Consider the following 72089-nt stretch of genomic DNA (forward strand, 5'->3'; position numbering starts at 1 on the left):
AAATCCAGAACCTGCAAAGGATATGTATAGTTCAAGGGTGCAGAACCTGTCCCCCTAGAGGTGCAAACAGACCTATTTCAAAAGCCTCCTGCAAGTCATAGTGTAGACTTCTGGCCAGAGTGATCCACACTAGTCTGCTGTGAGGGGAAGGAAAAACAACTGTTGGAAAGATAGAAGAAAAAAGGAAGTGCCAGAGAGACCATAGCTAACTTCACCCACTGCTTAAGATCCACCCACCAAGGACATGGGACCTTCTGCAGAAAAAGTCACCCATCCCTGCTGTAGCTGCAGTGGTAAAAAAGACATGGGAGATACATATGCTGATATGATAGAATAGTTTGTCAGGATTCACTCTAGGTTCCCTCCTAAAGACTGTCTGCCTCTGAACCAACCTGGCTGTTCAAAGCCTGAGATAACGGTCAGTATAAGCCAAGAGCCCTTCTTCCCTTGGCTTATAAAAGGGTACAGCTTGCATAAGAATCTTCTTTGTTAACCCTCCTTTAAGGCCAAATAATTTATGCAGGTTGTCCTTTGCCCACCAATTTCTTATTTTTCTCCAAATGGTCCAGACTGATTTCTTGTTTCCTCTCCTATTTCTTTAGGTTCTTTTTGCATAATCTGATCCATTGGGTTCTCTATTGTCTCATATACTTTGAGGTCATGGCCTGGACATTTACTATATCCCTTCCATTCATCCAGGTAGCCCTGGAGATTGATTTGCATGTTCCTCTGATCTCGATCATCTTCTAGATGTAGCTCTGAAGTGCTGTTCAATAAGTCACTATCCTCTTTCACCTCGTGCATCATAGCAGTAATTTCCATACTATCGTTGTCCATGATATCTGGAATGCTGTCTGATAAGATGTCATGGACTATCACTGGTTCCAGACCTGGTGTGTACCACTTGGTTCCAGAAAACTCCAGGATTTTTTCCATTGAACTGCAGAAAAAGCAAATATTTCATCAGATGCAGAGCCACTTTTCAGACTGACCAACAGAAATTGGCCAGTGGCCCACAGGTGATGGGATACACCCCTGCAAATATCCTGAAATAGAATAGGAGGTGTTCTGGATTGTTTTATAGGCTATGAGGAATAGCGTCCATGATTGCTTCTCTAAACAAAAAGAAAAGACATATTTACATATTATCATTTCAATAATAGGTGACAAAGGGGTACATGCTTGTCAGTATTTTGAAAAGTCGGGATTCTCTTTTGGAATGTTATGATTTTTTGCATAACACTTAAGAAAACAGTCCTATGAGAACTTCTCAAAAGCCTACAGATTTACTCCAGAAATCAAACAAAGAGAACCCATTTCATCTGACAGTGTTTTACAATACTATTTCTTTTACTGATGCTCTTTCCAAATATCATTGCTTGATATTCAACTTTGATTGGCTGTTTGGAAATCAGCTAATAATAGTTTGAACAATATTATACAGGTTTGTCTCTAATCTTTTGATCTAGATATTCTGATTCTTTCATCTAGTATCCATCTTGCTTGCTGGCTTCCCTTTTTCAGCTGATTTGGGGTAGTTTCTAACGCCCCTATACTGAGGTTGGATATGAGCTTCTCCAAATTGGTCCTACTTACCAACTTACTATTTTAGCAAGCCAAAGAACAGAAAGAAGAATGGGTACCTTCTCCTTGTCCTAAAACAGCAAAGACAACACAGAATAGTTCCATGGAAGCATCTCCAGCACTTTGATGTCCTCATTTGTTTGAGCTTTTGAGGTTGCACCAAGACCTCTTGGAAAGGTCTCCTGAGAACAAGACTTCTGCACCTTGCAGTCAGATCTATTAAGTCCAAAAACTAGGCAACCAAAGCTCCCTCTTGGCTTGGATGGAGATATCTGATTAGTGAATGCTCAACCTCTATGACACTAGACTACCTTGGGCTGCCTTTGTGACACCTTTTGGCACATGCTTTCTCTGTATTGTTCCAAGTAATTTGCATACTGGCATCACATTGGTGCAGAAGTGCTAGCAAAGTAGCAGGTTTTTAAAGCTAGAGCACAGGGGTTGAAAAGTAGGCCCAAATTTATCCATAAGTACCAGGGATGGTTTAAAACTGTAGCAGTGCAAAATATGCTGTTCACTAATAGGTCTGTGCAAAGTTATGACTTTGATGATGTTGAGTAAAGCACCCCATTCAAGATACTTCATGGGGCCACCTGTTCCAAAGACTGAAGTCCCTTCTGGCTAAATCAGTGTATGAATAAACAGGTTTCTTCTTTTAAATGGATATTATGGAACAGAGTGATGTGAGATGTGTGTGACCTGCTTCACACAGACCTATTAATTGCTGCTTTAGTGTTTTTATGTTATTTTTCTATTTCTCTTGCATTTTCAAAATCATCTTGTGGTTCTAATAAAAAAATTGGTACAGAAATACCTAATTAAAAAATGCAAAGACTCTGGACATTTAAAAGAAGAAACCTATTTATTCATACATTGATTTAGGGTGAACTTTGTTGTTTAAGGAATCCTGCTCAAGAGCAACAAAAAGTAATGTTTTTTCCCACATAGAAAAGGGGACATTTTAACCACATGGCCACGGGGACCATGACAATTGCTAACCAGGCTGGCTAATGTGTATAGCGTTTTTAATACCTGCATTTCTTTTGGATAGATTTGATTTTTTAACATTAAATATTTTTATTAAGAGTTTTGAATACAAGATAAAAACTAACAAGAACTAATATAAAGTAAAAAAAGGAGAAGACAAAAAGTGCAAAAAGAAAGAATGAAAAGCAATAGAAAGTAGCTTCTGATTTTCTTTGCAGCAAATATAAGTACAACTGCAAAATTTCCTTTTACTCTATGGCTACGAAAAGAAAAGTTCCCTTTTCCCCCTATTGCCTGTTTTTTCTAACCATCAAAGCCATAAATCACAAGATCGTTTTTTTCTGTTTCATGCAAAAAGTCTGTGAGGGGGATAGATTTGGTTTTTTTTAAAAGGTGCTTTTCTGTGAACTCTCCTTGGAATGCAAGCATGCTAACTATGTTTCCCTTTCCACAGAGCATCGATGTTCCTGGTATAGTTATTGAAATTCTCATTAAAAAGCAAGCAAGCAAGCTTTTGTGGTGAAGCCTTTCAAATGAAGGAGCGGTCCTGGCCCTGAGATAGCAGGACCCCTTTAACCCCATGGCGGTTGCGCAATATTGTACGAAGAGACTTGCAGTTGTGCCAAATCTTTGTGCTGGAGACATTTCTTTCTGGGGATGGTGACCAACATGGTCCTGCAAATGCCACTCCAGAACCAGGTTTGCTTTGCTGCCTTCTTGTGGTTTGAGGGATGTTCTAGGTTCCTGTTGGAGGGAAGATCTGCCTCCCCCTCTTCTCCTTTATCCTGGCCTCCTGCAGACGCAGCCAAGCTTTGCTTTCCCGAGATCTGGCATCTTGTTCCTGATCCTGAAGCTTCCTTCATTCCATTCTCCATTTCCTCAGCATAGCAATTGGCTGGCACGGCCATATTATTTGGGCAAGATGCCCAAACCGCGATGGCTGCTGAGCCATGCCAGGGATTTGGAATGCAACAGAGGGGTGATGCTATGGCAACTTAGCATCCTTTCAGTGCAATTGCTCATTTCTTGTTTTTACTTTCTTAACAATCAACTCTCCCACCCAGACCTTCTCTTCAAGCAGCTTCTGGGATATTTTTGGGAGAACAGCCAATAGACTCAGGGATACAAAGGCTTGTACAAAAATGCATGGAGCGTGGGAAAAAAGAACGCTCAGTCTTTTGTATATAGAGACAGAGGTCACCTACGCGAAGGATAAGACTCTCAGTGATTGGTCAGCTTGACGCCACAGTAAGTGAACCGTGATTGGCTGACAGTTCTTTGCCCTCTGCCATAGGTCAATTTCATTGAAGGAAGGGCAAGCACCGAGTGATAGTTTCCCGCAAACTCTAGATTCACAAACTTAGATACAACCATGGTTATAATCTTTTCTGTCTGAATAGATCAATAAATCTAAATAGATTTGGGGTGAGAAGGAATCGAGAGATGGAAAGGCTGAATTTCCAGTCTGACATTATCTATGGAATCAGAGAGAACTATCCCGTTTCATACATTATATGCCTTTACATCTTATATTTCACATATAATACACATTTTATTCATTCATTCATTTATCCATTCCATTTGTAATAGCTGCCCATTTCACCTAAGTGAACAAGTGAAGCAATATCCAACAGGAAAAGCAAATCGATAAAAACAACAACGTAGGAACACACACCTCACAGTTGTTGTGGGCGAAGTAGGCAGGGGTATTATGTCTGCTGCCGTGAGCTGACTGCCCCGCAAAAGTGGGATAAAAATATGCCAATAATAATAATAATACAAACCTGATAATATGAGTGAGCCCGTTGTCTGGCTATCTTGATTGTGCAGTGTTTGATTATTCTCGGCTGCTACCCTATGCTTCATTTCACATGCCAGTAAGGTAACGCTCAAGGTCCTGCAAGGTAGACTTCAGCAATTCACGGAGCGAGAATTGCCAGATGTACAAGCTGGGTTTAGAAAAGGCAGAGGAACTAGGGACCAAATTGCCAATATCCGCTGGATAATGGAAAAAGCCAGGGAGTTTCAGAAAAACATCTATTTCTGTTTTATTGACTATTCTAAAGCCTTTGACTGTGTGGACCATAACAAATTGTGGCAAGTTCTTAGTGGTATGGGGATACCAAGTCATCTTGTCTGCCTCCTGAAGAATCTGTATAACGACCAAGTAGCAACAGTAAGAACAGACCACGGAACAACGGACTGGTTTAAGATTGGGAAAGGAGTACGGCAGGGCTGTATACTCTCACCCTACCTATTCAACTTGTACGCAGAACACATCATGCGACATGCTGGGCTTGAGGAATCCAAGGCTGGAGTTAAAATCGCTGGAAGAAACATTAACAATCTCAGATATGCAGATGATACCACTTTGATGGCTGAAAGCGAAGAGGAACTGAGGAGCCTTATGATGAAGGTGAAAGAAGAAAGTGCAAAAGCTGGCTTGCAACTAAACCTCAAAAAAACCAAGATTATGGCAACCAGCTTGATCGATAACTGGCAAATAGAGGGAGAAAATGTAGAAGCAGTGAAAGACTTTGTATTTCTAGGTGCGAAGATTACTGCAGATGCTGACTGCAGTCAGGAAATCAGAAGACGCTTAATCCTTGGGAGAAGAGCAATGACAAATCTCGATAAAATAGTTAAGAGCAGAGACATCACACTGACAACAAAGGTCCGCATCGTTAAAGCAATGGTGTTCCCCGTAGTAACATATGGCTGCGAGAGCTGGACCATAAGGAAGGCTGAGCGAAGGAAGATCGATGCTTTTGAACTGTGGTGTTGGAGGAAAATTCTGAGAGTGCCTTGGACTGCAAGAAGGTCAAACCAGTCCATCCTCCAGGAAATAAAGCCGGACTGCTCACTTGAGGGAATGATATTCAAGGCAAAACTGAAATACTTTGGCCACACAATGAGAAGACAGGACACCCTGGAGAAGATGCTGATGCTAGGAAGAGTGGAAGGCAAAAGGAAGAGGGGCCGACCAAGGGCAAGATGGATGGATGATATTCTAGAGGTGACGGACTCGTCCCTGGGGGAGCTGGGGGTGTTGACAACTGACAGGAAGCTCTGGCGTGGGCTGGTCCATGAAGTCACGAAGAGTTGGAGGCGACTAAACGAATAAACAACAACAACACCCTATGCTGTCTTCTGTTGTTTATGTTTTTAATCACTGGTTGTTTCAGTTTGTTCTTAATTTGTTTTAATCGTTAGCCGGCCAGAGTCATGGACATGAGTTGGGCGGCCATACAAATTTATCAAATAAATAATAAACAAACAAACAATCAGGGAAAAAAAATCACATTCAAAACAGAAAAAAAATTACATTATTTTTGTATCCCACTTTTCCTTATACACACATGCACACACGCACACATTAATTTTACATCCCCTTTTTATAATTCAATTATATATGTTTTACGTTATTCCCTTTTTCTCTGTCAAAATATAATGTATATATTATATGCAGAGTAAATTTTAATGCATTTTTGACAACTTTCGCCCAGTCTCCCACCTCCCCTTTTTGGGGAAAGTGGTTGAGAAAGTGGTGGCGCTGCAGCTCCAGAGGGTCCTGGATGAAACAGATTATCTAGACCCCTTTCAATCAGGTTTCAGGCCCGGTTATGGGACGGAAACAGCATTGGTCGCACTTATGGATGATCTCTGGCGGGAGCAGCATGGAGGCAGTGCATCCATCCTTGCTCTCCTTGACCTCTCAGCGGCCTTCGATACCATCGACCATGGTATCCTTTTGGGTCGGCTCAGGGCGTTGGGGGTGGGCGGCGTAGTCTTACGCTGGTTCACCTCCTTTCTCCAGGGCTGGTCCCAGTCGGTGTTGATAGGGGAGATCAGGCTCGCGGCCCCTCCTTTGTGGGGTGCCGCAGGGCTCAGTACTCTCCCCTCTCCCTTTTAACATCTACATGAAACCACTGGGCGAGATCATCCGTCACCACGGGATGAGGTATCATCAGTGTGCCGATGATACTCAATTGTATATCTCCATCCTGGGGGAAGTAAGTGATGCTGTGACTGCCCTCTCCAGGTGCCTGGGGGCTGTGGGGGCCTGGATGGGGAGCAACAGGCTTCAGCTGAACCCTGATAAGACAGAGTGGCTGTGGGTTAACGGTCCCTCTGCTCCAAGGAACTTACCATCTTTAGTCCTGGATGGGGTTGCACTGCCCCAGACAGACTGGGTGAGTAATCTGGGGGTCCTCCTGGACTCACGACTCCTGCTTGATGAGCAGGTGGCAGTCGTGGCCAGAAGGGCCTTTGTGCAACTTCGGGTTGTGCACCAGTTATGCCCTTTCCTGGACCGAGAGGCCTTTCAAACAGTCACTCATGCCCTGGTCATCTCCTACATAGACTACTGTAATGCACTCTACATGGGGCTATCCTTGAAGAATATCCGGAAGCTTCAGCTGGTCCAGAACACAGAAAGACCTGGTTTTGTCAGCAGGCATGGAATGGGAGGGGGAATAGTTATACCTGGGATAGCTAGCGCCCTAAGTGATTTGGAGGGGCCTGTTACACTCACGGACTGATTAAAATCTTTTGCCACTTAGATTTTATTATATTTTTATTTTATTGTGTTGTTGCATTGGAATGGTTTTAAATCTTCATTTTATTGTAAACCACCCAGAGTCCCCCATGAGGTGGAGATAGGTGGTGAATAAATTTATAAATAAATAAATATAAATAAATATTTTTTTTAAAAATCCTCTCTCTCTCTCTCTCTCTCTCTCAATAATCCTAAAGATCTGCTTAGATTTGAAAGCAAACCGCCTATTTTAAATGTTTGTATTTCTCTTCACTTCCACTTACTACTATTGTTATTTTGGAAGAGAGAAAGAAGAGCCTCCTCCACCAAAGATCCTACAGTACATTGTTAAGGGCTGATTACAGATGAATATGTAATAGCAGCACAAACACATGGCCCCTCCCTTCTCCAAACGATGTCATCACCTCGAGGCAGGAGGAAGGCTGGTAACGTTTTACCCTTTAGAGCTCCCGCCCACATTTCCCTCCGCCCTTTCGGTTTTAGCCAATAGGAAGGGAGGTAGGCGAGCCCTGGGAAGATTTGCCCAATCAAATCAACTGGCCTCGTCGGAGACCGGGAGGCCTTGGGAGGACCTTTCTTCCCTTTTTAGCCACTAATCCTACAGGAACGAGCCCGGCCAGCCAATCCAACGACTCATTGCTACTGTTCAACCTAGCCTGCTGGTAAGGGAAAAAGTGGAAATTCCCTCCGTCCCACCGAGAGAGAGAGAGAAAGAGCGAGAGGGAACCAGTCGCAAGGAGCAACGCCTGCCACCGCGGGTTCTGATTGGCTGATCGCGGGGGCGGGGCGGGACGGAGCGGGCGCTGGCATCCAGCAGCGGGGTAGGGTGTGCTCCGCGAAGCCGCTTGCCGGAGCTTCTGAAGGGATGGGGACGGCGGGGGACGGCGGGCAGTGTTGCGGTCGTCGCCGTCGCTCCCCTCCTTCCCCCTGGGGCGCTGGGAGGTGCGGAAGCCCCGCTGCGGCCGCCTGCGAAGAGAGGAGAGAATGGTAATAGCGGGGAGCGGCGGGGATTGCAGCCGGTCGGGAGCAGGGAGCGCCGGCCATTGCGCTGAGGGGGAGTCGGGTCGTGGCGGGCTCGGCGGGGCAGCGCTCTGCCCCGTCTCCCTCCCGCGGGCTCCAGCCTTGGTTACGTTCCCCCCAGAAGCCCGAGGCGGCCGGCGTAGCGCTTCCCCGAGGTGGCTGCACAACAGCCCTGCGAGGTAGGCTGGCCCGAGAGTCGCGCGAGAGGCTTAAACGGGGCTGCCCCCGCTCCTTGGCCGCCCAGCCGCTGCACTGGGCCTTTGGGGACGCTCTTATTAGAGCTGCTGCTGCTGCTGCAATTATCATCATCATCATCATTATGATTATTCCTTTCATTATGAGGATGATGATGGGGCAGATGCTCTCCCTCCTCGGTTGACCCCTTTCCTTTGGGTCGGCTTCCTCATCGTGTAAAAACACACGCACACACGCAGGGGAGAGGTCGACACCCTTCCATGCTTTATGCACCCTTGGAATGGAGAGGGTCCTTAAACCGTTTGGGGTACGCTTGGTGTAGATTTCAAGGAAAGCTTCCTCTTCCTCCCCCGCTGCTGCTTCCCTTTTTGGTTTCACTTTCTCAATTGGGGAGCCTTCTTTTGTGCTGGGCAGGTTGACAGGGCTGCCCAATGTGTGTGTGCACACTTGTGCATGTATACGTGAGTGTGTGTATGTGTATGTATATGTGTGTGCAAATATATGTATAAATATATGCATGTGCGTATGTAGTATATGCATATATGAATATATATATATATGCGTGTGTATGTGTATATATGTATGTATATATGCCAGCCAAACACACACAGTTTTTCATTTAATTTGTTTTCTTGTTTTCTTCATGGTGATGAAACAAAAGGTGTCTGTTTTGTTTCTAGGCAGGACCTTAAGACTTGCTTTTTTTCCACTCAGGAAGTGGTATGTTATGTTTTGTATGGATATCTTCCACTTAAAAATAGACGAACGAACTGTGGATTTGTCCTTTTAAAAATGTTTACTCGGAAGAAAAGTAGATTTTTTAAAATGTGTGCGTGTGTTTGTTTATATCTATCATAAAAGTATTTCTTCTTACAGCACAAATTCCTTCTCAAGGGTACTTGGGTTTGTCTTTTGCAGTCAGAAAACAAATACTGAGACTACAATATTACATAACAGAAAGAGATTTATAGGGGAATCCCGATCAGGTCTGCTCTGAAATAAAGCTTATTAAGTTCAGTGGTGCTTCATTGTGAGTAAGCCTGTACAAAAGGGCAGCCATGTTGCGGTAGAAGCTTTTGTGGACTAGAATCTGCTTCTGCAGCATAAGCCAGAATGGGGTCATTGGTTTGCTCAGGCTGAAACTTCAGACTGAAGTGGTTCATGTCTTAATTTAGTGAGCTGAAATATGTGCAGGTCTTTTGATCACATGGAGTCTCTTTGCACAACAAAGTTAGCAGTGAGCTGTAGTTTCCCATGCTGTTCTAAGAGCGAAACTTTGGTTAATAGTTTGGGAAGAAACCGGAGTTTTATATTTGTTATTTTGTCTTTTCTAAATCATTGCTTTCTGGTTTAAGTGTAGCAGAATAGTAAATTGTGGTTTGCTATGAAAGAATGTGTGTTTTTATTTAACTAGCAAATGTCACTGTAGAGAGATACAAATTTAGAGAAGGTTTGTTGGGAGGTTGGGCGGTATACAAATTTAATGCATAATAATAGTTACTACTTGGTTGTCTTTTGCACCAAAAACAACAAAGAGTTTTGTGGCACCTTAAAGACTAAGAAATTTATTAATGCATAACATATCAAGGTCACAATCCATTTTATCAGTTACTAGGAATCAGATGAGAGGGACACGGTGGTGCTGTGGGTTAAACCGCTGAGCTGCTGAGCTTGCCGATCAGAAGGTCGGCGGTTCGAATCCACGTGACGGGGTGAGCTCCCGTTGCTAGTCCCAGCTCCTGCCAACCTGGCAGTTCGAAAACATGCCAATGTGAGTCGATTAATAGGTACTGCTTCGGCGGGCAGGTAACGGCGTTCCGTGTAGTCATGCTGGCCACATGACCACGGAACTGTCTACAGACAAACGCCGGCTCTTCGGCTTTGAAACGGAGATGAGCACTGCCCCCTAGAGTCGGACACGGCTGGACTTAATGTCAAGGGAAACCTTTACCTTTAAGAATCAGATATAAATGGTGGGACAAAACTTCATGACATGCATCAAGTATAGAATGTCTGTAATATTTCTTTACAGCATTCAAATACTGCAAGGTAAATAACGGCCCTTTGTAGCTTTTCTGCTGTGGTTAGCAAACATTATCATACATTGTCATTATACTTACTACCTTTTGAGTTTGAAGGCTGTTTTGCCCCACTGTTGTCAACCTGTTTGTTTCTCAGGATTTCTCAGATTAAATATGCTTATTGATAACACCTCATGTATCTGATGAAATGACTTCTAGAACGCCAGTGTTGAGTAGAGGTTGGGATGTTACATGTGTTTCAGAGGATGTCAGAGTTTCACTCATTCACAAAACTCAGTGGTTCACCTTCAGTCACTTATTAGTTCTCAAACCAGTGGAGGTCACAGAATTATGAAGATGAAATGTGACAAATAGGTTGCCATTAGTTCCTTTAAAATATATAAGATATGAATTTAATACAAGACATAATTAATGAAAGCTTATGCCAGTAGTCCATTGATAAAGCTGAGCCATAATGTGGTTTATTATTGGTTTTAGCATGATCATGAAACCCCCTATTGTGCCTTAGTGTTATGTACAAATTTGATTGCTGTGGCTTGTTAAAAAAAACCTGGTTTAGCAGAATTATTTAAGATTATAGCTACTGAATTATTACTCTTTAAGGTGCTACAATTATCAACTGAGGGAGCCATAGCTGAGCAGAACCATAGTTGATGCTTTCTGTTGAAAAGGTTTTTGGTTCGGTCCTTGGCATCTCAGTCATGTCATAGGCAATGGAAGATGGACCAGGGGTCTCGGGTGAGTAATATAGGATACAGTACTTTCAACTTGTGGTGTTGGCGAAGATTATTGAAAATACCATGAGCTGCCAGAAGAACAAACAAATCAGTTTTAGAAGAAATACAACCAGAATGTTCCCTAGAGGCAACGATAACTAGGCTCAGACTCTTATACTTTGGGCACATCGTCAGGAAAGACCGATCGCTTGAAAAGGACATCACGTTTGGTAGAGCCGAAGGCCAGCGGAAAAGAGGAAGACCTTCAATGCGATGGATTGATACAAATTACCACAACAATGGATGCAAACATTGGAACAGCCTGGTGTATGGTACAAGACCAAACAGCATTTCATTCTGTTATACATAGGGTCGCCGTGAGTCACAAACGACTCGACGGCAACTAACAACAACAGCAACAACTTGCCTTCTGCTTGTTCTGTCGACTCAAGGACATAAGAACTACCTTGCTAGATTGGACCAGAATTGAGATCCTGCTTGCTATCATTAGTCAGCCAGATGCTTTTGTGGTGGTGGTGATTGTTTTTCACCGCAGAGCAGACTTGAGAGGTACACTGTACCTCAGTTGTTCTTTGTTGACACTTACTTGTTTACAGTACGGTATTTCTATACTGTCAACTTCATACAGACTCTGGATGGTTTGCGGCTCTATAAAATTCGTAAAATCATAAAACAACCGCTCCAAACAAACCTTGATGACAGAGCAACTTCTATACTCTGCCTCTATGGTTGGATCATTTAGATAGTTTTGCTTGGCATGGAGACCCCCCCCCCTTTTTTTTAAAAACCATTCTTTTGCCTCCCAGGGTCATAATTGAATCCTTTGTTTCAATTCCTATATTGCTCTTTGGTTCAAAAATTATACCCTAAGGTTAGTTCTTTAATGGAATTTTGAAGCTGTCTGTCTGTTGCAGCCACTAATTACTGACATTTTAAGCCTAGGTGTCCTCCAAGCCTTTTTGAAAGTAACACTACCCTTCCATTCAAAAGTGCTTCCATTCTTGATTACCTCTTCTCTTTCTGTCCCCATTCGCAAGACTGAGGGGGATACTTTTATTTGTTTGCATATTTAAGAAAAAGATGGCTTTTGTGAAATACTGATGTATAATTATATATTCGTACCTCTGCTTAGATTGAAAGGCACAGCAAGTTATCTGTAGAGTTGCTTTTATGTAATAATCAAGCCTCTCAATTCTAAATGATTACAGATGTGATTTTTCTTTTGCATCTTAAACTTTGTTGGTAAAGAAACTATGAAGTACACTGATGGCTTTCCCAACTGCTAATAGCTTTACAAATTTCTTTCTTTAATCTTATTTTGCTTGATTTGTATTTGGAAGTACATCTTCCTTAAGAGATTATTCTGACTGAATTAGGGTATGGACATGGAATTTGCTGCCACTCAGATATTTCTAGAAATTATTGACCCACTTGAAATATCCATGATACCATATTTGCCATACACATGTTATTTTATGTACTACCTAAATATGTACTTTTGTAATTTTTCCCTGTAGTCAGATTGTGGGATTAAAAAAAGGTCATGCTTATCTTCTTTCAGAATGTTTCAATTTCTAAAAGGAAAAAAAAAAGCTTTTATTTGTGAGAGTTCAGAAGCAGCTGTCCACTCAGTTCAAGGTATTAATAAGGATTACATAGATAAAATGTACATGGCCAGTCTTGTGGTGGTGGTGATGAATAGGAAATCTATTAACCAGTCAATTTTATCTTGCAGCAAAATTCTTCAGCATGACCTTGTAGCTACCTAAATATGTTCTCATTCTTGCCAGCTGGATGCTGTCATAGGTCTATAAAAATCAATGATGATGCTTGCTTTCAAAAGTGTCTTGTTTTCCTGTGCTTTACTCTTACTATGGAATCCTTTAGCCTCTAGTGATGTTGTCCTTTATTTTTATGCTTTAGGTCATCTATTCTGGATTTAGCTCAGTAGAACATGGATGAAGAAAATTAAGTCGTTACTGGAGCTGGAACCTTTTTTATTACCTTTACAGTTATGCTGCCAACTTAGCTGTTTTGAAGATTCTTCTTCATCAGTATACAAAGCTTGAACCACAATGACTTCGGGTTTGTGGAGTCAAGAGAAAGGCAGCTCGACATATTGGGAAGAGCGTATATTTTACTTGCTTCTCCAGGAATGTAGTATTATAGACAAACAGACTCAAAAGCTATTAAAAGTACCTAAAGGTAGCATTGGTCAGTTTATTCAAGAAAGGTCTTCAGGTGGACACATCAGGAACAACCCTTCATCCAAAGGCAAGAAATTGCAAATAGGAATAAAGATTTTGGAACAGCCCCATGTGGTCCTGTTTGTTGATGAGAAAGAAATTGTTGATATAGATGAAAAACAAGCAGAGCTGCTATTGGCAATTACCAATTGTGAGGAAAGATACAGTATATTTAAAAGCAGAAGCAGACTGCGTAAGGGCCTCCACATTGATGTTGGTTCAGCAGTGAAAGTGCAGCTGAGATCAGGGGAAGAGAAATACCCTGGAGTAGTTCGCTTCAGAGGCCCTTTAATACAAGAGAGATCACTGTCCGGTATATTTTTTGGAGTGGAGCTTCTGGTAAGGATTCTTTTTCCTCTTTTTGTAAGGACGGTCTATGTACACTGGTCAAATGTACTTTCTGTATTGTTGAGCATGCATTTGGAAAATCTGCAAAGTGTTAAGTTTAATGTATTTCTTACATTTGTATCCCAGTCCTCCTCTTAGGTTTGAAGGATGGTATCGATAGTTCTCCCTACCATTCTATCCTTGCAGCAAAGCTGTGAAGTAGGTTTAGTTGAGATGCTGTCTGCACCTGCATATCATGTTAAGTTACATTTGCACATGGTGTTCAGCTACGAGTTGCTTTCCTATGGGTTATTAAATAACTGCATGTGGATATGTTTACATAAACTTAAACTGCTCAGTTGTTGGATTCATGCAGTTTGTTAGGCCTAAAATAAATGGATTCTATTGTGGTTTAGCATGTTGTATGAAACAGGCCTGTGACTCCCTCCCTAATCTAAGGTCTTCCAGCGAGCTTTAATTGCTATGCAGGTTATGAAACTGGGGACTTTCCTCAGCTCAACATTTGGCAGTACTTCACACTTCGTTTTTTCCCCTCTCGTAAATGTAGGAAGAAGGTCGTGGTCAGGGCTTTACTGACGGACAGTACCAAGGCAAACAGCTGTTCAGATGTGATGAGGACTGTGGAGTGTTTGTTGCACTAGACAAACTTGAACTGATGGAAGATGATGACAATGAACTGGAGAATGACTATGCAGCTCCAGTTGACTCAGTGCAGGTAGACCTTCCTCCTTTGGAGCTCAACTCCAGGGTTTCTGTGAAGATAGGGAAGAATATAGAGTATGGGACAGTTATATTCTGTGATGTCATACCAGGAAACGAAAGTTTAGGATACGTTGTTGGAGTGGACATGGTAAGAAATCAAGATTTTTATGATTTTTTGCATGTGTGTTTAAAATAGTACATGCAATATTGCTGGTGGGTGGAATCTCTGAAAGCTACTTATGACACTTGTTGCCATGTATAATCCCTCTCTAGTATATTTGTTTAGTATAAGATAAAATGTATTAAACTGCTGCGGGGAATAATCATTTGCCTCTTGGACTATAGCAACAGAGAATCTCCTCTAGGGAACATGCAGCTTTACGAAAGTTACAGTATTTCTTGGTTGGACAACAAATAATGAACAAGCTTACATATGAGCAGAGAGTTTAATAGGCTTTACTTACTTACTGTCAAATATTACTTGAAACTTACCAGGTTAAAAAAATGGTTCTAATGGCAGGCATGTTTTACTGAATGTCTCAGTTCTTTTCTGGAAAAATGGCCATATATGTCAGTTTTTGTCATGAGCAAGGATGGTGAGCAGGAGGGGGCCCCTATCCAGGGGGGAAAACGCATGCGTAGTACTGAGGAGTTAAGCAGCCATTCAAAGAGACACAGATCAGACCCGCCTTAACTTTCGGGGTTTATCTGTCTGCGTTTTCCCCACGCTTCTTCAGTTTGTTAGGATTTTCTGTCTAATGTAGCAGTAATAAAACACTAGAGACCGATTCCTTGTCTCAGCGTGGTTCCTGACTGTTAGGACAGTTTTGGCCTCTTGAAGGAATATAAAATGACTCTTTGGATCCAAGAGTCTAGATCCAAATCTAAAATTTGGATTTCACCTCTTAAGTTGTAATACTCAGCAGCACCTCAATAATACCTGTTGTTCCTCACCTTTCTCCTGACTTTTGTTTCTATAATTGGAAAACTTATAACATATTGACAATATAAGTTATATTGAAAACTTACTAGCATATTGAAATCAAATGTTATACATGGCAAAATATCCATAACTATTTGATTATAGCAAAATGCTGTTTGCACATTGAATATAATGGGATGTACTTGCGTAGCCTCACTTAGTTCCACTCAGAACTATGAAAGATCATGGCAGTTACCTATCTAGTCAAGCTTTCTATTCTCCCGGTAACCAGTGAGAATTGCTGCATTTGTGGAACTTCTCAGTTGCTGACAAGCTGTTTTTTTCCTCCCTAATTGGCAGTTTTTCTTAATTGTGGCATATGAATATTAGTGGACTAATAATCCTGGTTTGTTTTTCTATTTGTGAGAGGTGGGATGTCAGCATTACAAGAGTCTGCCTTTTCTGTGATGGTTTGTGCTTTCTATGTTGGCTTTGCATAGCCTCTACAAATTTTAGTAATGTCTTGGTTTGCCTGAATGCATTCAGCTGTCCTCTTGAGCAATAGAGATAATCATGCTATAAACGCTTTCTAGGATAATCCAATTGGAAATTGGGATGGAAGATACAATGGACAACAGCTCTGTAGTTTTGCAAGTGTTGAAAGCACACTTCTTTTGCATATCAATGATGTTATCCCAGGTAATATTTTATTTTGATTTTGAGAAGAGTTTCCAGAATCTAGCATGTTTATTGATGTCTGATTCTAGTTTTAGCTTTGCTTAGTATTTGGCCTTTTTCAGTTCATTCTTAAGTATGTTTACAAGGAGGAAAGTTCTTATTTCAGTATCTACTACATTGCCTGGCATCTGTTTATTGACTTTTTTTGCTGTGTTAATCCGCATTTCCTTTTATTTCTGGAAATGCTATTCAAAATCTTAAGAATTTCATTTCTCTTTTCATATATTTCTTTTTCCCCAAACTCATTAAGATATGCCACAACAATGCATTATTTGTCTTAATGGGAAGCTGGTCTCCTCAACTGTTTCCAGGTGATCAAGCTTGAGGACTGATAGTTGAAAGCCATCATCATGCGGCAATGACTTTTCTAGCTGAGAAATTGTATTGGTATACTAGGGTAATGTGTGGGTTGGGGAAGAAGAATAGCATCAAGTGGAAATAATAAATGCAGTTCCCATTTGTCATTAATAATTAGGCAACCTACTTTAAAGGCTAGTTTAGAACACTTTAAAACCTGTACGATATGGGAAATAATATATAATGTCTCTCCAGGTGGCTCTGTATTTCCCATGCAGTGTTTGTGTATTGGGTTATGGGGTTGTTTTGTTACACTTTCTTTAAAAGGAATATGTTCAAGTGATGCCCACATATGCTTTGATAGAAGAATTGGTATTTGTGAGAAGTGCTCAGAACTACAGGCAATCTGTTCTTTTCTCCATATTATTAGAGTGCCAGTTTTTCTGTTCACAAAGCTTTAATAATACTCTAACCTCTCTGCTGCATACATGAGTCAACTGCTCATGGTGACTTACTTGAACATGATCAGCCGAGATGAACAAATTTGCTTAGCAAGAAACCAAAGAATCTAAGTGACTAGACAGACCCTTCCATGGTATCCAAACTTGAAATTGGCAATGAAACCATTTACTTGGCTGCATTGCCAAGGAAACTGAAATATACAGTATTTTTTTGGGCCAGGAGATCATACATCGGAAGGGAATGACCACTGGATTAGGAGACTTACTTTCTGGCTTGGCAAGGACAAAAACAGAAACTCTGTAGATGTAAACTGAAGCTAAGGTTTTATTGGCTGAACCTGGGATATATGAGATACAGATAGGTGTAAGAAAACATCAGAAATGCTGTGCTGAATTAGTATAAAGGTTTATTTAATCTGACAACCTGTTCCAACAATGGCCATCTGAGATGTCTGTTAGAAGTCCATCAGCAGGATGTGAGTTCAGTAGCATCTTCCCACTTAAATTTGGAAGATACTGCCTTTGATACTAGAGATAATCTGTAGTTGTCATGACCAGCAGCCATTGACTTCACTATGTGACATAAGATGCAGTAGGAGGGTGATGTTCTTATTTAGAGAACATTAATATTAAAACTAAAACATGGATTTCAGACTTCATTTAGTGAAGGAGTGGTGCCTCGTTGTAAGACAAATGCCTTATTTGTTTCTATCAAGTGTAAGTGTCATAAGAACTTCAGGTAGTATTCTGCTGCTGATTTTTCTTTTTACAGAAATGTACTAGTGCATTTCCTTTTTTAGAAGAATAATGTTATTAAAAGTTTTAATTACAATAGTAAAAAAAAAACCCAAGAAAGCAACTTCCCACCCTTATCATGACACATATAAACAATTTCACTGTCTCTTCACCTCCTCTTAATTAACAGATATAAAACTGTTCATCCCATAACTCATTTCTTAACTATAGGCAAGTTGAATAAGTAACATCTTCTCCAATTCAGGTGTCAGCAAAAAGTCCAAACGGTACCCTAAAATAATAACATTAATTAACAGGTATAAAACTCAACATTCCATCTCTTAACTGCAAGCAAATCCACATTTAGAAGGCATAAAGTGGTCCCAGTATCTAGTGTGAACAAACAACTAAAATTTAACATGGCAAAGAAAAACTATTTCTCCTTTAAAGAGAACAGGCTCATAAATATTCCTTACTTTAAGTGGAAAAACAGATACAAAGCCAATTTAAATGCTATCAAATTAGAATACAAAACATAACTGTAGGGAAAAAGGCTTAAACATCATGTTAACTGTAAGCAAATCCAATATGCAACATTTTTCCAGTCCAGGTGCCAGCAAGTCCAAAAAGAACCACGTAAAATAACATGTCCCATTTTAACCCTGATCAAATAAATTGACTTTGTGTTCCTTCTTTCTATGTAAAACAGTCTTGCTCTGTAATACATTCAGACGATTGTTGATCCTTGTTTAGAATTTCTTCAGTACTTTAAACAGCCTCTTTTGTAAGTCCAGCAAAAAGAAATTATTCCAATTGCTCTCTGGGATTGTCATTTTTATTTCCTTCTTATTTTTTAAAGTTTTAAAACCCTCATCCTATTTTTTTTTAATGTCTAATGGCAAATTCTTGTTCAAATTCTTGTTCATGTTGTTCTCAGACTTTGTTGCACATCTTTTTCTGTAACATCCTATTCTGGGAACAGACTTTTCCGAAGAAGACAGTAGACAGTTGATATTATTGATTCAAAGTCCCGATGCAATTCCCCCCAAATGTCTCTGAACACCATTATAAGTTGCTTGTCTTGTTATGTCTCCAATATCAAAAATAGTTTTTCTTTCCCACAAAAATGCATTTATTCTTTAAAATAAGTCTTAATATTTAGAATCCAATATTCCAACGTTTTCGGAGCCCTTAATCCGTTTAAAACTTTCTATAGCCAAAACTTTGTCTTGCTTTTTGCTGTTTATTTTAAATTCTTAAAGGTTATAAAAATACATCTTCATTTTCTTATATTAAGGATTGAAGGCACTCACCCGGTGTTTCCAGTCTTGTCATTTTGAACGTGTCTGACTTCTTCAAAGCAATTAAAAGGCAATTTCTGAAAGCGCTTAGCAAGGGAAGTGCGAACTTAGTGTCCTTTGAACGGCTCCATTTACAGCTGGAGCAAGTATGGCAAATTCCCGTGGCTCCTACCCTCTGGAGACAGCTGCTTTGCAGTCTCCTCATGAGAAGCAATTGTAGGGAGCACAACTTGGGCAATCTCGTGTCCTCTCTTTGTCCAGACAGGGTTGAAGGGCCAGTCTACTTGTCGGCTCCCTGTTCTTAGCCGCAAACGTTGACCCTGCTTTTTGCAGAGCCATCTTCAGTCCACCATTCTTCCCCGGAACTCTGGTACTACTACATTTCTTATGACAGAGCAGTCCTTCCAAAGGATGTTTCCTGGCTGGCTGGTGATAAGCTAACATACTCCAGTGAAAGTTAGTGAAGTGTATTAATGGCCTTATTCCTAACAGGCAATTTGTTTAACATAATCAGATGACTACATTCCGATTATGAAACATAAATACCTATTTTTATTTGAACGTGTAGCAGTTATTTGGCATTGCTAAAATCCTCAGAGATTAAGCAGAGGAAATAGCAATTTTCTAGTATGTAGGTATACTATTCCATTGAGTAAAAAACAAAATAAAAAGGCCGCAATATTTTTATTGAAGCTACTACTTATTCTAACTACTACTACAAAGCATTCCTGGTGTCGTTCCTTATCGTTGGTCAGATTTTTTTACTCAAACCTCCAGTGAAAAAAGGGAAAAGTTATTCTGGGGAGTTGAAAATGATCCCCTTCCTCCTCCTCTTTTCTCTCTTCCTCTAAGCTTCGTTTCCATTTGGAATGAAAAATAAGAAAAATGTTATCATTATTTGTTAATTTTAAACCATACAGGGACAAAGAATACGTCCCTAATCTTCACAGTTGTGTTTCATTGGTAAAATCTGCATTTTGTAATATGCCATAATTGATTCTGGAAAATAATAAATATATTCCAAACCTAAAAGGTTTTTTTTCCCATGCAGGTAATTCACGGTGCTGTAATAATTCAGCTACAGTATTTTTTGTTTCAAGATAAAATAGTGGTATGCCGCAAAATCTTGGAGGAAAAAAGATGGTTCAGGAGGCATGGGCTGAAAGTTACAGAAGTCCTTATTTAACATATAGATTTAATCATTAACAGAGTTATTTTTAACAAACTTCCATATTGTTCCAAATGAGAGAGAGTCTGTATTATAGCTTCCATTATGACAGCTATTATAATTGAGGTTTCATATTACTATTTGGCTTATCTCTGTGTGTAAATTCTTATATGTCAGGGCTTTCAGCCCTGCCAAGGAATGTGTAATTTCTTTCCTATTTTTGATTAATTTAATGCTTTGAAACTAATGCATTAAATTGTTGTATAGTGTACTCTTATATCCATACTCTGCTCTGTTTTAGAGGCCATGTCTCAGGACAGGAGACCTCCCAAACTTGGCTATCCTTCTAGAGGTGGTGGTGACAAAGTTTTCAGTCATGGCAAGCCGAAGTCTACAGGTACTTTGAGTCAACATTTTAGTGAAACCTACGGTGTTGATTCTTAAATTAGGATTGCTATATATAGTCCCCTTAAGTTGGTATTTGAAGGCAAGTGACGATTAAAAGAATCTCTACATCAACATCAGTGAAGATGTTCTGTGTGTACTATATAGCCTTCCTTACACATAAAGGTTTGACTGTGCCAGCATTTTTAATTGGTAAAAGTATGTATGGGGGGATAGAAATGGGCAGATTTATTTCCCCTTGAATCCCCTCCTTAAATTTCCTGTGCTTGATCCTTTAGGTAGAATTTTATACAAGAACCAAATTGCCCATCAGTTGCAAAAGTCACCTGTAAAATAGGAAGAAGAGGGGTTTACTTCAAAGGGTTAAATAGATTGTAAAAGGATGTCTAAATTTCAGCAGTAGTCATGAGAGCTTTTGTATAGGTGCATATGCATGGTATCCTTGTGCCAGCTATTTTTAGGATTATCCCATGGTCTTGTAATGCACTTATGTGAAACAGCCTTTGAAGAAAGTTTGGTTGCACCATTCTGAACTTGCTGATCTTTCCACTCTACTAACCAAGACTGGATATAGGCGGTTTGTGTCTTGCATATTACTATGACTGCAATTAAGCAGTCAGAGTGTTGGTTATGATCTATAAGTCAAGTGTAGCATATAAATTTAAATAACGTAAGTCCTTATAGATGGATTGATTCAGGTTACCTGAAATATGTATTCCCCCATTAAGTTATTCCTTTGGGTCTTTAACAGAGAATTGCTCCCAGACTCTTGAAATCTTTGCAGAAGGAAATAGATCTAGGTGCTTCTTTTTGCTGGCAGGCAACAATGTTTTTTTTTTCTTTTTGTTCAGTTTGAATTTGGGCATCATAAACCTAACTGTTTATATTTTATTATTAGCCACCAAAGGCATCATTTGGTGGAAAGGGCGTGTGAATTTAAAATGTTTTGTTTGTAAAAGTGCCTTTGAAATTAATAGAGGTTGAGAACAGGTTTTCTGATTTAAATAATGAGGACTTTAAAGTGCTACAAGATTTATATGTAGTATTGTATAAGTTATCATGGATTAATATCCATGTTTATCCTCAGTTGCTAAATTCAGAAAAGGTCTATTATAATTAGCTTTCGAGGGGTTGTAAAATTGCTGTAACAGAGTTAATATGCTTCTCTGTCCTGAAGTTATTCTGACGACACACCTATCAATGACCAACTAAACATCTCCCCCATGTTCATTCCTTCCAAAATAGTAAGTCTGATAACCACATATGGATCACTGGTTTCAATCTTGAATGCACTGTTGAGCATACAATCTCACTGAAGACAGAAGCTTAAGCAGAACTGTTAGCTGATGCAGCTTTGCCTTCTAAAAGGTACTATGTGTGTAGCTAGAAGTGTAAGCTGAGAACACAGCTGTTCTATTAAAGGGTTAGGACCATGTGAGATTGTGCAGTGCTGTAGGGATTGGACCAGAGGACCTGCAGTTACATTTCTTCCATAAAAGTCATACAGTTCTGAAGCAGTTCTATCGACTTTTCTAAGAACAGTAAAGCGTGCCTCTGTGTATTTTTCCCCTCTGCTTCCCTTCTGACATGGCCTGTTTTTCAGGTGCACTCTCTGATCCTGGAAACCGAAACAGAACAGAATTTTTCTACACCTTGAATGGCTCCTCAGTAGATTCTCAAGCACAGCCAAAATCAAAAAATACATGGTATATTGATGAAGGTAACAAGAGAGTGGATTTTGATCACAGATGTAGTAACTGAATATGACTGTAAAGATATGGAGAATTCAGACTACTATATTGGCCCATGTTTTTGGGTGCACTTGTAATATATGAGGCTCTGATGCATACTTTTTTTCAAACTGTAGTTTTCCTGTTCTCATTTTTATTGCTGCTTTGAGTCAAGGTAAGCATTGCCCAGCATCAGCTATTTACCTCCACAGCCTCAGAGGAATTATTTTACTGTCGCGTTTGAATAGCTGACCCTGCATCTTACCACAAACAGCTTTTGAAAGTTGCTCTTGTCTTTTTTAGCAATTTCTTGTTGTTGTGGTTGCATGGCTTTAAGGGGGTGGGGGAGATCTAAAACCCTTTTGGTTAACTTCCAGTTCCTTAGATCATTGCTAGAGTTTGTCAGATAACTGAAGGCTTTTTCTTTGGCCCAAGTTTCATAGTCATTTCTCAGTCATGTTAGATAATGCCCTACATTCCATGACAGCTTGATCCTATTCTCTTTATTAGTCCAATTGGATTGCAGGCAGAGGGTGCAAGAGGCTTATAAATAGTAATGTGCTATTATACCAGCTTGTGACCTCATACACTGAGCTTTGACTCATGATTTATTTATGTGTCTTCAGGAGACAAGTTGGTGAATGTATCCTTTCAGTAACTCACCTCTCAGTAACCGATTATATGAATTCACTTGAGGTGCAGATTTCATTTTCGTTGGCCAGTAAATCTTGACTTCCAGATTTCTAGGATCTAGAGGATCTCAGCAACTAGAAGATGTGTGGATTTCAACTCCCAGAATTCCCCAGCCAGCATGATCTAGAGCTGTAGTTTTAAGCAAATGGCTTAAAGCTGACCAATAAGTCTCAGTTTTTAAATAGTTGACACAAAATACACAATAATTCCAGAATATTAAATACTCCTTAAATGTTGAATAATATAGAATTGTGGCTGCAAAGGTTTTGCGTTCAAGAAATTTTTTGTCACATCAGCTTTTCTGCTGTACCCATCTGCCAGGACAACCTTGAATATAGTGTAGGAGTCTGAGAAAACTTGAGGGATATGTACCCAGTTTATTTGGAGCACTGACTGAGCTCACCTGATATTCTGTATGGAATGGGCCCCAGCATCCCTTCCAGTTTCTTCCACCCAAGTATGGAATTGCTGTGAACTATTAACTGCTATAATCTATCACCAAGAAAGTTTGTAGTAATTATTTATGAAATGTTACTAGGTTTGTGATTGGTATAGCAACACAAAGTGTGGCAAAAGCTCAGATTCCTAGTTATAGTCTTCGATTATGATATTAATAAAATCTCCTTATTCACACCTTGTGCTCAGAAGGTGCCAATACACTGTTTAAAGTAGTTCATTCTTGCATAATAGAATCTAGTCAGAGAGAAAGATTCCATGCACGTTATACTCATTTTGTATAGAAAATGCATAACATTAGTTTAGGTGCTTAATAAAAGTTACTAGAATTCCTCTCATCTGTGCTTATTACTTCTTTTTCCCCCATTCAACAGTGGCTGAAGACTCTGCAAAATCACTTAATGATTCCTCTTCTGGATTTGGGCATTCTTCCCCACCGCTGCAGCCTCCCCCGACTAATAGTTTATCTTCCGAAAACAGATTTCATTCCCTGCCTTTCAGTCTAACAAAGATGTCAAGCACCACCAACAGTACTATCGGACACAGCCCCCTGTCCTTATCTGTTCAGTCAGTTATTGGAGAAGGGGCTCCTGGGGCAACCCAGGAGAGTCCACCAGCAACAGTAGCACCTATCAACATGCATGGCCTCGAAGCCGGTTCTTTAGCAGAAGTGAAAGAGAACCCTCCGTTCTATGGAGTAATCCGCTGGATTGGGCAGCCGCCAGGGGTCAATGAAGTGTTAGCAGGCCTTGAACTGGTAATTACTGTCAGATTTGAAAATACCTGGGGGATTCCTGTCCATCTCTATGCTGCAGCATCCTTTTATGATTGTCTTAACTCTTAAGGCACCAGGCTAGAATCCAGGAGACTGAGGCATGAAAGCCGGCTGGGTGACCTTGGGCCAGTCCCTCTCTCTCAGCCCAACTCGTCTCACAGGGTGGTGGTTGTGGGGAAAATAGGAGCCGGAAGGAGTACTATATTAGGTATATTCACTGCCTTGAGTTATTTGTAAAAAATAATAAAGGTGGGATAAAAAAAAATTAAAAATCTGGCTAGAGGTGAAAGCTTACTGTCTGGCTGAAGCCATCTCAAAACACTGATTTATGGTGACACTTTCTACTGTCAGAGTTCTTAATTTACCATCCTGGCCAGTGTTTCAGAGGAAGGAAGAAAGTGGGATCTCTGTTTCCTGCTGCTAATGCTTGGGATGTTTTTTCTTTGCCTTGAAAGAATAGAATGACGATACCTTACAGATGCATGCTGTATATAGAAGGAACAACCAACTGGGATGTTGCAGTTGCATGTGGATGTTTCTAATGATTCTATATGTACTTGAAAAGCTGGAAGTTACTCTTCAGTTACTGCCTTGAACCTGAAATGTGTGATCTACTTTTTGGATAAAAAAGATTACAAGAATAATTGTTACATTTGACATTCTGAATTACATATCTGGAAGTTAATTGTGCTGAAGTCTTTATCCCTTTCCTCTGAATAAAAATGCATAAGATCACACTGCTGATTTGTTATCTTGGTTAGCTCTGTAATTTTTTTTTAGCTCAGCTTCAGGAAACATTGAGCATTGAATGCATTGAAAGCATGAAAGCATTGAACCAGTTTTGTGAATGATCCAAAATTCTGCCTTGCTTGCTCCTGAATTAGTTGGACCCTGCTTATTTTTGGTAGAGGTCCTCCTCACCCTTGAAGAGTTTTATTAAGCGACTACTTAAAAACATACTGAATAAGATCTAACATCCTAATCTACTGGTATCCTATATGAAAATACACTTGGTATTATTAAGTCCCAGTTCTTAGTTTAGACAATGGCCACTATCAGCTGCAGAGCTAAGTGCAGTTAAACCTATGGTAGAACGTGACTAGCAAGTATCCTCTTTTTAAACAATTATGGAAAATAACAGAATAGGCACTGGATGCTGAATGGTAGCTAAAGAACAGCAGCTTCTGTAATGCATGCTCCAAAGGATTCTTGGAAAAGGTATAAAAGCAGTCATCATTATACATCCGGGGCTCTGGCAAGGCCTGATGGACCTGTTTGCCAGTATTTCCTGTAGGGGATTCTTGGAATGCACTCAGAATTCACTTTCCCCTTTGAATTGCTAAGAGAAGTCAGTATTAGTAAGCAGGATAGTGTTCAACAAGCTTCTCTGCCATTAACTCTAATTAATTCCCTAGCAGGATGATGCTAATTTAAATGTATATTGTGTGGTATTGTAGTGTATGACTATAACTTTATTTTACTTTATTGATATGCAAACAACAAAAGGTAAATAGTAATAATGACAAATAAAACAGTGTATTGCACACACAAAAAAGAAGCAGTGTAACAAAGGAAGATTGGAGAAAAAAATCCAATAGAGTTCAGGCTTCCTCAAATTAAAAAAAATAAAGAATGAATAACACATATGTAATTTGATATGGATCTCATTATGGGTAGGTGAGTGGGAAGATGCCAGATAATCAAAAGTAAGGGTGGAGGAGGGAGATATTTTCAGTTCCTTAATTTTGTGAGACTAATAGAAAACATGGAAAATCCTAGGTGTAATTTCTTTATGTGTGAGTTTTCACTGAGAAGGGCAAATCTTTTGTTTGCTTTCAGGAAGATGAATGTGCAGGTTGCACCGATGGGACTTTTAAAGGAACTCGCTACTTTACCTGTGCGCCAAAGAAGGCTCTATTTGTCAAATTGAAGAGTTGTCGACCTGATTCTAGATTTGCTTCATTGCAGCCTGTGTCCAATCAGATTGAACGTTGCAATTCCTTGGGTATTGTAGCTACCTTTCTCTCTCTCTACTAGATTTGCTGATAAAAAGTTCTTGCTTTATTCTGAATTGGGGGAAAAACCTTGAGTCTAGGCTAGTGTTTCTCAACCTTGGCGAGTTTAAGATGGGTGGACTTCAACTCCTAGAATTCCCCAGCCAGCTCTGGAATGGAGAAGTAGGTGTATGGGCCATTGACTTTGCTGAACTTTGCATTGGGCTTTTGATGGTAATATTTCTACTGTACTTGCTGCTAATATGGCATTATGAATGAGAGCAGATATAGCCTTAATTTCCTGATTCATTTTTCAGCTTTTGGAGGCTATCTCAGTGAAGTGGTAGAAGAAAACACTCCTCCAAAAATGGAAAAAGAAGGTTTAGAAACAATGATTGGAAAGAAAAAGGGAATCCAGGGTCATTATAATTCCTGCTACTTAGACTCCACCTTATTCTGGTAAATAAAGCTGTATTTCAAGCCTGAGGTGAAGAAAACAAACATGAAATGTATTTTTAAATTTCAATTAAGTAACATTAATCTAATAGGGTGTGTATGATGTCTTAATCTATACACAGCAGTTAGAAAATTCTAGGTGCTTTTGAAAGATTGATGAAAGATTGTGTTGTGTGGATTGATGATACAGGTAGTCATCGCTTAATGAACACAGTTGGGACTGGCAACTGTCACTAGATGACTTCTGATTTTACTGCTGGCTTCTCCGTTGACTCTGCTTGTTGGAAGCTGGCTGTGAAGTGTGCAAATGGCAATCACGTGACTGGGACACTGCAACGGTTGTAAATGTCTGCCAGTTGTGAAGTGCCCAGATCTTGATCACATGACTGCAGGAATGCTCTGGTGGTCGTAAATGTGAGGACTGGTCACAAAGTCACTTTCTCAGTACTGTCGTAACTTCAGACAGTTGCTAAACAGGGCAGTCGTTAAGCAAGGACTATTTGTGTATATTAGGGATTTCTTTTATCCTTGTAAAGCTGCCCAGAATTGTGTACAAATGGGAAGCTGTAGAAATTGGAAGTATACATTAGTAAGTTCTGAGAACAGACCCCTCTAGACAGCTCTGGAACCCTCCATGCCTCCTCCAGACTGGGCTTACCTGGCCATTCCAAGAGCGGTCAGACAGTTTTTCATTCCTGGAATGACTGGTTTTAAATTGGCCATTTAGCATCTCATTGCTTGGAAACCAGCGGAATGTGCTAATTTGACAAACTTGCGAGTCAAACCGCTCACCCAATATTTCTTCTAGTTCTTGAAGGATTTATCTACTAGTATCAGTTTATGGGGGTAAAAGACTTCTTCCCTCCCTGTCTCAGGATGAGTCGGAAGAAGTGCAACTCTAACAAGAAGGTTGTGCAGGAATCAGCTGAGGTCACGCTCAATTGCTTGATGGTGTACATTTTCACATAATTGTCAAGCCCTCCCTTCTGGTAAGAAGGGTTATCTCTGCTATGCCAAAATCAATAAATATAAACATGATAAAGGCCTCTTGCAGTCCCATATTTCGCTTTATAACAGTGCAACCTCAACTTAATATTACAGTCAGGTCTGGTTCACGGTCTGGGAGAGGCGCTATGCCCAAGACACAGAATCAAAATTAATAACATCATGTCTTATCCTGGATTTCCTCTGAAGCCTTCCTTTCTCTCTCCCTCTCTGCTGATGGATCCTTTGGTATTTGATATGGTTCACATTCTGTTTTCTAAGGCAACTGGCTCAAACTTACTTTGTATAATGTAAGATGGTATGCACGGTAAACTTAGCTGCTGGCAAGGTTCGGATTGCACTGTTCCAAAATTTAAATTCTGTTCCTGGAAACAGATATTTGTCAGAATCTAACAGAATCTGTTAAACGCATCTCTTTATGCAATGGATTTTGGGACTGTCTCATCCTGAAGGTATTCCCCCCCCCCCTTTTGCCCTAGGTTTCCAGTTTGAAACTGCTTTAATTTTCCCCTGTTCTTTCAGCCTATTTGCATTCAGTTCTGTTTTGGATACAGTCTTGCTTCGACCAAAAGAGAAGAATGATGTAGAATATTACAGTGAAACTCAAGAACTTCTGCGGACAGAGATAGTAAATCCTCTTCGAATGTAAGTATAAATGAGTTACCTGTAATACATGCCAGCTTCTGTGGGAAATACTGAAAACTGCTTCTACAAACAGGCAGGTGTTTAAATGGTTTCTGGAAGGTACAGCAAGAAGTCTGAGGAGCCCTGCTTTGGTTCACTACTTCTGGCCCCTCTACAGTTTTTATCTGGTTTTTACATCTTTTTGCTTGTTGTTCCTTCTTTTGAATTTGGGATGGAGTGAGGGATACAGATCAAGAGATTATAGATAATACTCTGACAGCGTGGCCTCCTCAGTTTCTGTCTCTCTGGGGTCATTGTGCTTTTTCAGACTTTCCATCGTTATGTTCTAGATATGGATATGTGTGTGCCACAAAAATAATGAAGTTGAGAAAGATACTGGAAAAAGTTGAAGCAGCATCGGGATTCACTTCTGAAGAAAAAGGTAAACTTCACTGTATTGCACTGATAACAAGGAGGAACTGAAAGTATATTTCATGTTATTAAACAGAAGTCTAGATAAATTTTAGAAAATGCTTTAGGCATAATCTTCAGTTCATTAATGGCTTCCGAAATATATATGGCTTATGGGGAAGGTTGGGGGAGGAATCTGAATTTTGATATGAATTAGTTGCAGTGCTGTGCTTTCCAAACTGATTGAGTGATTGCAAGGAGATGTTACTGAAAGCAAGAGCCTACAATGGTGCAAAATCCTTGATATTTATTTATTTAAGAAATTATATGGCTGCCCAACTCATGGTGACTCCAGGCGATTTACAGAAATAGAAATTTACCCCAAATACAAAACCCACTACACCCCCATCCCCCTTGGCGACAACAATATGTTCAAACAAACCATTTGATGGGCTCCGTATCACTCTGGCATCCCCAGGCCCGCTGGAAAAACCATGTCTTCAGGGCCTTTTGGAAGAGGATTAAGGTGGGGGTCAGTCTTATCTCTGTGGGGATGATGTTCCACAGGGAGGGAGCCACCATGGAGAAGGCCCTTTTTCTCGGTCCCACTATATGTTATGTTTTTTAACCCCTGTGAATGTCCTTTGCGATGATGAATCCCGCACCTTCATCCTCACCATAACCCAGAGGCATCTCAAGATGCCAGCTGACTTTGATAATCTGTTGTAGCAGTTGCGGCTGGATTTTCTGTTATGAGGCTTTCAGACAATGTTCAGGATTTTTATAGTAAGGCCAAGCAACTGTCTTACAACTAATATATATGCTTTGGTATGGGACTGGAGAGCTACATGTTTTACTTATTAGATTTATGTCCCGCCTTTCGTTCAAGAGCTCATAGTGGCGTATGTACCACTCCCTCCTATTTTTCCCCCACAATAATTCTGTGGGGTGGGTTGGTCTGAGAGAGAGAGTGACTGACCCAAAGTCTCCCAGGGAGCTTCTGTGGGGGAGAGTGGACTTGAACTGGCCCTCCCCAGTACTAGTCCAAGACTTTCACCACATCACAATGGCTTTATGTTCTTTTGGTACTCCATCCTTGTTTTTAAGGCTGTGCTTAAAATGAATTAACCGATTAACGAAGTTCTAAATCTTCAGATTCTTGAAATGATTACAGACAGGTATCAGATCATCCCCAAATAATCGAGAAAATATTGACTCCCTAGTTACGTATTTAAGAGTACACCATTTTAAAATTGTTAACAGTTTTGAGACTTGGTTTCTGGCAGTTGTTTGTAACTTTGTATTTTTACTATTATTTTTTTAATTGCCTATGCTTTGATACCCTGATGAAACTCTCATTTTTTCAGATCCAGAAGAATTTCTGAATATTTTGTTTCATCATATTTTAAGAGTAGAACCACTCTTAAAAATAAGGTAAACATAGTCCTTGGCTCACACAGCCGAAATCTTGAAGTCAAATGAATTATTCTATTATGTATAACTTACAATCTTGAGGATATTTTCCAAAAACTGCTCTCGTTGGGAATGCCATGCAAGCATCTTTATTACTTTTAATTGTGTCTGCTTTTGTAAACTGTGAACATGTAACTATACCTTTATCTTGAAAATTCAGGGGTGTTTCAAAGGCTCTTATTGCTTCCTCATCTACTGTATCTTACCTAGCTGTGCTGAGAAATGCCAGTTATGTTTCAACCTTGTATCTGCTAACAGTATCAGGTGTGGAGAACTTGTGGTCAGCTCAGTATTGCTGAACTACAACTTCCAGCGCCTCTCACCATTGGGAAAAGTAAATCAAGAGTTGAAAAGTCAGAGTTCCCTCGCGTCTGAATTACGGTTCTTCACTGTATATATTAACTGAACATTCAGTTTAGATGCCACTATTACTGTCTTCTTATATATTGTTGTGTTATTACATATGTGTTAGGAGGTTGTGTGAAAGTTACAGAAATTCCTAATTTCCACAACTAGTTATAGCCTGTTGTTGCTACTTGATAGTTCAGACTGGTATGTATCAGCTATTTGACTCTTTTGAAATCATCTCTTCACCATCAATTTAGGGAATAATTTAATTTTATATTTATAATTAAAAGGGTTGGAAAGGATCTTAAAACCCAAGTCATCTGGTTTCTTTCTGAATGCAGGAATCTACTGCTGCAGGGTTCTGTTGTAACTCTGCAGACAAAACCGGTTGCAATAATAGTAGATTGTGCTTTTTAAAATCAACATTAAGCCTCCCCACTGTTGAATACACTGCATTCTCTCTTCTTAGATCAGCAGGGCAAAAAGCTCAAGACTGCTATTTCTATCAGATCTTTATGGACAAGAACGAGAACGTTGGAGTTCCTACTATACAGCAATTACTGGAATGGTCTTTCATCAACAGCAATTTGAAATTTGCAGAGGTTTGGAACATATTCTTTTTTATAGTTTTTTCAATCAGTACACATCTTACTGGTTGACACTGATCAGCTTTTGGGAAGTTGAAGTATACATGTGTCTCTACAGTGATTTAATAAATTGTTATTGAGTAAGGAGGTAACCCATCATTATTTTGAATGAGGATTTGCTTCTTCAGTAGATACCAGAAGAGCTTCCTTGAAGCTTTGCTTGAGCTATTGGTGCAAATGATTTATTAATTAAAGCATAGGTGGGGAACTCAAAGCCTTCCAGATGTTCCTGAGCTTAAATTCACAATTGTCTTGTGTGAATGACCATTGGCAAGGGATTCTGGGAGTTCTAGTTCAGCATCACCTGGAGGCCCATTAGCTCCCTTCTTGGTTTAAATCATCAGTCTAAAGATAGGACTAACCTGTGTGACCTATTATATGTGTACGAAACCTTAAGATCCTTTTGGTTCCATGCTTTTGAGAAAGCTTTTTTTAAACTTTACGTTAGGGGCATCAGTAGGATTTAATAAACTGAGATAAAATGAAGTCTCTTGACTAAAACCTATCTGCTTTTTCTGTTGGGTTTTGCTAGGCACCATCATGTCTGATAATTCAGATGCCTCGATTTGGCAAGGACTTCAAAATGTTCAACAAAATTTTTCCCTCTCTGGAATTGAATATCACAGACCTGCTGGAAGACAGTGAGTTTAAATATGCTTCATGATAGCATAACAAGACTGAACCTTCAGTTCACATGAATTCCATGCCTTCTGGTGGACCTGGATAGCTGCACAAATAAAATGAATCACCTTCAAAATAATGCAGAACGGAAGAAAGGAGTTGCTGTGGTCCATAAACATCTTGTTTCACTGCACATATAGAAGTAGAATCAGGGTCTGAAACCTTCATTACAGACTTTAGGAGAACCATATTAGTGGTTGACTTCCAGACTGCTCCAGTTTTGATCATTATGCCTTTTCTCACATTGCTAAAATAAGTGCTGATACACACACACACTGTATTTTTAAAAATGAAGTTCTAACTGCCTTTAGGAAACAAAGACTCTTTTACCAGCCTGTCTGCTGGCTGATACATCCTATTAAGATTTAGAGATACTTGGAATGTGTTTAGGTTGTACGTTTACCGTTATCAGCACAGAAAGAACTAGACTTAATTTCTTCCTACAGTCCCTGGAGAAATTGTGAGTTTTTTTCCCATTCAGCTCTTTTTTTTTAACCTGTCCCTTCCTACCTGCCACACCTATTCAATAGATAGTTTAGGAGAACTTTAAGCTTGCAGATATGTGAGGTCATATCATTTAAATTAGTTGGTGCATGAATGGAGGAGCGTGAGTGCATGCATATGGATGAGGTGTGCAAGAATACACCTTCAGCTTATGATTTGAGGAAAAGGTAGTGTGGCTATCCATAGAATAAGGATAAATTAATACGTATGTTTCACTGATTCTATTATTATATTGTTAACTATGTTAAACCATTTTTTATTTTCTTTTACTCAAAAGCTTGATTTTTTATTTTAAAAAACCCTTATTTTTTGTTAGGTGTAGCTGTGTGTTCTGTTTATACAGAATGGTAGCATCTGGTATAATGAGTGTTCTTTTTGTAAAATGCAGCTCCAAGGCAGTGCCGTATATGTGGAGGACTTGCAGTATATGAATGTCGTGAATGTTACGAAGATTCAGACATTTCTGCTGGCAAAATCAAACAGTTTTGCAAGGCTTGCAACACGCAAGTAAGTTCTTCCTCCCAAAATGTCCTAGGAATTTGGTGGTAGGAATGTTTTTGATTGGCAATTGCTGTTGTGTGTGAGAATTGGGTTCTTTCAGAAAGGGGCAGGAGTTAAGTCCACGTTGCTAAAAGTTTATTCTCTCCATCCATTATAGGTTCACCTTCACCCCAAAAGGCAGAGTCATAAATTCAACCCAGTGTCACTTCCAAAAGACTTACCAGACTGGGATTGGAGGCATGGCTGTATACCTTGTCAGAAGATGGAGCTCTTTGCTGTTCTTTGTATAGAGACAAGCCACTATGTGGCTTTTGTTAAATATGGCAAGGAAGATTCCTCTTGGCTCTTTTTTGATAGCATGGCTGATCGGGATGGTATGTTTTCTCATTTGGCTTTTGTGAACTCTCAACTCCTAGCCTCGCACTTGAATTACTGAACTTCATAGCCTTAACATCTGTTGTGAGACTCCTCCGATACCTTTCATGATATTACTACTCTAGGTAGAGCAAGACACAAAAACAGGCTGTTTCAAATGTGGATGTCATGGTTGAAGCAACATTCCCCAGTCTTTCAGGATATGTTAGATTACAGCTTCCTGAATTTCTAGCTGGTATGGCTGTTGGGAAAAGCTAGGTTAATGCTGGAGACTGGGGCCAGGGAGATAAAAAAAATTAAATCTCTGCTCAGCTATGGACATTCCAAGAATTATACATGAAATGCATTTGGAAGGTGGCAGGGTATTGCAAGTTGAAGGAGATAATGTAATGTGAAACTCACTTGGTTTATTCTGAAATGGATAGTTCTGGACAGAAGCTGGATATTAAATTGACATGAAGCTTGATTTTCTTACCTTTGATTACATGTAGATGCCATAAACTCAGAACAACGTAGTTTGGGCTGTCTTGTTTTCCTCTTGAGGTAACCCATGTACTGCCTTTTCTCTTTCAAAGGAGGTCAGAATGGTTTTAACATTCCTCAAGTGACTCCGTGCCCAGAAGTTGGCGAGTACCTGAAAATGTCTCTCGATGAATTGCACTCTCTGGACTCAAGGAGAATTCAAGGCTGTGCACGAAGACTGCTTTGTGATGCTTATATGTGCATGTATCAGAGCCCAACGATGAGTTTGTACAAGTAAAAGTAAAAGTAGATGACTAATAAGAAGGGAGCATCTTCCCAGTTACTTGACTGTGACCCAAGAACTCTCAACAGAGCTGTCGGCTCCTCTGCTTGTGCATCTGTTGCTGGCAATGGATGCTTCAAAGGTTGTGGAAATCAAATAACTAGAAAGAAGAAGCAAATATTTTAAAGAAAAGGGGGAAAAGAAACAATGTGGTGTTTTGTTGCTAAATACTTGAGTATTTTGCACCCTTGGAAGTGTGTGTGTGTGTGTTTTTTAAATAAAAAAGTCGAAATGAAGCGATTGCAATGTTTAGGCTGTGTTTCAGAGAACTTGCACGCGTAGAGTGCAGAGTGCATCCCCTGCGGAATGTTCTGCTTGGATCTGATCCAGGGAACTGCACAGCCTAAAGGAAGAGGACTACATTTTGGGGTTTGTAAGTTTCCCAGCATCGTATCCATTGTGTCTGTAAGACAGAGCTTTGACCTGCGCCTTGGCACCAAGGCTTTTGTTTCTTATTTTGACCTGGCATAAGTTAAATGAAAAAACAAAACATCTCTAGTGCACTGTTGAGTGTATAAATGCAGATACTGTATGATCACTCTGCAGTGTTGCCCTGGACCAAGAATGCTCTCCATTTTCTTTGTAGCAAATGGGTACCTTTTTTCAGAAAAGGGCAACAGTTCTTCTGCAATCTTGCAGTGGTACTTAGAATGAGCCCCAGAAGTGGAAACTTTTCATCAGATTGCCTCACTTGCACAACTTCCTAAACTCCATTCTGTGAGCCTGATGCCGTTTGCAAGGTCATGTCTGGGAAGGTGTGGATGAGCCAGCGTGATGTCTCTCAGTGGGCATGCCCATCTTCAAGGCTGGCTATGCTGAAAGGCATTCCACTGCTGTCTCAGACTTGATTTGCATAAGGGAAAAATCCTGAAAACCTGCTTTTTATAAATGAGTTTTGGAAACTTTTCAGCATGTTTTCTGCATGCCTGCTCCTTAGGGATCTTGGTTAATTTTTCAGAAACTACCCAATTACTTGGAAGTTCTGATGCTAATATCCTTTCCTTCAGTGACGGTCAAAAGACCATCTAACAGCTTGCAATTCAGTCTGGTAAATAGGCAATGAGATCAATTCATATTGGTTCAAGAGCTGCAGTAGGGATATTCAAAAACACTCTCTTCAATTAGCTTTCTGTGTTCTGTTAGGTAATAGTTTATGTGTTCGCATGCTTCTGCATCTAAAGGGCAAATCTGGATTAGGCAAGAAATCCTGTCTTCTGACGCATTTGTTCCACAGTTCTGACAGGGAAAACGAGGCAAGTTTAATTCCACCAGGATATTCTTTGCTGTTTCACTATCAGTGTACCCTGCCTTTTATGCTTATAGTCTGTTCACCCATGTGGGACTTTAAAGTGTTGTATGTTGATTGGGTGGATTGGACAGCATCTGCAAAGTAGAATTGTGATGGCAATATTCTGCATATCACAAATTTTGGGGTAAGTGTACCTCATAGACACCCATATGTAATAGTAGCAAGTTTAAGACCCCAGTTGCTAGTTGTAATTGTGCATTTATTTTTTTTTGCCTCAGGGAATGTTGTGGAAATGAAATCTGTTGTCTATTAAATGGGAGGTGATAGTTGGATTTTTCATTTTACTGTTTCAGAAAATTGCTTACACATTTATCATCTCAAAGGGTTATATTGAGCCAGTGTGTAGTTAAATCATTTGACTTGCTGTTCAGTACATGCAAAAAATTACTTGCTTGTTTGAAGTATTCAATGTTGTATTGAATATTTTTATGAACTGTAAGTGTAATAGCTTTCTGCAGTATGGAGGAAGATCTGCTATTGTTGCCATTTGAAAATAAGAGCAGCTAAAGGCATGTCTGATGTGGGAAAAAACCATGGATGAGGTAGAACAAAATGGATTGTACTTTATGAAGTAGATTAAAAAAACAACAACTTCAGGATGGATGGTGGGTAGTGAATGTCTCTGAGATCAGCTTGCTGTAGAGAAACTGATGGAGAGAGTAATTAGGCATTTAAAGCTTTTTCAAAGATTTCTAATTGCACAGCAGGGCTGCCAACTCCTTGCATTAATTCTCATTTGTATAACTCATGGTTGTATGTTCCTCTTGTTCCTACTTATCTTTTTCTTTGAACCTTCATGAGAACTCCACGCATCAGAAGATGTTTGGGAAATTACTGAAGGGCGGAAATCGAGGATGAAGGACCGTGGGCAGGTAATCAAGTAGGGAGGGGCTCCACGTGGCTGAAGTGAAAGGGAAATGGGGACCTTGATGGACGGTAATAGGATGAAGGACCGTGGGCAGGTAATCAGCAGTAATTGAAGCCCATGACAAAGAACTCACTGAAAGAGAGAGCAATCAGAAAACAAGCTCCACAGTATTGTCAGGGTGTGGGGGTGTGGAGAGAGAATAAGGACAGGCAGGAATTCATACAAGATCCAGAGTCATTCTCAGTCATGTGAGGATGTGGCTTCAGTCCTTGAACAAATTTTTATGTGGAGGTGGGAGCTGAATAAAACAGGCCTGGAAAGATGGTGGCCAGCGGAATCTGGGAACTCTCTCCATTTAAAGTATCACAGTTGAGGTGGTGTGTGAGATGCATTTGTGATGGCTTTGATCTATAATGGTCCCTTTCAGCTGTTTTCTGACATTGCAGTCTGATGCAGGGTCTTTGCTGGTGATGGACTCTCCCTTTTGAACGTGCAGTGCAATGAAGACTATGTGGCAATTGCTCTCAGTTATATTCCTTGCCTTTTATTCCCTTTTTAGTTTCATATGTTGTGATTTTGGCATTACGAAAGGTCTCCTCTGTTACTGTGAAAAGTGAACTTTAAGCCATTGCCCTGCAGAAGGAGTCTCAATAGATGTGAAATAGTTTCATTTTAGATCATGTTTTCACTTCCACACAGAGTTTGGTGTGTAAGCAAGATATAAAAGTGTTGTCTTTGGGTTTCTGGGGTTGAGATTGTTATGGAAGAATAGTGCTTGAATCAATATGAAAGCTGAATTGGATTTTTATCTTGACTTAAGCTGCCTCTTTTGAGGTTTGGGTTTTATTTATTCTGCCATTGTAACAAAGTATGTTCTTCATTGGCTTGCACAATTTTTAAAAAACAAAAATAAACATTTTGTGGTTGAGTGCAGTTGTCTCCTCAATAGAGCGTCTCTACTGAGAGCTTAGGAAATCTTTCAGATTGCATATGTGAAGCCTTAATTTTCCTCAGAAGAGGGAAGAAACTGTACCATATATTATTTCTGTACTAATATTTATTAAACTCATCATTTTTATGGCTATCTCATTTATTTGGAGTACTAGAAAGGCATCCAATGTTTGAGGAAGAGTGATGATAACATTAAAAATTCTGTGTTTTATGCTGCTTTGGGAGGTGGGAGGATGTTTTATGTATAGTATAAGAGAAAAATGTGATTATTCAATAACCTTTAGACTTAAGTATGCAGACCTGACAATTACAGCCTAAAAACTTGTCTATGCTGAATCACGTAATGGGTTATCCTGTTTTGTACATGTGCATTGGGTTTGGCATTTTGAAAGCCTCCAACATCCAAATAAGGTGACTGGAACCCCTTGTTTCATGGGTCCTACACTAGACCTGATATGTATCCAAAAGGAGTCTTCCAAAATAAGGAACTTTACAGAGAATGTAAGAAAATGGTTTTTGTTCAAAAGGTTAAAATGTTAAAAAGAACAGAGTGGCCTAGTATTACATTTAAGGTTGCTATTTGCAGCTTTGGTACTTTCCATAAATAAGGGTAATCATTATGTCCCATTCCATGGAGAATGGAAGATGGGGCAAACTTAGCTTCTAGTCTTCTGTAAGATGGATAGGTTGGTGATCTCATTGCTTGACTGGGACAGTACAGATAGTCCAAAATCAGACAGGGGAGAGCATTGCTCTATGATCTTATATCTGTTATAGACCCCTGGCCCAACAAAGTTGTTTACATTGGCACAGAAACCTGAAGCTGCCTATCTTCTTACTGCCCAGCAAATTTTAATGCCCTCATTACAGACATTCAACACCAATTTCAACTGTAGGTTTCTAAGCATAGCTTTACTTAAAGCAAGCATAATTTTTAATTCTTTTAATTATCTTGATGTTTGAAAGAAACCTTGTGTTCAATTTTGTTAACAGCTAGTTTAGGTTAAAATATATGCTCCAGATGCCACCTTGTGGAAGCAATATACAACTGCTGGCTGATTATTATCCCCCTCCCATTTAAAAAACGGGGGTGGGGGAACACCGGAAAGCTTTGTAGTATCATTTGGAATGCAACTGCACTACATTAATTTTTCTAAGTGCCAATTAATTTGTCTGCATATACCCAGATGTTGTACATATTCAGGCAGGACAGTAGTGTAATTACTGGGTTTTTAAAAAATGTATTCAAAGATTTTAGTGCGTGAGGCAACTGCATTTTTATTTCATGCTTTTTCAGTAAGGTTAGCATAAGGAAATACTATTAGCTGATTAAAATATTTTACACTCTAATTGCAATCATGAAGTGATGAGCTAGTATCTTTATGATAAAGAGAATAACCTACTGCAGTAGCTCAAAATTTCTATACAGCTCTTTAAAACATTGAAAGCGCATTATCTAGTACATCTTTTTATCTGTGCAAATGAAATATATGGGAAGATTAGAACTGCTATTGCCAGAATGTAGCTCTGTTTGAAGTTGGTAGAAACCTGAGACTTTCTTTAGGCCAGTTTATGACTTCATAGTAAATGGAAAAATGTGAACTGGACCCTTTGTGATTCAGACTTAATTTGAAATTTGTATTTAACTGTGAGTCAGCTCACTGAACATGTTGGATTATTTCTATGGAGACATCCATAAACTATCCATTATCAGCATATATGACCCTTGTTCTTCATCACCGATTGGAATAGGAGAAGGGGAAGCAAAGAATAACAAAAATGCTGCTTTTGAATAATGTAAAAGTAGTAATTTATGCTTGAAAAGAAAAATTACAGTTGCACTCTCCATATGTTCCACCACTGTTTGAGTCTAGCCTTTGATAACTCCTGTTAACCTCAGTTAATCTTTCCCTATGACCAGTAGGAGGCAAGCAATACCAAATAATTTCCTGGAAATTTCTCAATGGAATATGCTTCTGGATTTAATTTATATTGCTTCAACAGGAGTTGGAAAGGTTCTTTTATGGAAAAACAAGTTTTTTTTGTCTTTTTCTTTTTTTTAAAAAAAAACCTGAACTTATCCGAAGGGGAAATATTGACTTCCAGTGAAAGATTGGTTGGAGTGAAGACTTACCCATCCTTTACTTCCAAAGGAGTCTAAGTGGTTTATAAGTGAGCAATACCGTAGTAAAAATCTTAAATAAAAGCATTAATAATAAATACAAACATTAAAGTTCATTTTAAAGAAGTCAAAATACAGTAACAAACTTATAGGCAGCTCCTGCTCTGGTTGTTATCCTATAATGCTTGGGTGAATAGGCATGTACAGTATTCAGGACTTCTGGGGACAGGGTGAGGGTCAGCTGAATGTCTATCAGGAGAGGTCCATAATTGAGTGCTGTCAATGAGAAGGTCCTACTTGATCCCACTGCATTGTGAAACAAGCAGGGCCTCCCCAGGTGACTGTAACGCACAGATTAGATGTTTTTAACGTCGTTTGGAATTAGCAATTTTGAAGTCCACCAGGGGACAACAAAACAAGAATTCTTGTTTGCCTATTCTTGACCTTGAGGAAAAGCTTTTGGGTTGAGTAGGAATAGTTGTATTTTGAGAGTGTGCTGGGGATGTAGTCAATCACAAAATGATCATTTATGGTGAGGTGGTTTCCCATCAGCTCAACCGCCCCCCCCCCCGGAAGTTCTTTACCATCCCAGTTTACTTTTGTAAGGCCCCCCCCCCTTTGGTTTTTAAAGTCCTTACGGGGTCAGAAGATTATGCTATAAGGGTAGGGATTATGCTAGAGGCTGGCACTTCACTTTACAGTATATCAACTTTTTTAAAAAAAAATAATTAAAGTCAGATGGGGCTACTTGAGAGGTGAGCTAAACTTTTGAACTGGGTGGCCAAGTTCAAAGTTAACATTTTTGGGAGATTTAGAGCATGTCGGGGGGTGGGACAGTGATGTAAAATGGACCGGACAGTGTCACATACATGTAGGGCTCTGATTCTACCTCCCCCCACCCCCGAATTTTGGAGAGGGTTTTTAGTTGAAGAAAATATTAAACTCGGCTCATACTCACAGTTTTTCTGTGTTTTGTACCCACAATTGACAGGGAACTCTCACTGATTCCAGAGACAAAAAAGGAAGATTGGGATTACCCCATCTTCAGTGGCCACCTAAGGAATTGTTGAGAGTTCAGCCTTTTTGTAATACCAGGAGGGAGGAGGGATAATGAGTTTGTTTGTATATAACTGTCGAAAAAAGGTCGGAAGTCGCTGTTTCTTTAATTTTCTTTGTTTTGCTTTCTGCACTTTTTTTTCTTTACATTTATCTTATCTATCTATCTATCATCTATCTATCTATCTATCTATCTATCTATCTATCTATCTATCTATCTATCTATCAGAGTTCAGCCTCTTTACTAATTCTTAGTCTCTCTCATGTGATAGATTTAAAAATGAAAAAGTGAGGGGCCACTTAGCCATGTAATTCAAATTATTTGCTTAATAATTCTACATCCCCTCATCCCTGATTTGGTCTTTCACATTAGGCTGAGCAACAAGTATTGTCGTTCACGATTTCATTTGTCTGAATATTTATAACTTGCCCAGAACCTATAGATTTCAGCTTGAGTTTCAGTCAATAAAAAGAATAACACAAGAAAACATGATAGAATCAATCTGCCTAAAAAGAAAATGTTACCGAGAGCTAAACGCTCGGGTCTTTATTTTGCTGCAAAGCCAAACCAGTCTTTTCACCAGCAAATACTGCTTTCTCTGATTCTGGGTAATAAGCTATAACTGCACATGTATCTGAAGCTGTAATCTTAGATCCATTACTTGAGAAGAAACCTCATTGAATTAAGTAGATTTGACTAGATATAAATAGGATGGCTTTATAAATTTTACATGGGTTTTTCCCCTTCTAGACAGAGACTGAAAAAACCCCAACTTAAACCAAACGTTGGTCACCGACATCTCAAGATCACAGCAGCTCTTAGATGAATTTTATACATGTTTCAGGGTAGTATCAAAAGCCCTCTGCAAGAGGCCAATTCAGAGCAGAGTTATCTGCTGCTTGGGCAGAAGAGAAAAAGTTTCAGGTAACAGACAGGGAATCCCCTTTTGCTTTGGGCTGTGGTCTCCCTATGGCTTGCTTCAGCCCTGCCCATCAGGTGCCACCCAAACAGATCACCTTGGGGAATGTGGCTTTTGATTGGAGAGAAAAAAGCAATGGCCTTTTAATAAAGCTATTTGCTTGCCACCCAAATGCCTGGCAGGCAGAAGCATCCGGAGCCAAGCCAGTTGGCCAAAGTCCCTCTGAAACTAAATAATTGAAGCTAATTAACCAGAGGGGAAGGATTTGAAGGACCAGCCTTGGAAAGGAAAGTAGCTTCAAGATGAAAGGTAAGTTTCCAAAGCTGACTCATGGTGAACTCCTGGATTGCTCTTATTTTTGTTGGTTCCTGTCCAGAAAAGACAGGTCTTTTCCGGTCCCACTGGCTGAGTTCATTCAATTGTTGATAGAGCCTGAGGTTCATCTTTCTCCACTGAGCTACAGATTTCATCTTACTCTGCTTGTATACAACAAACATCTATGCAACAATGACTTGTATGGGAAGATGGACTTTTTGGTTGGTCCTCTTTTCAGTCAGTGCTGCAAGCTAACAGCCAGAAGTGCTTCCAAGTGGCAGTAGCTGAAGGCTTTTTAAGAGGTAACACTCATAACTTTGTGGAAAGTCTGATCTCAAAGTTTCAGGTGGGAAACCAGTTGGCACTAGAAGTGGGACTTAGATGACACAGCTATTTACCATGCATGCATATATCAAATGTCAGTCACATCTTCCTGCTGCTTTTCAGTTCCTAAAAGTTTTATGTGTGAGGTCCACCTTGCAACCATTGGCAGATTCCTGCATCTTTGGGGGCATAAATAAAGGAATAGATCCTTCATATAGTGGTATTTTGGATGGGCTATGCTACTGGAGGTCTGTTACAATTCTGGCCAAATATTCCCTAGGTTTTCCCCCCAGTTTTTTTTTAATGGAGACTGATTTTTCCAGGGATCAGAGAACTGCCCTAGTAAATTTGAGGTGGTTGCAATACATGAAGATGAAGATTTTGTAGCAGATCCAGTTTTGACTTACTACAGTCTTGGGGAACTTTTTCCTCAGCTTGGGAAGATACGATTAAGGCAGATCAATGCTCGACGGACCAAGGAAGTGACCGGATAGAAGGTTGTTTCTTGAGGAGGTGAGGAAATGGTTTTCCTTTTGATCACATTCACATTCCTTCCAGCAGATCTTAATGCAAGAAGTTGGTTTGGCCTATAAAGCATCACATTTTTTAAAAAAAAATAAAGTTTGTGAGCTAATTAGAAGTTCATGAATTAAGGTTTCCTCAACTACATAAACATGTGAATGAGATCAGGAGAAATTGAACTTTCCCAAACATGTTGCGGCTGTCCTATTCAGTGTTACTGATTTTAGGTCATTTTTGGTGGTCTACTGTTGCTTTCACATCTTTTTCCAGTATGTAAAAAGTTAGTAGAGCTCTAGTTGCTCACTTGTAAGATTAGTTCCCATTTTCTTATGTGTTAGATTTGTATCCTGCTTTTCCTCCAGGAATGCCAGAGGCTGTATAAGCTCGCTCTCTTACAATTTTTCCCTGCAATAATAATACTGTGAGGTCAGCTGGGCTGAGAAATCATTATGTGGCTGAAGGTGGACATGAACCTGTGTCTCCCCTGTCCTAGTCCTCTACCATAACCACTACAACATATCCCTCTGGCTCTTTGCTTAGATGCTCCTGCCTTATATCTTTTATAGCAGTGTTTCTCAATCTGTGGAGTTCAAATCCCAGAATTCCCCAGCCAGCATGCTGGCTGGGGCATTCTGGGAGTTGAAGTCCAACACATCTTCAAGTTGCCAAGGTTGAGAAACACTGTTTTATAGGAACAGAAGAAGAGGTTTGAGGCTAGATGGGTTCACATTTTGCCTATCCATGGCTGTTCTACCATGATTTATGGAATAAACCACCATTAGCTGGATTCACACACAATATTAAGACACAGAGTCTGATTTAGTACACAACGATGGGTTCACTCAATGGGCTGAGCTGTCACTCATGGTTGATAAATCCCAATGGCTGGGTTCCACCCTATGCAAAGGCAATGCCCTCCATCTCCACCCTGCCAAGCTACATCATGCCTGCAGTGATGGGTGAACTTAGACACTGGGCCAAAGATTAGTCTGTCTTGCTTTGTAGTACTGTTTAAACTATTTTAAATTAAGTGGATCTTTTCCAGCCCTACGTACAAGGAATTCCATGAAAGCCAAAACCTTCTGAGCTACAGTCTTTCTCTATTTCTCTGTGTCTCCTGTTGCACACTGTATTAAAAAGAAAATAAAGAATATATTCATTGCCTAATTGGTTTCCATAGCTAGATGGAAATTCGTTTTTCCCTTCTCTCCTGTTTTGATCTCAGGACTACGGAAGCAATTTGCAAAGAAAATGCTATTCCCAGGGCTTAATTACAATAAATCACTGAATAAGTAATGCATTATGCAGCATTTAAATGTATAATGAGTTGGGCAATCACAGTTATTAATAAATGCCAAAAGGTGAACTGATTTTTCCTCCACACCCCTCTGTTCCATTTTCCAAACCAGATAATGATCTCTCAGAGATGATGAAAATGGAGGAGCAGCTGTTATAAATGTAAGCAAACTCCTATATTGTATAGAATCTACTCATAATACTTACCTTTAGGCCACATTATTGCAATCATATGGGCTCTTCCGCAACTGTTTTTCTCCCTGAATATCTAAAGAGGTAGAAATGGGTAACTGATTATCTCCTGAAAGATAAATCCTCAGGAGTGAACCCTCCTGAGTTTTCTGCTCAACTTGTACAGCATGAACTGTGTTGAGGGGATTCATGTGAATTTGAGAGAATGCAATTTTTGTGGACGGAGGTGGGTGGTGGGTGTTTTGGGGAATGGACTGCTAGGAAGTGCCACATACCAGTAGCCTTTGGAAGTGCCAAGGCTCTATCAACAAGCTCACTCATTAAACATTCCTTAGGGTAAAATGGGGGTGGGGAGGAGGCTAGAGGATCTAGATCCAGGAGTGGACAACCTCTTGTAGAAGTCTACTTTTTAGATTTGCACATTGTGATAAGCTGTAAGGTTTTGGCCTGATCTTCTGTATAAACTTTGCCAGTGTTTGGTCAACCATAGTTCATACTTTAAGATTATGTCTGAACCTACTATGCCTTCTTCAGCAAGCTGTGGTTGAAACAACCAAGGGATGTCTTCCAGATAGACTGTCCTTCCTCCCTCCCTCCCTCCCTCCCATAAACCATAATAATGATACATGTACAGTAATACTGTACATGCTGCTGTTTACTGTTTAAGACTTTCCATCCCAAATACTTTTTGGCAAAAGATAATTTTCCCCACTAAAAGATACAGGATGGGGTGAATCTATAATTTTCATTACTAAAAGATACAGGAATGGCGGGCTATTCCTAAGTAAGGGGACTGCCTGCCATAGCAAAGATCATCCTTTGAGTTCCCACCCCTTTGTTCCATGTAGTAGGTACCACAAACTTTTTCTCCAAGCCAGATTACATAAGTGAAGCAGTACCACCTGGGGAAGATAGTTCCAACAGTCTTTACATTAAGCCATTGTTTCTTGACCATAGTATATAAATAAGCAATCATGTTTTTTTTAAACTTGGAATTCTGAACTCTGGTGTTGGAGAAGAGAGAATACCATACAAAACACTCAGAACCATGAAGCCAGTGTTTCTCAACCGTGGCAACTTTAAGATGTGTGGACTTCAACTCCCAGAATTCCCCAGCCAGCCATGCTGGCTAGGGAATTCTGGGAGTTAAAGTCCACACATCTTAAAGTTGCCAAGGTTGAGAAACATTGCATTAAGCAGTTGACATTTTGGTGCTCTACTGTTGGAGCTCCAAAATTTGGTGCTCTACTGTTGAAGTCCACCAAAATGGAAATCAAAGGGCAACATTTCCTCCCCATGCAAAGCTAGTGCCTCTGGATTCACACATTATCCTAAACCAGCAGTTGCGTTAACCAGTGTTTGTTGAACAAGCCAATGTGGCCTGGTTCACACGTAGCATGGATTGTACTATATTACAATTTCAGATGGAAATAATAGCTAAGTCATAAAACTGGGTTTGTACCAATGGTATGAAAGCCAGAAAACTGCACTTTGCTCATGGTAGGTGTGAGCCAGGCCTGCCTTGGTTCAGCCAATGTTTTTTTTTTTTTTTTGTATTACTGGGGCTGCCAGGCGAGAGGGAAAGGGAATGATTAACACTACACTGAACCACTTTCCCTTTTTTTTCCTGCAGCGTGTAAATCTGCACTGAAGGGTTCAGCAGCTCTTTATTAATAAATGTAGAACAATATGCTCAGAATTGAAGTTGCTTCCCTCCCCTACTCCACTCAAGCTGGGCGACTATCACTTGGTGACAGTGAAACCAAACAGCTGTTAAACATATAAATGAGCCCAAATCTAATCTAAATATTACTTATAATGTGCTGCTTCCTTGTTTTAAATATGATGCTGCTGGATAAAAGTGTGTGTGTGGGGGGGTGGGAACGGGAGTTTTGTTACACTGAATCATTTTTTCCATATGCACATTCAAATGTTGTTAGTTTTTTTTTTAAAAGGCATTTGGGATTGAACAAAAATAATGACTTTTTAAAAAACAAAAACCTGTTCCTTTCATTTCTTACGTGCAATTTTGTTTTGAGAAAATGATACAACCACTTTTGGACATTTTTTTTCTTTCTTTGGTCCATACCTCTCCTATCAATTCTGTTCATAGGGTTGAATGTTTGCCATTGTGAACAAAAAGATGGGATCCCTGTAAACAGCTTAGGATGCAGAAGGAAAAAAGAATAATATTCCTGGTGGCAGCTGCTGTGAGTTTGTCAGCTGATCAGGTCTTTGAGCACTGAAGAACTTGAACCGAACTATTAGAGACAGGAAATTAACAAGTGTTCATTATTGTACCAATGCTTAAAATGCTTTCACAAGCTCCTAATTGTTACACTGCAGATAGACACATAAGGCTTGTCTTACATTCACTGTGGACTATTTAATGCATATTTATTCACTGAAAGGTTCCATTCATTTCAGTGGTTCTTTCTCACTTAAGAGTATACTTAGCATTGCAACCTGAGTAAATACTAAGCTAGCATTTGAGATATGCCCAATAATTTTAAGTTAGAAAACAAAACAAAACATGTAGAGTTCAGTTTTAGCCCATCTAAGACACCAATGGAATTTCTACTGATTCTCTAAAGCCATAATGTTACTCCCTCTGCCCAGAAGTGGACTTAGCAGTCTAACAGTAGCCAATTCCTTTCAAATCCATGGTCATAAATATTAGAATATTTAAACATTCTCCTGGAAAGGAAATGGTCAGTTTCTCTGGGAACCACAACTGAGTATGAAGAAGAGGGAACAGATTCTAATCTAGGACACACCTTCTGGAAATGAGTTTTGTTTCCATCCGGCTTATATGTGTTACAACTAGGCTGACCATATGTCCAGTTTTGAATGGGACAGTCCCATTTTTTTAACATTTCCAGACCATCCTGTTGTTTTAATATAAATGTCCATTTTGTCCCATTTTCTTAAAAACCTTACTTAAAAATTTGAAAGTTCCCGCGAACCTGTCAGAATGCAGTCTGACTTTGAGTGGAAGGAGGGGGAGTTCAGTAGAAACGGTGGGGAAAAAGCCGCAGAGCTCAACCCAGCGGGAAACCTAAAAAGGAAAAAACAGGATCAGCTGATAGGCGGTGATCAAAGGGCGAGCCGATTGGCTCCTGCCTTGAAACGGCGGGAAGAAAGACCGTAAAAGCACAGCCAGAGGAGGAACGGCTTGTCGGGGACAACTGTTCACTAGACTCTCCAGCCCAGTCTTGCCTCTCGCAAACGAAGGAATCCGAAAATTCCCAGCCGGAGAAAACCAGAGAAGTTCCTGCCTGCCGATCCAGCCCGTCGCCCAGCCCTGCCCCGTTTTGCCATCCCAATGTCCTGTTTTTGTCTCAAGGAAATATGGTCAGCCTAGTTACAACCTGCCCCACCCACCCCCAAAAAACCCTCAGTGGTACCATCTTCTCTGCAATTATGGGGCTTCTCGATCTGTTGCACAAATAAATCTGGTTGTGACGGCATTTCCACAGAGCGTGCATCAGGTGAGCGAAAATGGAAACAGAAGGCCAGGGCAAGCAGCTGAGAACTGCCCTTGCTGCAAGGTAAAAGGAGCTTTGTGATAAATAGATCTATGCATATTTCTTTAGCCTCATTCCTCACTTGCCAAGCTGGATGCTGCTTTCATTAGGTCATGTTACCCACTGGTGTCATTTCATACCAAGGTGCAGTATATCACATCTCGGAGGTGGTGGTGCTTGTTGTTGAACACAGATGAGCCTGTAATGGTCCATCTGCTTTGATTTTATTTAGTGATCCCTCAAGGGTTGGGGGCTGGAGTGAGAATAATAATGCTTCAGCCCATCTGCTTTTCTACAATCAACCCTGGTTTGAATTATCACATGTTCTGAGTGGCTGGCATATGCTGTCACATAAAGCTACATGGAAGTGTTGTTCTCCAGCTGTTGTGTTGACGTAGTTTTCAGCCAGTCATTAACTTCAATAACTGTGAAGGGAAAGGTGTAGCTGCTACTAAAGTTGGGGATTGTTTCTGAGAATTGCCACAGGAAGGCAGTTTTTTCACCCTCCCTATTGTTTACGCTATATCTGAAACCTGGAAGTAACAGTGTCAAACACCCAGGTAGACTGGTGTGTAAGAGACATGATAGTTGCTCCTTGACAGCTTCAGGATGAATCTGGTAGGATCACTGCCCTATCCAGTTGCAGGTAGGACTCCGGTGAGATCCTTGGATCTGTGGGATGCTTTCAATACTCACCAACATTAGTCTTCATCTCTCCAACCCTCCTCTGGAAGGGTTGTCAACTCATGGATGGAAGGATTGTTTTGCGTTGTTCCAAGCTACTTGGGCCTCCAAGGATTTTTGGCTACTAATTTCTACCCATTGACCAAGTTTTATATGCATCTATTAAGCATGCAAGTCCTGTATACTATGGTTGTTCAGGAGTCCCAGTTTATGAGTGCAAGCTGAGGCTGGCTTTATCCTTTTGACCAAATGTGTGCTAAAAGTGAGAGTGAAAGGAAAGATGAGGACTTTTCCGTTTTTAAAGATTTTTTTGAATCCTGCCTTTATTATTTTTATAAATAACTCAAGGCAGGGAACATACCTAATACTCCTTCCTCCTCCTATTTTCCTCACAACAACAACCCTGTGAGGTGAATTGGGCTGAGCGAGAGGGACTGGCCCAAAGCCACCCAGCTGGCTTCCATGCCTAAGGCAGGACTAGAACTCACAGACTCCTGGTTTCTAGCCCGGTGCCTTCACTACTAGACCAAACTATTTCAGGTAGAGATAGGTCAGGCTCCCTAACTTGAAATGATCCCTTCACTATGTTTATTCCATTTTCTGCCCTAATACAGGTTTATGCAGCTTTCTAGGCCAAGGGCTGCTCTGGAGTTTTGACTGGTATTTTCAGGGATCCCACTCCAAATAGCAATAGGAGGCTTCAGGATAAAAACCAAATTTTTATTAAAATTGAAAGCCAGTGAATCGGATTACCCTTCCATTTCTTATTTAATCGTTTCCCCTTATGCTAACATGAACTTTGCAAGACGGTAACAGTGCTGAGGGCTCAGATCAGGTCACAGATCTTAGGCCTACACTACTAACTTAGCAAGAGATACTACTTGTGTGTGTTTGTGTGTGTGTATACACATGCATGTACATGTCCTTGTGCTGTACAGAAATGTCAGAAGCTCTGTACATACAGGCTGTTTTGGATGAACATAGCAGTCTTACCTTCCTTCAATAATGGAAGAAGAGATGTGGCCTCAGATTCCCGTTTTTATTTAAAAAACTAGCATTCGTTGGCCTGCACCAGTAGTTCCAATACAGATGTCGAATAAAGACCATAAACAGTTGTCTAAAACGTAAAATAATAAAACAATTATATGAACTACATGTTATCTCAATAGTACAGACTAAGTTCATATCGCCATAACACGTATCTGGTGATGTAAATAGAGAAAACAAATAGATTTAGTATCACATGATCCCTTCTTTCTTGAAATTTCTTGAATCTCTTAAGGATAGTTTTAAAAGCCTGAATATGTTTCACTTGGAGAGAAAGCAGTTAAGGATTGTAATGAGAGGAATTTTTAAATGTATCAGAAGAAACTCTAGTTTCTTGTTTCAGAACATCTGCTGGTGGAAACTGCTCGGTGAAAAATCAGAAGAAAGTTCTTTCATGGTAGGAGATGCTTGATAATGGTGATATTTAGGTGAAAACTGGATGGCCAACATCTGAACAAGCTATAGCTGTGTTTTGAATTGTAGGCAATTAAGTTAGATTAGATAATAATTTTTTTTTTTAGGGACGCGGTGGCGCTGCGGGTTAAACCGCTGAGCTGCCGATCGGAAGGTCGGCGGTTCGAAACCGCGCGGCGGGGTGAGCTCCCGTTGCTCGTCCCAGCTCCTGCTCACCTAGCAGTTCGAAAACATGCAAATGTGAGTAGATCAATAGGTACCGCTTCGGCGGGAAGGTAACGGCGTTCCGAGTCGTCATGCTGGCCACATGACCCGGAAGTGTCTATGACAACGCCGGCTCCATGGCTTAGAAACGGAGATGAGCACCGCCCCCTAGAGTCGGATTCGACTGGACTTTACGTCAAGGGAAACCTTTACCTTTACCTAGATAATAATTTATCTAATTGTTCAGATCAGTTCCAATGTTCTAACTCCAGTACATAACTAACACCTCCAAGGTGATCTTAAACAGGTCAAGAAACATGTCCACGCATACACCGTTTCAATTAAAAATAAATGCTTTTTAAATTATTTACAAAAAAAAAAAGACTGGATTTTCTTAACACTGCTCTTAGCAGCATGCATCTCAGTCAACCATGGTTTGGTTTTTTATATTTGCATCAATTGGCATGCAAAAAGACATGTTGTTATTGCCAAAGCTTTGAATTCTTAAATATTACTTAGTGCTTGTTGTTTTGCAACACAACAGAAGCAAGTTCACGTTGGTGTGTTGCAATGGGAGTGGTTTATTACTATTATTATTTTATTATGTCCTAAGACTTATGGGTACCAGCTGTAGTGGGCACTTCCACTGTATTCTGATCCCCTGACTACCATATGAATTGGTGATTAGATTCTCTTTGATTCAGCTGATTACCATGAATAATAGGGCAAGAAATGCTGTCAGCATTTTGACTTTAACTATAACTGTTACAATTAATTATAGGTTTAATTAGCATACATGCCTGGCAGCAGAGAATATAACATTTCATAGTTAACAGATGACCCTGAAGCTGTAGCACGAAGTATGACACCAAGCTGTGTGATGGAGAATTATTAATAAATGGCTTCCATTGTTTGATGTCCTTATTTATACAAATTAGCAAGCACTACATAATCAACTTAAACTGTATAATTTATAATAATTGATTTCATTTTGACTGACCACCGGTCAGTCTCTGGAAGAAAAATGGCCCTATTAGGATAAGTTTAATCCTAAACATAGCTAATGAATCCTATTACTTTAAGGTCATATTTGAAGCTTTTGTTAATTGTCAGAACCATTTTAAATTGATTAGAGTTAAATTAAATCAATGTAATGTTTAGAGAAAACAATATTTCTAATGGATGAGGCCGGGCTGACCTCGAATAAACATATTTATCAACCGATTTCACTGAATAAGATGGCTACCAGCCGGCCTCATAATTCATGATTGTCTATAATATGGGAAATGTCACTATCTCGGCAATTAATTATGTCAGGTTATAAATCTGTTGTTTACCATTAACCATTTGCCAGTTAGATGAGTTGACAATCTACAGAGCAAATGGGCTATGTGTGTTATGAAGCAAAACTTTTGTCTGGGGTAAAAAATATTTTTCCTAAATAGTAAGCAAGAGAAATTGAGCACTTAAGCATGGTGGCCTTCTCCAAACAAGACTGATCTATAAGTATGAGTAACAGTGGAGAAAGAAAGAAGAACTGAGTTGTAACTCAAAGGAGAAAATGACGTTTTTTAGTGTTTTGTTTAGCTCTGTGGAAAGATTAGTCTGCATTAGTCTACCAGTTCTCATTCAGATTCTTAGGTGTAAATATAGTGTTTTAACGCTTCCTTAGTTATGCAGTGGCCCAGGGGTGTGTGATGATGTTATTGCTTTCATGACCGAATAGTTTTTCCTGTCCTTCATAGGTTTTCTGACATCCTCTGCTCCCATTAAATTGCAAGGGAAGATATCCTGCGATACCTCGTCCCGTAGGGCTTTTTCACATCTGGAAGTGCATGCAGAGTGGGAGATTTCAGTGTGATGGAACAATGTGTAACCAGAAATAGCAACACTGGAAGAGAAATAGTCTGCTGTCTCCATCAATAGAGTGAGCTCAGAAACCCCCTCCAAAGAAATTGGAATGAAATTCTCAAGCATCCTGAGAATAAGTTTGGCTGATTTTGTTTTGTTAGTTTATATGAAGGAATTTATTTATATTCATGTATTTTTGAATTATACCTTTAATACGTCCAGTCATCAAAATTATCTCCTTCGAGAACCTTGGTTGTTGGGACTGTGTAACCAGCTGGTGATTTATAATGTAACTTACAAAGATACGTTCTGTAGTTTAAAGTAATATCTGAACATAGCCTATCTCTTAGCAGAGTTGCCATTTACATTTCACAGGAATTTCTCTTATTCGCACCCTCAATAAGTTTTAAGAGTACTGCAATTTCCCTTCACTTTCATTTCTTCCCCAAAATGTGTAGTAATGGAATCTACATGATTAACTTTGCATCTAGTTTGCTCCTTCATTTCCTTATAATGAATGTAACGTACTGCGTGCAAACTTGTAATAATTTGATCTCTGGTTTCAGGTTGTTTTTTCTTCTCCACCCAGTGCATGGAAAAGGTGCTGGTTGAAGAGAGATGAAAGGCAGTGTAGCCAGTGGGCACTGCATTGAAGAAGACATTCATAGAAACTATTGAGATTTCAGCTTTAGGAGCCCATGCTCTCCAACTGGAAAAGTATCCTAAAGCCCATGGTGGTATGACACCATACACTAGGCAGCCTTTCTCAACCTTTTGACCCTGGAGGAACCCTTGAAATATTTTCCAGGCCTCGGGGAACCCCTGCACATTTGGGCTCAAAGATAGGCCAGAAGTCACAAAATTATTCTATTCGTTTCATGGGTAGGCCTTAGATATGCATTAACAGCATTCTTAAACTAAAAATGAAGAATGAAACTTACCTCTTTAGTGTGAAGTTGCCCGAATTTGAATTTTTTTTAAAGTAAATCGTGATCTCTTGTGGAACCCAAGGGTGCCACGGGACCCTGGTGGAGAAACCCTGCAGTAGAGTATTATTTTCATCCCTGCAATGCCCCGATATCCAACGGCTGACTCCCTCTGCCTTGATTAGCTATTTATTAGGACTTTTATTTGGCTGGGGAGAGGCAAAAGGGGGCAGTGGTTACCTGTTAATGCCTCTTCTCAGCTGCTTTTCAAAACTTAATAACTTTACCTGCACAGTAGCAACTCAGACCCTGCTTGGCCTCTGAATTATTACTGTGGGATGAAACATTTCTTTAACAAAACCAAGTCCTTTAATATCTCCCCCATCTCTGTTATTAGATGGACAAATGAATTTCGCTTTGAACATAACACACAGCGTTGTCTGAAAATTGCCAGTATGAACTGAAGTTGGCAGGTGTTTTCTGCCTCCCCTCGTCAGTGATTGTCATTTATTATATGTTGCACCTTTATCTGTCAAACGTTGCAGCGTGTGATATTGATTTGTGTCTGCTTGCACAGCAAAGGTCACTTTGATCAACATACTACAAAACCAGAAAAAGTAGGGTTCTGACATTTCATTACCTGGGTGGGGTGGAGGGAGAAACCAGAGGCCTAAAATAAATAAGAATATGTTTGAGAATCGAACACTTTAATATCATGGTGTGGAGTAAGTATAATTAAGAAAAAGACTGCTCTCTGAGGCTAAAGGGGAACAGGGAGGAAGTGGGGAGGAGGAGGAAGAGGAGGAGGAGGAGAAGGAGGCTGGGTTGACATGTAGGACTATTGTGTCAAAAGCCAAGGGGACAATATCATTTCTGGGATCTTAAAAAGAGAGGCATTTGATGCACATAGGAATGCACCAGTTTCTTGGAGTGGTGTGTGGGTGTGTTAAATGATCAAGAGAACTTGAGCAATTCTTTTCCTGAGATTGGCACAGGCTTTTGAAGGGCGGGAAAGAAAATCCAGCAGCAGTTATTGTAATAATATATTAGAAATGAAATAGCTAAACGCGTTTGCGTGATGTCCCAAACTTCAAGCCAACTTGCGTTGAAACAACTGTCTAATCTAACTAGACGAAGGCCAGTTCTGATACCGGTTGAAGTGCCTCTACAGGGGCTGGTTTTTGGGTGGAGTTTAGTTTTCCTGGATGCTCAAAGAGAACCCATGAAGCACTTGTACAAGAGGTGAGAAACACAGATCATGTTCCTACTAGTGTAAAATGTAATCAGTTCTCAAACTGAATGTAAGTGAACTTTAAACGGCATCCTTTAGACAAGTTTAAAAAGCATTTTTTTTTCAAACTGAATTCTCAGTTCAGTAGGAACAATACGTCCAACTTGGATGTTCAAACAGAACTGTTAAATTGGATGTGATCTGGATTTTTAAATCAATTTGGAAAAAGCTGAATGCTTGCACCATCCTCTAAGAAAATACTAAGGTATATGATTCAATCTGATGATTTAAGTTGTCTTTCTGATTTGATACAGATCTCTGGATTGGGTCAATTTTTTGAATTAAAGATAGATTTGAATGTACTAGAGCTCTGCAGTGGATTAGGTAGGGAGGAAGGCTTTCTGACTTGCAGTTATGTAACATCACGGGAAATCCTAAATTGATTACAAATGGAATAATCACATCTAGACCTTCCATAAAAATAGCAAGAATATCATTCAAAAATCCTTAAGAATGTTTTTTTTAACAGAGCAGCAGTGAATTCCATTCTGTTTTGAAAATAGTCCTCCCTTCCCTTCCCTTCCCTTCCCTTCCCTTCCCTTCCCTTCCCTTCCCTTCCCTTCCCTTCCCTTCCCTTCCCTTCCCTTCCCTTCCCTTATGAAATGCATCCTCCAGACTTTGGTTTGATAGCTTTAAGGGTTCTAGCAAAAAAGTAGGTTTCAAAATGCTGAAACCAGTCTTGTTCTGGTTTATCCCACAGCAGAAACCAGTAACTCCTTGGGCAGAGCTCCCTAAATGCAGAACATGAGCTGGTGGACACATCATAAAACAGCAAAGAATGAAAGCAATAGTTGGTTCTTATAGTACAGTAGATTAACTGTTTGTTCTCATGTGCTGTGGCATCCATTTCACGCTCTTATCCCATAGAAAGTCTATCCTTTTCCTGGACAGTTTTAAAATCTGAAGTAACAGAATCTCCTTAATCCAGTTCTTGGACAACCTAAAAGCCTCAAGGGGTTGTATCTGAACCCCTTTTTGGGACTCATCATATCCTTTGCCCAAAATTGGTAGCCTGCTTCCTGCCACATATTTAGAAAACGTAAGGATGCTGGAGTGGAAGCTGTTTATATCTATGTCTATATGTCTATTTGTCTTTATGTCTTTATTTATTTGATTTCTATAGCCGCCCATCTCAGCAAGTGACTCTGGGCAGCTTCCAACAATAAAACTATAGAACAATTAAAACAATTACAATTAAAACAATTAAATTACAATATAAGTATAGATGACTACCAAGTAAGCAATGTATGGATGTTAATATAACCAAGAAATGGGACCATCCACACGCTCGAGGACCCAGACACAAAGCCAGGTCTTTGTGGCCTTACGAAAGGCCAGCAGGGTCGGGGACATCCTAATTTCTGGAGGGAGGATGTTCCAGAGGGCAGGCACTATGGAGGAGAAGGCATGCCTTCTAGTTCCTGCCAACCGACACTCCCTGGCTGACGGGACCCGCAGCATACCCAACATGCCAGATCAAACTGGACAGGGAGAAACAACTGGGAGAAGACGGTCCCTTAGGTAACCTGGTCCCAAGCCATATATGTCTACGTCTACGTCTACGACTACGTCTACGTCTACGTCTATGTCTCTCTATCTCTTATCTCTAACATCTCTGTCTCTATCATCTATCTATCTATCTATCTATCTATCATCTATCTATCTGTCTCCATCCATCCATCCATCCACCCATCTCTATCCATCAAAGCTCTCTTTCCATAATCAGAAAAACTCAGCCTTCTTCATTTGCATGATCCCTCTGTGTCTGCACCATTGTCCCTCTTCCATTGCAACTCTTCACCAATCAGTCTTGCCATTGTTTTCAAGTTTTCTTCCCCTTTGAAAGACGTGGCAGAGGACCCAGTATTTGCTTCTGTGACCCATCTTTCTATCCCTCTGCAGCTTCCCTGGCTGCCCACATTCTCGAATTTGAAACAGCCCCCCAAGAAAAGTTCCTCCAAATGCCTTCTGTTTGGATTTAGTGTTTGCACAGTGTGCCCAGGGACTGCTGGAGAGAGAATTGCAGAATGCCTGGCAAGACATTCACATACATTCCTTGTCCCTTGAAACCAAATAATGGCTGTGTTCTGTCCACTTCAAATTTCTCTTGCCATCAACTGAAAATAGCAGAAACTATTTTGTTGCCTAGCACAAGTCTTATCCCAAGCAAGCTGTTGATTGCAAAACTCTAAGCAGACTTTCCACCTGTCATTACCTGGGGTGTCAGCTGAACTTGTTCAGTATATGGCTATGTTTATAACATCAAATAGCGAAATTTGACTAGCAGTTGTCTTTGATTGCCATCATAGGTTGACCTTGGTCTTTTTGTCTTTGTATTCCTCCTCCAAATTTTGGGGACGGGTTAAGCTGGTTGTGATTATTAATTATATTGACATGTAATACAATTGGCTGATAAGGTTTGCCAGAAAGGTGCTGTTCTCAAGCAGAAAACACTTTTGCACAAAAGGGTGAAGCTTCCACTTTTTAAAATGTCCCATCTCTGTAAATTACAAGAGTTATATGACTTTGATTTATGACGGATGTTCCTTATGTCTGTATGCTGATGATACTCAATTGTATATCTCCATCCCGGGTGAAATAAGTGATGCCGTGGGGGCCTGGATGGGGAACAACAGGCTTCAACTGAACCCTGGTAAGACCGAGTGGCTGTGGGTTAATGGTTCTTCCGTATCTGGGACATTAACATCTCTGGTTCTGGATGGGGTTGTACCGCCCCAGACAGACCCGGTGTGTAACTTGGGGGTCCTCCTGGACTCACGGTGGCAGAGCACGGAAGAGCAGGTGGCAGCCGTGGCCAGGAGAGCCTTTGTGCAGCTACGTGCTGTGCAGCAGTTACGCCCCTTCCTGGATCGGGAGGCCCTTTGAACAGTCACTCATACCCTTGTTATCTCTCATATGGACTATTGCAATGCACTCTACATGGGGCTACCCTTGAAGAGTATCCAGAAGCTTCAGCTGGTCCAGAATGCAGCTGCGTGAGCTGTTTTTGGTCCCACCAGAAGGGTACATGTAACACCGCTGCTGCGTGAACTGCATTGGGTACCAGTTTGCTTCCAGGTCCAATTCAAGGTGTTGGTTATTACCTTTAAAGCCCTACATGGCATGGGGCCAGGTTACCTGGGGGACTGCCTCTTCCCCATTACATCAGCCCATCCCACCCAATAGTGCAGAGAGGGCATGCTGCAGACCTTGTCTGTAAAAGAATTTCATCTGGCGGAGTCCAGGAAGCGGGCCTTCTCTGCAGTAGCTCCCGCCCTGTGGAACATGCTGCCCCAGGAGGTGAAATGGGCCCCATCGCTCCTGGCCTTTCAGAGGAGTCTGAAGATCTGGTTCTGCCGCCTCGCTTGGGACGGAGAGGGGAATAGATCTACATGGGGATGGTTGCTATAGACCACTCCTCCCACACTTGGACTGTTTTAGATTCTTTTGCCACTTGGACTTTTTATCTTTAATCTTATTTATATTATTTATTATTGTAATTTTATACTGTATATTTTATTGTTGTTGTTTTAATTGATTGTTGTAAACCGCCCAGAGTCCCCCGATGGGAGGAGATGGGCAAAGACAAATTGGATAAATAAATAAATAAATGTCACTTTGCATCCCTTTTTATTTTGTGTAAGACATTCTCCCATATTTGTTACATTACAGAATGTTTCTTATTCTGGCTAAATGTACCCTGTTGCATATTCTCTTTTGCTATGGATGTTCTGGCGAATGAATGTCATTTATTCATTTTTAATTATTATTTTTAAGAGGTGAGGATCTTTTTAATCGATTTTATTGAAAAGGTTTTTTTTAAAAAAAAAAAAATGAGAATTGTGTTTTATTCAAAAAAATTGAATAATGTGTTTTTCACCCATTCTGGACTTGTTTTATTAATGAAAAATATGTTAGAAAATGGAAGAAGTATAATTGTGTGAATTAGGAAGATTCAGATGCCAAATACTTTCATTTAATTAAAAACTCTTTCATCAGACCATGAACACACATTTTCATGTACGTTTTAGCAACTTTTAATTTTAAAGAGAAGAGTAGAAATTAAGTAGCAGGAGTTGATTTTGGGGCCAACTGCATTGTAGCCTATCTTGGTGCTCTAGTGTGGAGGATAATCTCTTCTTTCCCAAAGAAAGGAGATGTGAGCTGAAATCATTGCCCATACTCGGATGTGATTTCAGTATTGTCTTGATAAGTGATGTTCATGGGGAAATTATGGGTGCAAAGTATTGCCTTCACTCAGTTTTGGCTTCAGAACACTACATGAGATCATGCAATATTTTGAAGCCAAATGGGAGAAGATCACAATGCATCCTCACTCTGCAATACCTTTTCCCAACCAGGTGTTCTTCTAATGAATTAAGCTTTATCTCCCATAATGCCCAGTTTGCCATCTTTCAGGGAATCATGGCTGAACCTGCCCTGATTTTGCCTGAATATTTTCCTTCCTCTCTCTCTTACCCCATGTTGCCAAAGACACATATTAAGAAAGGAACATTTTTAATGACATTCCTAGTTTTTCAAGAATCTTAGATCTATTCCCCAGCTTCTGTGTCCCTTCTATGATTTGTTTCTTAGTTTCGCCACTAAGCACACATCCTGTATCCCAAATAATCCCTTGGGTGCTGCTCAAGAGACCCCTGCTGTTTTGTCATTCTGCTTTTTGCATCTTTTGAATCTTTGCCTTAGAATTTTAAATGATAAATTTCCTGGAGTGTGATTTGCAAAAAGTTGGTCTACCTTAATAGAGCCAAATGTTAATAAATTCCAACTGATCTAAGCAGGAAAGAAAGGAGGAGTGTAGGAAGGAGACAGATTGTAAGAGCGAGACATTTCTTGTCATACAAACTGGTGGTGGCCATTCTTCGCTTGCTGCTTGCTTAATTAGTTCAAAGCTGAAGTTTCCACATCTTTCAAAAGGGGGTAGATTCGCCCCCTCCCCAGTTTTTGCATATGACATTAATGCAGCTGGAGCCTGTGTCAATCATATTGTATTGACTCTCTAACTTGTAAACAAAGACACAAGACAATTACAGGTTCAATAAGATCACTGGCTTTGCCAAGACCTGCCAATTATTCCTTATGGCTCAGGAGACAAAGACTTGCCAAAAAAAGCCCACATTGGGGGGTGGGGGTGGGGAGTGAGCCTTTCAATGAGCCTTTTCTTCCATAAATTCAAGCTCTGATATCAAGCTAAATACGTCCTCTGCTGTTTAAAAACCAAACCAAACCAAACCAAACCAAACCATCTTTGCTTTGTAAAAAGGGCCCGGGAGTGTCCTTGTACACATTTTCCTCCTTTAGGTTAATTTGCTTCAGATAAAAAGAGGATTTGAAAGTTCCCTGTAGGCTTAAAAAACTATTTTTGGAAAAAATGGGAGGAAATGCTCTAACGATTGGGAATGTAGGATAGCTTGGAGGTGCTCTTTTCAACCACTGATTGTAATTTCTTTGGGACAGGGATATGTGTATGTTTTACGGTTGACTGAACCCTTCCTGAAAATGGCCAATAATTTAAGTTGGCCTGACTGCTATAAATCAAAGGCCTTGATTTCAGTGTCTCAGCCAAGGACTTCCAGATCCGCAACATATAGATACAGTTTTACTTTCTCCGTGTCCCTCCCTTCCACAAAACATGTGATCTCATGCACTGCCCCTCCTTCCCTGCATGTATTAAACAAATTGCACAGCTGAATAGCTTTTCTTAAAAACTGGACATTCACCAAAAAGAAGTTTGGCAGGAAAGACAATTCAGCGTTCTTCTTTTAACAATGGACTGACTGACTGGCACATTTGAAATGCAAGTGGATTTTTTTGTTTGTCTTTGTTCCTCTTTACGCCCTTTGAGCTGATAAACAGGAACAATAGGAAACAGCTGGGACAGGGAAACATTTGAGTTTTGGATTTCCAAAGCCAGCAAGAAGTATGCGTGCCAGTTCGCATCTCCTGCCTTGGGGGTAGTTGGCAACCGAGCTGGTTTTTTGGGGAGGGGGGGGACAGAGAAATACAATCCATATTTTTAAATCAAACATTACATATTTATTAATGTGCAGCTGTCCTTTTGTTGTTCATGATTGTTACACCCTCCACACCCGTCGGATGTAGTGCACTCTGTCCGTTGGGGAAAAAAATGGTCTTCTGGAGTTGGGATGAATCTCTAAGAATGGAAGGATTCAGAGGAATAAGGCATTTGATGGCAAAAAATTAGCTTTCTGTATTGTAAGAGGCATGTGCCGTATCAGTGATTTGATTAAAAACAGAACTCCTCCCCACCTGCCCTATGGTTATCCATTTTTCAAGGCCATTTGCTGTGCAGACACAGATACATCCCCCCCTCCCCAATCCTGCCCATCAATTGAATCTGTCTTTTCATTCAGATAAATATCCAGGCATTTGGGTGGTTTAATAGCAAAGATTCAGCTGTTTTCTTGTGGGGCCCGCCTTGTCATTTCTCCACCCCATTTTTCTACTCCAGATGGGCACAAGTGAAGATACTACCATCCATTAGAAGAGAGAGAGAGAGAGAGAGAGAGAGAGAGAAGGAAAGAAAAAAAGAAATCCAACCCCAACAGTTGCTTGAGCTGAATCTGGACCCTTTTGCTTTTTTTGATGAAACTTTTCAATGGCACTTTGTTCAGACAAAGGCTGGTTGGTATATTTTGGTGGAGTTTGTCTCTCTTTCTCTCTCCCCCCCACCCCAGTTTTCTAATAGAAATGGGTACTATAGAACATAGGCTCCTCTTAATAAATAAAATAAAATGGGGGGGGGGAGAGAGAAAACCAAGGCAAATAACTTGCAAAATTAGTTAAACTTCATCTTGATCTTCTTCAGAGGAAACTTTTCAGCGATACTCCACTGGCGTCACAGCAAAGATCTGGCTGTTGATTTCTTCCAGGGTTTTGGCATTGTCAATTTCCATTGACTGCTGGCTAAAAGGCACACTTTATCATCATTTGTCTGCTACAGAGACGGTCTTTGATTCTGCCTTGATTCCTCCTGGGCTGTAGCTGTCATAACTTCATTGGCTTTATAGGGGCGAATCTGGTTTCCCAAGCCCCCACGGTAATTGCCTAATAGACTGTGTTTGCTTTTAATATTTGTTATGCCATGCAGAAAAGCTGTTGACATGGCAAGAAGGAGATGAATAGTAGCTTTGTGCATCTTAAGGGTTGCTGCCAAATAGGCATGCAGGGGCAAGGGAGGATTTGCAAAGAAGAAGAGGGGGCAGAAGTCAGATGCTTTACCCCTTATCTGCCTCCTGCTTCAACCTGCAGGTTAATAGTTCTTCCCACGCTACTTCCCACCTGGTAGGTATCCTTGGGCTCTGAAGCTCTGACCAGCCTGGGGAGGAAAATGGAGGGTTGCTGAGCAGACTCTTGGGACAGGCAACAATGAACCTTTTTCTTTTTCCCCATTCATCAGCCCTCCAAGTTAGTCCAGACCAGGAAACCAAACCAAGAATACTAACACTACCTTTATCGTAAGGTTACAATAACAGAATCTGACAAGTCTGAAAGTCCTTCCCCTGTCCCCTGCCTTTATGTTCCAGAGAACTAGGGAGGGTCAATTCTGAGATGCTTTCTCCAGCCCCATTCCTGCTTTGGACTCAGATTCCACTTACCAGTTGTCTAGGCTGCAACTCTCCCTCCCGTCTCAACTTTATTTTCACAGCCCATTACACCACTGCTTCTTTTCCGCAATTGCACCAATTCCACATTTATGCTTGGAGACATGGGATGGAATCCTCTTTATTCTGCATACCATTGACTTTGGGATTTAGTGTTCTTGCCTCTGAGTTTATTTAAAACACTTACTGTAAACCAATCTCTAGCAGGATCAGAAATAAGCAAATGTTTATCTTCTCTCCCTTTCTCCTTCCTTTCCCCTCTCTCTCCTGTATAGATTTGGTTGGCCCAGTTAAGAGCATTTTTAAAATTAATTCCAGAATGTTTGGAATACACACAGCTTGTGGCAGCTTTCAGTTCCTTTGAAACATTGGCTTGTCTTCTTTGTCGCAAATGCCAATGGTAGATTGATAAAACACCGTAGCACAATCATGGGTTTTTATCAAGGGCCTTCTCTCTGTCTTTCTGTCTGTCTGTCTGTCTCTCTCCTTCCTTCTGTACTGCTTCTACTGATACAACACGACTGCTATGCGTACAGCCACATCAAAATCATGCTTTGTAAAATATATTTTAACAAAATCAATGCAAACAAGAGCATGGACAAATCATGTCTCAGTTCTGCTTGGAAACAAGATCAAGGGAACCGTCATGGTAAAAGGCAGGGGGCCCTTTAATTGAAACTCATCCCATAAGCTTTCTTAAGATGGTGTCCAGGAATTCCTGACCAGTTCCAGTTTACCGCAGTTGCATGTGAGAGCATGCACATGGCTAGTCAATGCCACCTGGAGGTGGGAAACACGGCAAGATTTAGGTTTTTCATCTCAACAGTCAACCTCATCCTTGCACAACAGTTCTCAGAATGGTGAGAACATTCCTGGAAAACATTATTAAGCCCTAACCTTTGAGCATACTGTTACTGCTTTCCATGAAAAAGTGCTATTCCCACTGCCCCTGCTGCTGGCCCCAAACTCACCCCAGGAAGACTTTTCATGAGCAGATGGCAGCAGTGCTTCTGAATGGAGAGTAAACCAACATTTTGTCCTGTGCCATCTGCCCAGCGTGTTGAGTTGCCAATATCAGGTGCTGCATTGTAATAAACTAGCAGAGTGGACATCAGCCCCCCTGACACCCCCCCCCCCCGGCTCTCTCTTAGAGTTTACTAACTGTAGCCTCTTCTTAAAGCTTTGCTGTTATCATATGGAGCCCTGTGTTGGGACCTCTAGAAAAAGCTGCTGCCTCATCTGATGACCCATTGAACTGTGGGTGGAAGCTTCTCTGGGATGACCCATTGGATTCTCTGGACGGGAGGGAGTATAAGAAACCTGGTTCCAGCTTAGCCAGCTCCAACACCCTGGTTCCCAAATGCCAGAAAGATGGGCCTGTAAGTTTCCCACTATTTATATTTAACTGTCCGCCTGGGTTCATGAGATGTGCTAAAGCATGATTTATTTAACCATGGTTTTGATGAGTCAACTATGGCTGGATATACTCAGTGGCTTGGTTCAGGCAACAGGCAACATGCAAAGCCATAAAAACCAAGTTGTATCTTAGTGCAGTGTATCAGAGGGGTCCACAAGTTGTGGTCAAAAAGTCAAGATAGGGCTGTAATGGTGCCACCAATGCTCCACCTGGTTTTTATGTGTATGCACATATGACCCACATAAAACCAGGCAGAACTTTGGTTGCACTGTTGTGGCCACCATCTTGACTTTTTTGGTCATGCTCTATTGACACCCCTGCTATATGCTTCCAGAGATGTTTATGGTCATGTCTAATATGGTTCTTGCAGAGGATTCAGTTAAGTCCATTTCTATAGGGAAGCATTCCTAAAACATGGCCAATTTCAAGAGGAGAGATAAGATAACAGCTAAGAAATATCTCTTCAGCTGATGAAGCTCTCTGTGCATGTCTGAAGACAAAATTTCAATCAACAGGCTATAAGCAGAAGCGTTTGCTGGGGAGGGGGCTGGGTACACACACACACACACACACACACACACAAGAAAGAGGCCATGACCAAGTGATCAAAGGTCCACCTCTTTTTTACATGTTTCACAGCCTCCATCTTGACTTTGTTACACCCCCTGCAGCTGTAGGTTTTCATCCTATACTGTGACTGGGAAAAAAACACCATTATGTTAATCATAAAGTAAACTTTTTTGTCTCCTGCTTTGGCATGTACTGTACATAGCAGAGACATTTCCATCAAATGTTCTATTATTATTATTATTATTATTATTATTATTATTATTATTATTATTATTATTATAGTGCTTTGCTTTGGGTGAAGCAAACAGGCTGTGAACAGAGATTTAGGACTCTATGAAACTGCCAAACAGCATTTTTGCTGTGGAAAAAAAGAAGTGAGGTGGGTTGGGATGAAAGAGAGGCTAGATTCCAGGCCTCATTTTGCTTTTGAAACTTTTGGATGACCTGTTTAGCTCGAAACACTAAATTTGTTCTCTGGGGAGGATTTAAAGATTGTCTCTGGCAGTAGCTTTTTAGGCTGCGTCTATCAATATTTTTTTCACTTTCCTATCTCTGGGATGCTTCAGTTTCCTGGGACTCATGTTCTGAATTAACTCCAAGCAGCTGCTGTAAGAACTTTCCAAAATGTTCTGGTTTCATAGAGACAGGGAGGAAATGTGTTCAGTTTCACAATTTAAATGCGAACTTAACATGTCTCCCATGTTCAAGCTGAGCTAAAATTTCAGTGTGTTGTTTGAAATTTGCACTTTGTTGTATTTTGCATTGCAGATCACCTCTCCATCTGAAAGTATATTTGGGGAAACTACACATGGAAGTTATACTGTATATAAACAGTGCATTATTTTAGGAAAAATTGCTTGTAAAACCTATGCAGATTAGAGAAAATTGCAAGCAGATACAGATGTTTGGGCAAATGTACATTGAAATACCTATATACTTTTTTTGCAAGCATTTTATTTCAAAATAAATTTAAAATGAGAATTTATTTCTGCTTAAGTTCAACTAGCTAAGCTGCAGAAAGAGGAACAACTGAGAACAAGTGAACCTGTTGGATGTGCATAATGGAGGTCCTCATGTTAAGGCATGAAGGAAGCCAGCCTTAGGATCAGAACAGAGAGAGAAGAAGGATTTAGAAAAGCAGTTTCAACTTTTCATCAGTTGGGTAAAAGGAACAGTCTGGAAAAGGGCTATGAATTCCTTGCAGACCTTGCGAGACCAAAGAATAGCCAAAGAAAAAAGAACGGTTCAAGAAGGCAACCTTTAAACTTTTTCTGTCTCTCTTTTTTAAAAAAAAATAATTTCATTAAATGTTTTAAAAAGGAAGATAAAAACTAACAAAAACTAATATAGAATAAAGAAAAGAGAGACAACGCCAAAAGTGCAGAAAAAAGAAAAAGAAAATATAAAGAAGTAGCTTCTGATTGTCTTCATAGCAGTTTTAAGTATAAATTTACCTTTACCTTATGGTTACAACATGTTTCTCATTTTTTCTATAATCTGTTTTTTTTTCTAATCCTCAAAAGCATAAATCGTAAGTTCATTTTTTTTTCTGTTCCACGCAAAAAGTCTATAAGGGGTTTTCAGTCAGCCATAAATGTAGGTATTGTCTTTTCTCTGATCAAAGAAGTCAATTCGGCCATCTCAGCAAGTTCCATCATCTTTGCCATCCATCCCTCCATTGTAAACTTCTGTCTCTTAAAAAAAAAAAAGTCAACCCCCTCTTCACGCTGTTGTGTGTGTTGTGTGCTTTGCTTTTCTGAGTGAGAAAGAAGGCCTATACCTGGACATCAGCTGTCACAAGCTTTCAAGGTTATAGAGATACGAATAAGGAATTTATTGCATTGAAGATGCAAGACAAATTTCTCTCACTCCCACCCCCTTAGCCTGGATGGTGATAAGGTCTTAAGTCTGCTCAGTTCCCTGAGATTGCACTTGTATTTATCATATGACTTCTTAAGCTCAGGATGAATATGTAAATCGTTCTCGTTGTTGCCTTGCTGCTAACGTAAGAGGACGTTGGATTTGCGCCACCGCAATCCTGAGTTCTAAAATTGATTAATATTTGTTTTCAAAATGACATGGCGGTGATGTATGGATCCTTTTACAACTTAAATTAATACTTTAAAGAGATGAATGGTCTCAACAGAGGATGTGAAAGTTCAAGCTGAGGAAATTTGCATATTTATATTACAACCAACTGATAATAATTGTTGAAACAGAATGTAATGTGGTTCGTTTTTCATTTTAATCTGGTCCTACTCAAACACAGGACCTCATTAACTTCCTGCAACTAATACAGTGCTATCAGCCCAGGTAGAACAGATTTGCCTTGAATTTATGAATTTCAAAGACCAGTTTCCATCAGTGTTACAACACTTGGGTCGGGAACTGACCCCTGTGCTTGTAGAGGGCTGTGTGCCACAGGAAAGCTCAAGTTACTGAAAATCTAGCCCAGGGGAATCCAGAGGACTTGGAATAATTCATTAGCTGGGGATCTTGGGAAGGATCATTCCCAAGGCAGTCTTTGAACAAGATGAAATTAGATATAGAGTTCAAGCAAATATCCCTTCTCATTCTGCTACCCACTTTGTAAAATTAGGATTATAGCAAAGGAGGGAAAAAAACTGGGAAAATATGGTAGGGATGCTTTTTCTGGGAGAATTAGTAAGTTATTTAGTTGCTTGGAATATATAGTCAGTTAAAAATACAGTGAGAGCCAGTCTGGTGTAGTGGTGAAGGCACCAGGATAGAAATCGGGAAACTATGAGTTCTAGTCCTGCCTTAGGCACAAAGCCAGCTGGGTGACCTTGGGCCAGTCACTTTCTCTTAGCCCTAGGAAGGAGGCAATGGCAAACCACTTCTGAAAAACTTTGCCAAGGGAACTGCAGGGACTTGTCCAGGCAGTCTCTGAGAATCAGACATGTTTGAATGGATTAAAAAATCCCACACCTTTTCTTTTATTCTATTACATGTGACAAAGTGAGTTCGATTATTTTATTTTATTTTATTTTATTTTATTTATCGAATTTATCACTGCCCATCTTCCCCACAAGGAGGGACTCTGGGCGGTTCACAATAAAAACCTTCAACCACAATATAATATACAATAATATACAACAATATCAATGACATAAAAATATAAATATATTAAAATATAATAAAATCCAGATGGCTAAGATATTCTCTCTATCTGCAAGCAAACAGGGCAATTCTTTGGAGCTATTATAAGTTAATTGTGTTGTGATGTTATGGGGTTGAAGTTATTTGTTCTTAATAAGGATGTTTTAATGCTGTGGTATTGATACTCTTGCTTCAGATTTACTGTGCAAGTCTTATTTATATATTTATCACATACCACAGATATTTTAATTTTGCTGTAACCTGCCATGAGTTGATATGGCATAGATGCTTTATAAATTCAATAAATAAGTAAAAACATTCTGGATATTTATTTATCTCTTAGATATTTACCTGCTGTAATCAAAAGGCTTTCAGTGGTTTACAATATTATTTTACAAACATGGGCTGGGAATGAGGACTGCGATTCTACTCAATACAATGCTGCAAAGCCAGCATTGCATTAAACAAGATTTATATTGTAATGTGCATTTGGGTAGATATTCCTGTCCCAACTTTCTCACATTAGCATATTATTTATGGCCTGCTACCATAGTGGAGAAATAATATTTTGAGGAACCCAAACATACACAGAGAAAGAGACCCACATAGTAGTGCCATTCCTGGAAATTATCCATCTGTGAATGTCCTGTCTTTGATTGCGTAAACTTCTCTCCATGGGTCTACAGCATCCTGGTTTCTCACACTTAATTAAATCCCAAGAGACATGCTTCTCATGGGACTTCTTCTGCAGTGGGATGATTGCCACCACTAAGATGGGAATCCTGCCATTGAGAAGTGGTTGGAGAACTTTCTCCTTCCTTGGAGAAGTTCAGAGAAATTGTCCACCCGATTTCTCTGTCCACCTACTTAGTGGAGAGTATTTAAAGGTTATTTGTGCTCAGCTGCATCAGGAATATAACACTGACATGGGGGTACTGTGAGAACATGGTTCCTTCTGCCTTTAGTTCCTTGTAAAATGCTGCAGGGCATCCGGCATTCCCACCCCTTGTCCTGCTCCAGCTGAATCAATCAATGGCTACACTTAGAAAGCCTGTTGTGGCATGTTGTGCATCATGGATTTTGATCATATCAATCATAATTGAGTCAGATGTAATCCATCTGACTCTTGCTCCACCAGGGTCAGCAGGGAAGTGATGCCTCACTTCACATCAATTACCACGCAGAGCAAGGAGGTGGGTGAGCAATTCCCTTTGATACTTTCCAGCTATAAATAATTGTATAGTGCCGGTAGTTAAGCTGACTCTTGGGCACACTACAATAGCATGAATTTTCATTTACTTTATCTAGGAAGCTGTTAGGCCTAGTGGGTTGAAATGGGGAAGTTTTATGGTTTTATATCAATCTTCCCCATAAAGATGTTTGAGTCTTACACTTACTATTTCTGTTACAGCCACAACCAGGTTGAATTATTCTTGAGTTGAAGCCTAGCCTATAAAGCAATTAAGACCATTTCCAGATTAAACTAATGGAAGAAACATGGGGGGGAAAAAAGACGCTGGAGGCCACTGTTAATAATTGGAGACTTATATAAAATATGCCAATAGGAACCAAAGCAGGGTGAAATACTGCCAGGGCCACCCATCCTAACACTGGGAAGATGAATCAGCTGGTACAGATGGCAGAGTTTGGAAGACATGACAGGGCAGCAGAACATTTCTGTGTGCAATTTATTGTATTTTCATGATCAGGAATTGAGATTTTCTATCTCATGTGTCCGGATAACTTGACCGGCTTGGGATACAAAACATGATGTGAATGGATAAGGGTAACATGTATTGCCTGGACTCAAGCAGCAAACTATCATGGGTTGATCCTCTTCAATCAGGGAGTGATTTAAAAAAAAACAAAGAACAAAATCCTACTGCTGCTGTTTGCTCTGGAGATAACACAACACTCATTGTGTTCTTTCATGTAACTGCAATAATTCTGGGGAACAAACAGAACTCTTGATTAATGTAACAGTTCCAAAGAAAAGATGGTTGACCTTGTGATTAATTTAATGGTCCTAATAATGATAATATCCTGTCTGAGTGTGTTTTATTTTAAAAGGTCTATTTGATCAGTGTTCCCCTCTTTACATAGCCACAACGAACAGTTTGGGATCTTAATGCAAGATCCTCGTCTAAGGCCCCAGTCCTTTGGCTAAAGATAGCATAGGGAAGGAAATGTACTGATATTTCCATTCCCAAGAGGCTTGAACTACTGTGTTCTGCAAGTATGTACAGTGACTTATGGTGTCACAGGTGCCACCAGTAGAAATCTAAACCCCAGGAAGGAGCATCTTAAATGTGCCTATTTTCAAATGCATCCATATCATGCAGGCAACAGTTTTCTTGGTCCGGGGGGAGAGGGAAGGTTGGAGAACCTGCTGTCAGAAAATGGTACATTTGGGGAATGACTGTATTAGATGACCTGCTGGTGGTTCAAAGGAAGCGTCAACCACATTCCCCTTCTTCATTACAAATGCTCTCATTTGCGTAACTCATGTTCCATGCCATTTCAATACCTCTTGTTCAACTCGTGAATAAATCATAATGGATGGCCAGTTTGAAGATCTGTCTGTAAGGCTGGGTATCATTGCCTTCCATATTCATCAGCAAGGGTTTTCTTTTCTTTTCTTTTCTTTTTTCCCCTCCACATCTTTTCTTCCCCCATCCGGCAAATCTTGCAAACTGTCATAAGGAACAAATAATCGCTTATCCTTCCCCCTGCTCTTAAAAATGCAACAAAGGCCCCCCGAGCTGTGCTCTTTGTATAATAGTTAACATTGTCGCTAGTAATCAATTTATTTCATTGGGAAGGATAGTAGCCTCATGATGAGTCAAAGACCTTTGGAAAACGGTACATCTGTGCCTGTTATTTAAGAATACTCAGGCACAAAAGGATGGAATACATTAGAAAACAAAAAATATGTCAGCGTACAGAAAGGACCTATTGTTATCTCTGACACAGAGGGTTTGAGACATGGCAAATGACACTGGATGTTTTTCCCTTGTTTGCCAGTCTCTGTAATAAAGTATTTGCTGAAAATGCTGTAATTGATACCCAGAAGACAGAGGCTTTAGAGTCCCATTTTCTCCTTCTTTCCCTCTCCAGCAATGCCAACCATGTTGTAGCTGGAACACTCTTTTTTGTCAATATCAGGAACCTTAAAGCAGAATCGATAGAATTCTCTTCTAATGCTTGGCTTTAATGGCAGCTGCTTTGATGTGCTGAGAGATCAATGCTTGTTTGCCTTCAATAGGATCTGAAAACTCCAGGGATGTATTGGGGAACGAAATCATCCCTGGATGAGTCCAGAGCCTACATTTGACATCCGTGGCTTTCCCCCATTATTTATTTTCCTAGGCTGATGTTCTAAATAGTGTTGCATGGAAGGGTCTCATTAACCTTTAATTCTCCTGCAGTGCACTATAACAAAGGTTATGTCATAGGTGTTACAGGAAATTGAAATGGCAGCTACCTCTGCTTTTGCTCTTCCCAACCAGGTAAGCTTTTAAAGCTGCCCACTCAAGGAACACTTTTTCTCAGAGCTTCCACCAACATGGAGCTACCCCTAGACCCTCTATGAGGATCAGTCTTAAAGCCTCATCTGTAAAATGGGCATAAATAGGGATTAAAATCAATACTTGCAAAGTGGAACTAGTATTTCTTCTTGGGAACTCTGTGTTTACTTTGTAGCAAGTCTCAGAGCAATTTAAATTTAAAAAAATCTGCAGAGACTAGGCAGCCTCCTTCAACATCTAAGAGCTTCTCAAGGAGATAAATCAGGAACAAGAATGTTTTGAACTTTCCAGTTCTTCTTTATTAGAATCCAACCAAGCATTCCATGTTCAATTTGCTAAGCTACTTCTAGATTTAGTTGACATTATTCTTCCATACAGATCTGAGCTATTTTAAAACAAACTGAAGTATGTTATTGATGCTTCTTTGTCATTAACTATTTGCGTTGCAAAAACTTGCATTTGCTGGAAACCATGGATCTTGCACCAAGGTTCAAGGTATCATGAAATCCACAGGACCTGAATCTTACAAGGTCCAGAAAGTAAAAGGGTTACTGTAGCATTCCAGTATTGATCAATTTAGCACATATTCCTCCCAGAGTAGCAGTAAAAGCATTCTGGAGGATGCAGGTCCTCCAGAAGTCATGTGGACCTAAAGTTCCAGCTATATTTCCTATGAATGTATCAGACAGCCAAATGAAGGAAGCAGCCTCATTTATTTATTTGGTCCACAGTAGCTGCTGAAGTAGTGTCAACTGGGATTTTGACACCTGTGAATAAAATATGGAGGCAATCCCAATTCTATTTGAGGCTACCTGAGAAGCCCAGCAGACAAATCCAAGGCAAAGTTCCTGGATGAAGAAAATTTAAGTCCAAACCAAAGCAAAATCTCTCTGATGAAGACTGCAGTAGAAAACAGGACCTTGGACAGTTCCAAAAGAGTTCCTCTGGCTGAAGTTCTTGCCTATTAAGATAATAGCAAGAAGACATTCTTGCTATACTAAGCCTGATGGAGGCAGCCACCATCTGTAATGTGCGGAGGTCCATCCTTTTTAGTTAAGTCGATTAAAGAGCCTTTGCCTGATTTGCTGTTTCTGATTTCTGCAATACTGAGAAGATAGGAGATACTGCCTGGAGGTTCATTCTCTGAGCTGGTTGATAGTAACAAAGCTGCATCCCCATAGCTGAATATGGAACAGACTCACCTTGTCACAGTCTTGTGAACACTGGAAGGTATGAAGGCTATAGAGCATGAAAGGGCAGCATCTTGTTGTTTAAAAGATTGTTAGTTAATTATGGAAGGCTATTACACATGCCAGGAGTTGCTGTCATTCATGAAAATATTCATGGGGTCTCTGGAGCTCCTGTCATTGGCATGTTATAGTGGCTCTTAGTCAGACTTAATTCTGAGATTTGTTTTGCAGCAATGAAGAGCAGTTGAAGTTGAAAAAGCTTTTTGAGCTTTCTGTATGGTCCTACAACCCAAACACAACAGTTGTCTGAACCAATGGTACTACCAATAGAAGGGACTATAATATAGGGATCCCCTCCAGCTGAGGAGGATAATAGCATGCCAGTGGTGATGAAAAGGAAAAAAAAAGCATACAGTATTAAAGTAAAGAAGAGAGGGAGTGGTAGGACCAGGTAAGCAGGGTTTACCTTATCTGATTTTAGTCCATTACAGTTAGCCAACTCTTTGTGGGTCACAATCATTTCCAGTAATGTATCTGCTACATAACCAAAGTAAGCAGTCCAAAGTTAAAGTCAGATTAAAAAAATAAGTTCTCACAAGAACAAACGGAAATAACAGTATGGAACATTGGATGTGCAAATGAAGTCAAGGAGGAGGAAGATGGACTGGATTTGCTAGGGTACCTTCAAATCTAATGGGACCATTGATTGGAGGACATGCTGTCAGTTTTAGCTAATTAATTGCTACAGCTAGATTCATCACTGGAGTGGAAATTACAAGAAGCTGGATTCTGTGTGAACTGAATGTGCCTTTGCTAGATTGTAATGGTGCCTTGTCTATTGTGGGCTTGTATTAGATAAGCACTTTCTTAAGTCCA

The 72089-nt window shown here is 40.1% G+C and overlaps 1 protein-coding gene across 2 annotated transcripts; it reads left to right on the forward strand.

The window, feature by feature from the left end:
- Positions 1-7959: 7959 nt before the first annotated feature.
- Positions 7960-34414, forward strand: CYLD (CYLD lysine 63 deubiquitinase). 2 transcript variants are annotated; one of them, XM_063312651.1, is made up of 17 exons: positions 7960-8116; positions 13047-13708; positions 14265-14567; positions 15935-16040; positions 20343-20438; positions 22050-22166; positions 23700-24082; positions 25940-26105; positions 26412-26553; positions 28078-28200; positions 28530-28621; positions 29958-30024; positions 30881-31013; positions 31591-31699; positions 32632-32750; positions 32902-33118; positions 33695-34414. In XM_063312651.1, exons 2-17 carry the CDS (start codon positions 13199-13201, stop codon positions 33877-33879), a joined length of 2868 nt encoding a protein of 955 aa, XP_063168721.1. In that variant the 5' UTR covers positions 7960-8116; positions 13047-13198; the 3' UTR covers positions 33880-34414. The 2 variants fall into 2 exon arrangements, with proteins under 2 accessions (XP_063168721.1, XP_063168722.1); XM_063312652.1 differs by having other exon boundaries at positions 14265-14432.
- The last annotated feature ends 37675 nt before the right edge of the window (positions 34415-72089 follow it).

This window comes from Candoia aspera, chromosome 11 (assembly GCF_035149785.1).
Source record: "Candoia aspera isolate rCanAsp1 chromosome 11, rCanAsp1.hap2, whole genome shotgun sequence".
Classification (NCBI taxonomy): domain Eukaryota; kingdom Metazoa; phylum Chordata; class Lepidosauria; order Squamata; family Boidae; genus Candoia; species Candoia aspera.

Bases quoted from the DNA above. Each gene is read 5' to 3' on its own strand.
- CYLD (XM_063312651.1), top strand. From the start codon at position 13,199: ATGACTTCGGGTTTGTGGAGTCAAGAGAAAGGCAGCTCGACATATTGG. The intron at 20,439-22,049 runs GTACTTTGAGTC...CCTGTTTTTCAG, and splicing joins TGGCAAGCCGAAGTCTACAG to GTGCACTCTCTGATCCTGGA. The intron at 22,167-23,699 runs GTAACAAGAGAG...CCCATTCAACAG, and splicing joins TACATGGTATATTGATGAAG to TGGCTGAAGACTCTGCAAAA.